This window comes from Hyalella azteca, unplaced genomic scaffold (assembly GCF_000764305.2).
Source record: "Hyalella azteca isolate HAZT.00-mixed unplaced genomic scaffold, Hazt_2.0.2 contig15055, whole genome shotgun sequence".
NCBI classification, from domain to species: Eukaryota; Metazoa; Arthropoda; class Malacostraca; order Amphipoda; family Hyalellidae; genus Hyalella; species Hyalella azteca.
Window position 1 is genome coordinate 1 of NW_025944920.1, and position 56998 is coordinate 56998.

General features: G+C 42.6%; 4 protein-coding genes across 5 annotated transcripts; 3 read left to right on the plus strand and 1 right to left on the minus strand.

Annotated features, from left to right (window-relative positions):
• The first annotated feature begins 9825 nt into the window (after nt 1-9825).
• LOC108670104 lies at nt 9826-22623 on the plus strand. 2 transcript variants are annotated; one of them, XM_047884261.1, is made up of 11 exons: nt 9826-10080; nt 12065-12513; nt 13028-13160; nt 13460-13659; nt 14775-14999; nt 15389-15953; nt 16492-16664; nt 16944-17195; nt 18516-18811; nt 19330-20071; nt 20208-22623. In XM_047884261.1, the coding sequence occupies exons 1-11, from the start codon at nt 9936-9938 to the stop codon at nt 20211-20213; spliced, it is 3186 nt and encodes a 1061-aa protein (XP_047740217.1). In that variant the 5' UTR covers nt 9826-9935; the 3' UTR covers nt 20214-22623. The 2 variants fall into 2 exon arrangements, with proteins under 2 accessions (XP_047740217.1, XP_047740218.1); XM_047884262.1 differs by having other exon boundaries at nt 12068-12513; nt 19330-22623.
• Nucleotides 22624-23263: 640 nt separating this feature from the next.
• Nucleotides 23264-34381, plus strand: LOC108670105. Its single transcript, XM_018157555.2, has 10 exons — nt 23264-23441; nt 24209-24576; nt 25205-26185; nt 26921-27045; nt 27554-27728; nt 29327-30082; nt 30521-30646; nt 31017-31119; nt 31922-32051; nt 33911-34381. The coding sequence occupies exons 1-10, from the start codon at nt 23390-23392 to the stop codon at nt 34143-34145; spliced, it is 3051 nt and encodes a 1016-aa protein (XP_018013044.1). The 5' UTR covers nt 23264-23389; the 3' UTR covers nt 34146-34381.
• A 1065-nt stretch (nt 34382-35446) lies between these two features.
• On the minus strand, nt 35447-56704 carry LOC108670106 (kinesin-associated protein 3). Its single transcript, XM_047884263.1, has 20 exons — nt 56620-56704; nt 49555-49694; nt 48894-49011; nt 47865-48033; nt 46522-46655; nt 45650-45886; nt 43203-43499; nt 42245-42433; nt 41766-41799; nt 40966-41031; nt 40469-40569; nt 39189-39264; nt 39084-39139; nt 38719-38884; nt 37642-37770; nt 36964-37148; nt 36494-36716; nt 36099-36155; nt 35702-35813; nt 35447-35480 (listed from the first exon to the last, which is right to left on the minus strand). Exons 2-20 carry the CDS (start codon nt 49587-49589, stop codon nt 35447-35449), a joined length of 2418 nt encoding a protein of 805 aa, XP_047740219.1. The 5' UTR covers nt 49590-49694; nt 56620-56704.
• On the plus strand, nt 52475-54527 carry LOC108670107. Its single transcript, XM_018157557.1, has 3 exons — nt 52475-52536; nt 52953-53539; nt 53719-54527. Exons 1-3 carry the CDS (start codon nt 52475-52477, stop codon nt 54525-54527), a joined length of 1458 nt encoding a protein of 485 aa, XP_018013046.1.
• Nucleotides 56705-56998: the final 294 nt, after the last annotated feature.

The following is a 56998-nucleotide window of genomic DNA, read 5'->3' on the forward strand; positions in this document are numbered from 1 at the left end:
TATGCACTAAAATGCTCAAAACCAGATGAGGACGTACGTCGGGACAAGCCAGATCACCCAGATGCGGACGTACGCCAAGACAAGCCAGATGCGGACGTATGGTACGTCGAGACAAGCCAGATGCGGACGTACGCCGGGCGTGTGCGCCAATAATGTTATTTTAGCTCTTTGTACGCCGCATTGTACGCCAGTAGAAGGGCTTGGAGCCTCTTTTACGCCAGATTAATCCGCGGAAAACGGCACCATCCTGGGTATGCCACATCCACCCTCTGCACAGTGGGTCGTAGTCCTGCAGAAATTGGCACACCAAGCACAGAGGCTGACAGAGCTGGGATTGAAGCTGCATGGTGCACCTCTGTGGCTCTGCTCCACTGTGCTGAGAGTGGATGAATTATGAATATTGCAAGACCTTTGGCAACGCTTCAGTAGCGAAATTTACGCCTTCAGAATATCTTGCCAACACATTTAGATTGAAATTCTTGCATTTAATATATTTGTCAGTCTTCGGCCCACTATTTAAAAAAAGTAAAGTTTCTGATATGTTGGATGGATCAGGGTGCAGTGGAGCTTGTCCAGACTGTAAAGCATGGCACGACATAGGTTGAGGACGCCGATTTCATGCACCAAAGACGCCGAGGTGGATGCCACTGGACGCCGGTCGCCAATTATGCTTCTCTTTAAATCACGATTTACAATCAATATGACAGACGTGCCGTATTGATCTACACGCTATGATAGTAGCGCGTAGTGTAGTTCTGATGGCTGTGAGAGCTACATTTGAGCACCAAAGCATACGCGCTTACAGCCACCTGAACTACGTGCTGTAGTGCACAGTTCCGATGGCTGTGAGAGCTACATTTGAGCACCAAAGCATACGCGCTTACAGCCACCTGAACTACGTGCTGTAGTGCACAGTTCCGATGGCTGTGAGAGCTACATTTGAGCACCAAAGCATACACGCTCACAGCCACCTGAACTACAGTGCTGTAGCCCGCAGTTCCGTTGGCTGTGAGAGCTACATTTGAGCACCCAAGCATACGCGCTCATGGCCACCTAAACTATGCGCTGTAGCGCACAGTTCTGATGTCTGTGAGAGCTACATTTAATCACCCAAGCATGTGCCTCAACAGCCCCATGAACTACGTGCTGTAGCGCGCAGTTCCGATGTCTGTGAGAGCTACATTTAATCACCCAAGCATGCGCCTCAACAGCCACATGAACTACGTGCTGTAGCGCGCAGTTCTGATGGCTGTGAGCTACATTTGAGCACCCAAGCATATGCCCTAACAGCTACCTGAACTACGCACTGTAGCGCACAGTTCTGATGGCTGTAAGTGTATATATGAGCATACGCACTCATAGCCACCAGAACTACTCAATGTAGTTTGTAGAACTACTCTTGTAGTTTGCCTTTTAGGACAGTGAGGGACTCTTCTAAGCTTAATGTACTCAAGACTGATTGGGCATTGAGATGGCCCATGTTGGCTGCCCTGTCTGCCACTTCATTTTTCTTTACACCACAGTGCCCTCGCACCCATTGTAGTACTGTGGAGGCTTGTCTTTGGTGAATTAACTCTTGAATTTTGAAAACATACTCCCTGTATGAGGGGCTGCTGATGTTGTGGATGGCTTGCAAGGCAGACTGGGAATCTGATAACAGCAGAATATTCTCTGAGCTGAGTCTTGGGTCCAAGCAGCAGAATTGCAAGGCCTTGAGTATTGCAAAGAGCTCTGAACCGATGACTGTATGGGAAGGGTTCAGTTTCCATGTAGTGGCACTCTGAAGGCTTGGTATATACATGGCTGCAGCTGTAGAACCATTGCTATGCTTTGATCCATCGGTGTATATGTGCTCATAGGATGGAAAATTTTTAAGGCAATATTCATTGAATGTATCCCTGTTAATGGCAATGGGAGCATCACGGCTGCAGGTGCTTTGGGTGGAGAGCTGAATGTAAGGTTCCAAACTGAGGTGCGGCGGAATAGGCGAGATGTTAGGCGTTGGAATTCTCTTAAAATTGGGTATGGCCAAGCTAGTTAGGAGGCCCCTGGCTCTTGTCACAAAGTAGCTGTTGGCAAAATTATGCTCGGAAACTCCAACTTCATGGCAAATCTCATTTTCTGATGTACCCTGAGGACAGCGCAAGATTTTTAGGAACCATTTTAAAAACAGGTAGTCAAACCTGATCTCTAGTAGATGTATATAGGCTTCAATCTCCAGAGAAGTAATAGGAGAGTTTGTGTTTTTTCAGTTTTTTAGTTTCAGTTTTTGTGTGTGTTTTGCAGGGATATCATGAAGTTTGAATAAAATGCTGCCATACTCAAGTTTGCTATGGATAAAACTGATATATACCTGCCGTAGTAGGCGTCTTGAGGCACCCCAACTGCTGCCCGAGAGCGCTCGCAGAGGTGCCAGTCGGCGGAGGCCCTCATTCTTCAGGTAAGAAATGTGTGCCTGAAATGTCAGCTTTGGAGCTTCAAATAGAATGCCCAATACCCTCTGCACAGGGACATTCTTAATGGCTTGGTTTGCAATGATAACATTTAATGGAGGGACATTATGTTTTTTCGTGAAGAGTTGGAGAGAACACTTTAATGGGTTTACCGTGAACTGCCATTTTTCAAGCCAACAACCCAGTGAATCTAAATAACTTTGCATCTTCTGCTGGGCAACTCGCACCGTGTTAGAGACAGCAACCAATGTGATGTCATCAGCATAGGAGAGGATTTTCACTTGAGGGGATTTTGGGAGGTCACTCAGCATTATGTTGAAGAGTGTTGGAGAGAGAACTGCACCCTGGGGTACCTACCCCCCTATCAAGCAGTTTCATCTCCAAAAGGTATTTGCCAACCTGCACAGAGATGGTCCTGTCCTTGAGATAATGATACATCCATTGGATTAGTTGGAGGTCAAACTTCAATTTGATCATCTTGTAGATGAGGCCTTGGTGCCATACACTGTCAAAAGCGCCCTGGATGTCAAGATAGACTACCAGGCTATGCTTTCTCTCCATAGTTGCCTGTCTAATGGTGTGTGTTAGCACTGCCAAAACATCCATGGCACTCCTGCCACGTCTGTATCCCGTTTGGGTAGGTGACAGTATGTGCTTAGTTTCAATGTAGTGTTCAATTCTCCTTTGAATAATTCTCTCCATAAGTTTACCTATGCATGACAGCAGGGTGATGGGTCTGTAGGAGCTGACTTGGGTTGGGTCCTTTCCAGGCTTCAGTATGGGGCAGATGACTCCTTGTTTCCACAAAGATGGCACCACTCCACTGACAAAGCTGGTGTTGTAAAGGTGAGGAGCTCAATTTTGATGCAATCCGGGCTCCTTCTTAGGAAGGCATTGGCGATGAGGTCATTCCCTGGAGAGGTATTCTTTAAACACTGAATAGACATCTGAAGTTCCTGAAGATTAATTTCTGGACACATTGGCTCACTAGTACCACTCACTACACTTTCCACCTCTCTAATCACCTCCTCATCCAATATGCATTTTTGAGCATAGGCTGAGTCAAGTGTGCAATGCTCAAGAAAAAGAGTTGCTATTTCATAATTTGTGGTGGTATGATGCCAATTGGAAGGTTTCTAGAGCCCTGTTTCCCACTAATGCTTTTAATTGCACGCCACACTCTGGATGAGGGCATAGTGCTCCCCAGGGACTCCGTGAACTTATGCCAGCTCTCTTTTTTCTTTTTCAGAGCAATATGTTAAATTGCCTGTGCAACACAACATTTGTAGCGTATCAAGTTTGAGGGAGTTGGATGGTTCCAGAGAAGGTTCCTTGCTCTTTTCCTCTCATCAACAGCAGCTCTGCACTCTTCGTCCCACCATGGAGTGATGTGATGGCATTGTCTGTTATTGGATGTCTTAGGGATGCAGTTATTGGCAACGCTGATGATTTTTTGAGTAATTCACTGGTTGAGGGTTTCCATGTCAAGAGGAGCAGGCATTTCACTCAAGGGTTTAGTGCTTTGGAGAAACAAAGAGGTCCACTTGGTCCAGTTGGCATGCTTGAGAGCCCAGTTTTGTTTGGCGTGGACCTATGCTGCGCTTGGCACACCCAAAGCCAAAAGTAATTTCTAAAGGGAAGTCGTCGCTACCTATGTCATCACCCTGATGCTGCTCACCAATTATGGATGTCTAGCAATCTTTCAATACTTCTGCCTGAGAAGTAGACCTGGTAAGAGTCCCATAAAGGTGAATGCCCATTGAAGTCCCCAGTTAGAATGAAACTATTTCCAAGCTGATTAGTGTAGTGTTGCAATTCTTGAACTGATATATTTTTGCAGGGGTTGTAGGCATTCAGAATGCTGATGCTACTGGACTTGGTGAATATTTCTATGGCTTGGCACTCCAGATGGCCAGCTGGGAAAGGAATTATTTGCTTGGACTTGAATTTAACATCCTCCCTTATTAAAATCCCCAGGCCTCCCCTTTCTCTAATTCTATGTAGCCACTGTGACTGATATCCAAGAAATTTTGGTTCATTTTTCACAAACCAGATCTGGCTTCTTTGTGTACATATGGATCTTAAGTTCTGAAACTTTACCCTTGAGACCATTGCAGTTTAGTTGGTAATTTCAAGCTGGGACTCTAGTTCAGTTGCTCGTTGTATGGAATTAAAATTCACAGCAGCCATTTAAATTTTCTTTTTCTTTGAGCTTCTGGTTGACTTATTCTGTCTCTTGTGTGTAGATTGTGATTCTTCTTTTTCAGGGACAGATGCAGTCTTGTAAGACTTCAATTTGTGGTTAACATCTTTTTTGTTGCAATTGTCTCTGGGTAAGTCTGAAGAGCTGGGCTGGGTGGGGGTACAAGATTCTATCAAAGATTCTTCATTAGTTGTAACTGGTACTGTAGCACTGGTGTTCCAGTAAGGCTTCAGCAACACTGCTACCAAAGTGCTTCCTTGTGGCACTGATGGTCAGTAGTTCCTTTTCTTTCTTGTTTTCTTTTGAGAGGTCTGTGAGAATGATTTCTTTCAAGAACTTACAAATGGATATGCTGAGTTTCTGGATCTCAATTTTCATAAGGTTGGTTAGAGTCTCCATGGCATCTCCCAATGACGGTTGTTCAGGGGTCAGGTAGGTGGGACTATGGGCTGTCTCTTATACACATCTAGATGTGTATAAGAGACAGGCTTTATACTGTGTTCTTTTGGCAGACAGTTTGGGAATTTTGTTGACGTTAGTGCTAGCTGGAGTGGCTGTTGATCTGATTGAGCAGTCTGATTCTTGTTCAGATTCTGTACCAATTTGTCGTTTGTGCCTGCTGCTGCTAGGATAAGGAAGCCTTTCTTGCAAGTCCATGCTTGATCTGGTTCTTCTGTCATTTTCTACTGACTTGGGCTTAGTTTGATAGCAGGTGATGTCTTCATCTGATTGATCTGAAGATGGTTGAAGTCCAGATTGCAGGAGAGGGCCAGCAGTATCTTGTGATGGTGTTTCCGGAACAATATTCTCATCATCACCGCCAGGGCTTGGCATGTCAGACTCAGAGTCTGACATTATGCCCGTGTTTTTTATCTGATCTCAAGCTACGGCTTGCAATAGTAATGCAGAAAATAAATTATATGCCGGTATAAATATGACAAGTTTTACAGCAAATAATTAAACAAAAACAAAACAGAATACAATTTTCCCCAACAGTAATATAAAGATGGAGTATAGGCTGGTGTATTGATATAACAATTTTACATAGCAATTTGTCAATGCATAACAGAGCCAAACAAGTTTTGATATTGAAAACAAAAGCAATGGTTATATTTAAAATGCAAAACTATACAGGAGTTCTACCTAATTGGTTGGTGTGAAAGTGTGAATATATTAGGAATCCTTTATGTATACTTGTATTTGCTGATTTCAAGTGGTAGGCCTAAATAAATTAATAGATGATTAGGTTAAGAGACGGTTTTAGACACATAAAAACTAATTCCGACACAGCTTGGAATTAGACACACACAGCTCATTCTGAGCTGTGTGCAAAAATAAAATTTTCTTAATTAAAAGCTTAATAGCTCTTGATTAAAAGCCTAATTAAGTAGTGTTCTAATAGTGTTCAATAGTGTTCTAATTCCGAGCTGTGTCGTATTCCAATACAGCTCACACAGTGATCGGAATTTGAACACAAGAGGGTCGGAATTACGAATTAGTAGAGTTTGAAGCGCGGCTGGAATAAGTCTCACAAAATGCCAAATTTAGTCACACACAGCATTGGAATATATGAATTTGGTAGGTTTGCATTCTGAAGGCTTTTAAATAAATATGGCAACATTTTTTTGTGATGTTTTATTGTTGCTGGTGCATAGTGTGGTGTTTTGAGAGTAACATATATAAAGCAAACAGAACTCGAGTTCCACTTACGGTGATTTTTTTATAGCCATTCATTTTTTGCTATGTCCTTAATGTGTCGGAATATACCACGTTTACCCTAATCGTGCTTCTCCCTCTAAAGTCAGAGTTTTTGCTTTTGGATTTTTCTTTATTAAATTGGTGAGTGGGAGTATAATTAGGGCAAAATTGTTAATACATCGCCAATAGAAACCTACTATGCCCAAGAATCGACGGAGTGATTTTGAGTTGGTCGGTTCAGGAAAGGAGATTTCCGATACCTACTTTACATTGTGTTGGTTTAATACCGTTTGACAAAATATTGCAACCAAGGAAGTCGATATTATCTTTATAAAATTTGCATTTATGAAGTGCAACTTTTAATTGATTTTGGTCAAGAATATTTAGCATTTTCTCCAAATCTGTTAAGTGACTCAAGATTAGTAGAAAACACAAGGATGTCGTCTAGGTAAATGAGCACGCACTTTGTCCATGAATCTTTGAAATGTTGCTCCGGCATTCCGTAAGCCAAAAGGCAAGTAAAGATATTCGTAAAGGCTGAAAGGGGTAGCGACTGCAGTTTTCTCAATATCTCATTTTTGAATGGGAATTTGGTGGTATGCTTTAACGAGATCTATTTTCGAAAATATTGTCATTCCATCGAGTTTGTTTGAAATGCTATGGATATGAGGAATTGGATAACGGTTGGGTTTTGTAATGGCATTAAGTGCGTGATAATCTCCACAAGCACGGTACGAATTTGGTTTGCTTTTTGGAACTAAATGAAGTGGAGATGACCAAGGCAATTTAGATGGTCTAATAATTCCAGATCGCAATAAGCTAGAAAATTTGGCTTTGGCAGCATTATATTTCTCTGCAGAAATCTGTTGAGTTTTGGCATAAATGGGACTAGCATTTCCTGTATCTATACAATGATGCACTTTAGATTCAATTGTGGACACTGGCACGGATTTTGTAGAAGAGAGTTTGGGGAATTTATCGAGAATTTTTGTTAGATCCGGAGGCAAAGTTTCACAGTTGTTTACTATTAATTGTACTGAATAATTAGAAATTGACTTTGCATTTATGGTACTTTTGGTTATGGTATCAACAAGTTGCAATTTAGAAGTCTACTAATGACTTAAGGCGAAAGAGAAAATCGATTCCTAATAACGGGTGGGAGGTATCAGCAATAACGAATGTCCAAGTGAATTTACGTCGGAGGGACGGAATTTGTACGGCAACTACCGCTTCTTCATAGGTGCAAATGGACTCACCAGAGGCAAATGATAATTGAACTGCGGTCAGTTGAAGTGATAACCCCGTGGAATAGCGTTTTGGCAAAATTGAGATTGCAGCCCCCGTGTCCACAATCATGTGTAGATCTATCGCGCCAACACGAGCAGCAACTTTGAGAAGTGAGGGGCCGGTTGTCATGGAAGTGACCCGCCTTGCTAGTTTGACGCCTTTCTGCTGGAAGAGTCTGAAGGTGCGGGTGACGGTGCTCTCGAGTTTGGCTGAATCTTGCATCCACTTTTATCAATCCGTCTACACCAAGGCTTGCAAGTCCTCGACATCTCAGCAAAGTACAGGTGACCACAACAGACCTTTGGGCGCTGATCGGCTGAGAATGGTTTTAATCCGATAGGAATCCTTGAAGAATGGGGATGTGAGGACTGCCTGGAGAATTTAGGAGAAAGGGACAGTTGAGTTGATCATCTGCTTACTTGCATAACTTGATTTTGTAAGAGTGGCAAAAGTTCGCCAGCCAAGGTTCCCAATTGCTGCAAGGTGAGATCGCGCTGAGCAGCCAGCCCGGGAAAAATTGCTGGGGGAAGAGCCAATGAATTGGTGTCTTACTAGGTCTTCGCTTACACCAACGCTGGAAGCAACAGAAGTCTGTTATTGCAGATAGTAGGATGGACGGCCAGACATAGAGGTTTTGCTAATTAGTTAACTGAACAATTCAGGTTTGGTTTTCTCATGAATAGCGATTACAGCCTCCTTCAATTCTGTAAACCTCTTAGCCTGGCGTAGCTGAAGTGGCAGTTTCATAATCAAATCGGGTGGTAAAGCAGCCATTACACTGAAAAATTTAGTTTCTTCTGATTTGATGTTCTTCAAGTGAAATTATGACTCAAGTACTTCAAATCAACTGCTGGCAGCACTTTCCATGAACCCTGGCATCTTAATAGACACTGCATTGGTTGAAGATACATCCAAAGGAAGTTTTTGGTCTTGCTCAGCCAATTATATCAATCTTCGTATTCAACTCGGGTCACCAGTAAAGCTTCTCATGATCAGGATTGAGGGAAATAATAGACGCTTTTTCTGGTCTCAGTATAGAACCCTGTATAAATAACAGATTATTACAAGTTACATAAATAAAAATACATAAAAAATGATTATAAACAATATAAATCAAATCAGCTATTAAAGAAATTAGTACAGGCTGACTGTTGGAACACTTAAGTACTTACTCTAACAAGAGGTTCTAGTGCAATGTATCAAAAATACTATAAGCTAAAATGAAGTTGGCTATCGTCGTATTCAGCTGTGGTTACGTTCAGTCTTTCAGATATAAACAAATCTTAATATTACAATTAAATCTAATTCTAAATTTCTAAATATTTTTATTATATTATACAAAATCTTAAATATTAAACTGGACTGCTACATTGCCTCCAATTCATGTGGGCTCCACTTTTAAGTTATAATCTTCTACGGGCTTTTGGAAAAATTCACTCTGCACAAAGGCACTTTGCGCTCTTTTAGAAATTCCCAAATTCACTTTGGACAAATGAAATTTGTAGTATTCCTTCATTTTTTTTTCTGAAATGCTTGCTTTCAAGTGAAATTGAAGTTGTGAACCAATGTACTACTGTATTATATATAACTGGTTTCAAATACTTTTTCTTGTGCCAGTGTTACCATATCTTGCAATGAAGAAGTTTTTACAACACTTCTCTCTAACTTCACTTCTTGTCTGTTTGTTTGTCTGTCTGCTACAAATCTTGTAATCAAAATTTAATACACTTCTACTTATCCTATTGATCTGAAATTTTGCACACTTGTGTAAAGTTGGAGACAATGCAATGAATGCATGAATCAAATGTCAAAATAAATGATTTTAAAAATTAAAAAAAATGTTTTTCAATATCAAAAAAATTTTAAAAATAATTTTGTCAGCTGCAAATCTTGTACGTAACTGATATTTGATACACATTTACCTGTCTAATTGATCTGAAATTTTGCACACTTGTGTGAAGTCAGAGGCAATGCATTAATCAATTAATAGAATAAATAATTTTTAAAAAAATTTATATATTAAAAAATGTATATATTAAAAAAATTGAAAAATAAATTTTTTTAATATTTGAAAAATTAAATGAGAAATTCATTGTACATCTGTAAAATTTGAGACACTGGACTCTTTGGAAGCATTGTCTTTAAAAAGTAATTTTTAAACGTATATTATTATCTTTGTTCCAGAATATTTTTGATTTGATACCCTTGAACTCAATTTTGTCCTCCAGTAGCTATGGTCAATTGCAATTATATATCAGTTATTCTTGTGTTAGGTCAGGAAAACACTCAAATAGATGAAGCCAGCAGCCATGAATAACACAATGAGCCAGCATGGCCTATCATATTCCCATCCTGGCTATGCATCGCATCCCAACGCAAGCTATTGCTACCCTACAGCATCCACAACTCAGGCCCTTGTCTATAACCACAGCAATGCTGGTAAGTCATGTGCTTCTCTGAACGTTTCATTATATTTTATGAGTTGATTATTGTTGGTGTAAGAGAAGTTTTGTGAACTTACTGAACCTGTTTCTAAAGGAATGGAACTGTTAATGGTTTTTAATAAGTTAAAGGAACTGTTGATTGTTTTTAGGTGAATGGAACTGTTGATTGTTTTTAAGTGAATAGAACTGTTGATTGTTTTTAAGTGAATGGAACTGTTAATTACAATTAAGTGACTGGAACTGTTAATTGTTTTTAAAGGAACCAATGTACACCTTTATTTATACTCACAAGTTGAATCCTCTTGATCATTCATCAATGCATTTATCAATGGTATAAAATTGAACTGTCAAAAATAATGGATTTAATTGCAATTTACAGGACTCTTAATTTGTGGCTAAAAATGTTTTAGTAAACAAGTTATTTACATTGGTTTTATTTCATGCAAAATCTTTCAAATAAATAATTTTAATGGCAGAAATCTACCTGTTCTTGTAGAAGGTTTGAATGCATTCACTATTAATTATGTAGGCACCAAACTTGCAAAACTTGATTCACTTGTGTCTGCCCTTGAATTTCTACATTACAATTTTGAAGAAAATCTCTGTTTCACTACTTACATTGTATTTTCCTGCATGTGTTACTACTTTCAATTTATTTATATATTGTATTTCACAATATATGCATTTTACCTTTACATTTTTCTCAAGGTAAAATGAGCTACTAAGAAAAGTACCTATTGAACTAAAACCAATGGAAAATAGCATTCAACATAAGATTGACTGGCACCATAGTGCATTAATGCTGCCTGAGCTTATTGAGGCTTTGGTGGCGGAGTGAAAAGCTCTTAATTTTGCCAGATTCAGGAGGTTTCTGGAGTTTTCTAAGAAATGTTCAATCCTTGAGGCAGGCTGAAATTCAATGTTTTTATTTTTACATTATTTTCTAGTTAAATCACCAAGATTTTCAATTGCTTTTTGATATCAATTTATAATATGAAAAATTTTTGCAATGTTAAATTTGTTAATACTCTTGGAAAGAAAAATTTGTAAAGTACCTAGTTTTTGTATGACTATATATTGTGTCTATGTTAGTCTATCTTAGAGAGATGATTATAAGAGCTATCACTCAACTGTACCTAGTGTTCAAGCCTCATGAATCATATGCAGCTTTGCCAAAGTATTCATTGTACCTGAACAGGATTAAAATATTCACAAATATAACTACTAATGAGAAGCAGAGACTGTGCTGCTACTGACAGTGAAAAAGCATATTAACACGTTGGCCGCGATGTGCGCCATATATGTACACGCTGTACTTCTCAGAATCGCGATGTGTACACATGTGGTACATTCATATGAAAAAAGAAGATATACAAGTTTGAACCTATCGCCCGTACGGCATTCGGGCCAAATCAGCAATCGCGGCCAACGTGTTAAGATGTTTCAACTACAGTTTAAATTCAACTATCTTTCCAGAAAAACATAACAAACAAAAGTTCTTTGAATTTTTCCAGCTTTAGGAATTTTTTTTCTTGAACATTTGTTAATGTTCAACTGTGCATGGTGCATTGCAAGTTTTTATACACTGCAGTTTATATATAGGTAGCTCAGACTGGAGAGCTAATTATATATAAACTGCATGAATGTCAAAACTGGTAGGGAAAGTCAATTACATGATAATTTGTCTATGAATTGATTACCGTTACCATTAAAATGTTAAGCTAGCAAAATGTCACTTTACAGGCATTTTTGTACTTCTCTATACTTGACATTGCTTTTGAAACCCATAAAAGTGCATCTAAGTAACTTCTTTCTAGTAATTATGTAAATGTACATTAAAAAAAAGTTGAGACCAAAAAATTACTGTCAAGATAAATTGTCATGCTGTTCTGAGTGCCACCCTGATATTCATGCTTAATATTTGTGTATATAAATACCCTGAGGATATTAGACCATACATTTCAGTGTAATTTGTTTAGCAGGTACTGCTGCTGGCCAACATGTGAATGCTGCTATCCATGGCTCCACTCACCAGCATGGCAGTCTTGCATCCATCCCAGCTCATCTGAAAGACCCAAACCTGAACCTTCCCATCCTGTCTTCAGATGCTCGACCAGCAGCCATGTATCCACAATCATCATTTTACATTAACCCTTACATGAACACAATGACAATGCCCCTGAGCCTGGGCCAGCAAGCATCTTTCATGAGCCACCACTACATAGCTCCTCCTCCGGGCTTCAATGTGACCAGCAGCGGTGGTGTCATGCCTCCCTACTGCCCTGACGTAGCACCGGTGAGCACCTCGGCCGCTGACTCCAGCAGACATCAGATATATTCAAGCAATCCAAGTAGTGTGGTGCCTTACAACGCTGCCTTCCCTCCACCTCCTCCCGCTCCATACCACACTCCTTTTGTGGCATACAAAGTGAGTTTTTACAGTTGTTAATCTCCAGAATAATAAAAATTTTCTCTACTATAATGGTTATGTGTTGCTTGCTAGGATTTTTTGTTTTCATCATTCATAAGATTATTGTTTATCTCTCTGAGTCTGCATTTAAAATTGGCAATAAAGATGATGTTTTAAAAATGTTCTGAATAATTAAATTAATAAATGTTGTATTCAAAATTGTGAGCATTCTACTCCCGTCACTAATATGTAACTGTAATTTCACATGTTGTTTATTATTTATATAGGCAACTGCAAGTGCTAGTAAAGTCTGTTATGCATTTATTCTTAGGTAGCTGAGATACATCTTTGCTATTCTTCTTTCATGTAGGCATCATTATTCAAAAATTTTCTGTATTGTGTGAATTTTAACCTGAAGGAACATTGCATTATGAAACCACATGCCAGCTTATGGCCTTTGAGGAAGAGAAGCATAGTAAAGTAGATACCTGGTGCACCATATCTAAATGATACTTCGCTTGCCCCCCACTAGTATCCACAGGAGTATCCAGGAGTCTGTGCTGACGTTGACGTTGCTCTGTACACTGAGCTGCACGAGACGCACCTCAGTCATCTCAATACCGACGACTCGCCTGACAAGCTGCAGCTCCGAAAAACTATGGATGGTTCGAAAACAATGCCTGAATTTGGTCTATGCCCTATACTGCAACTTAGGCATTAATTTCATGGTTCCATGGCAAACAGCAGTGAAGTGCTTTTTATATTTTTCTTGTGTAAATTCTGGCTGATGTACAATTTTACTAATTTTTTCAAGATGCTCAAATGTAGGTTTTAAATGCAGGTCAAAAGGGAGCAGTGAGATAATTGTACTTCTTGGTTATTTTTATTATATTAATCCTCTATATATAATATTTATATAGTTATCCTCTATATTTTTTATTATTTACCCTTTCTTTTTGTGCAGAATTAATAGAGCGGTTTTTATCGATGACACCGCACCGGTTCAAGTTCAGCTTCGCAGGCGTGCGGGAGACGCTCGAGAAGAGCATCCTTGAGCTGCCTTCCTGTGATGCCTTCAAAGCGGCCGAGGCTTTTGAGGCTCTCGCGTCCTACGCCACGAACCTCGTGTCGCAGCCATGGCGGCGCGAGTACAGGGCTATCAAGGTGACTCATATTGCCATACTACTGCATAACTATCTTCACTTCATACCCTTCAGGGGCCGTGCTATTAATACTCGCTTAAGGGTAGTGCTGAGAACCGCTAAGCGTCGGCCAGGCTTGACGTTATACCGTTGAGTTCTTCACAAATTTGGCTGAACTTTACTCCACTCGCAAATGAGATGACGATCAGAAATTTTCCATGCTTTCCCATCTATGGAAAAATCTATCTATCTTTTTAGTACAATCCGTGGATAGTAAGGAAAAATAAGTAAACCTTGTATAGAAAGACTTATGTTGGAGAGAAATTTTAAGAAATGCTGAAAAATTTTAATAAATTGTGCGCCGTCCGCACTTTTTCAAGATGTCAACGAGTTATTCTTTTTATTTGCCACTGAATGGTATGTTCTGAATTTCTTAATCAGCATCCTTGTAGATATTACCCGCCAAGAACTAGTAATGAACGAGCATACTGAGGCAGAGTCGGGTTTCTACATCGTGGTCGCGAATACCTCGCTCTCAGACTTCGCTACAATCTGGCTACCAGCCTTAAGTTTACGTGGCGGCCTATTTCTCGCCTGTGATTGGTGGCTTTAGTTTGAAAAGCTGTTAGTGATTGGCTGACGGAGTCTTGAACTTGTAACTACGGTCTATTCGACTTTTAATAGTACAACCTTAGGCTATTTTCCACTCGACTTAAATTACTGGAACCTATGTAACAATAATAACATAACAAATTGTTATTTCTCATTAAAATTTTAGGAGAGTCGGGAAATTGACCAGAGTGATAAGTTCATTGTAGCAAATACTTGGACTCAAAGTAAAGTCCTGGGGTGCCGATCATGTGTTGATGACTCAAGTGTGTGACGACTTTGAAGAACTATGTTCTTGAATTCATTCTTTCAGTGTTGCTTGGGAGAATTTGGCGAAGTGATCGAGTTGTAACTGTTAAGATAAGAAAGAAATAAGATAAGAAACTGAATAAAATTAGGTTACAGTTGGTAAATTTCTCAATGAACGCTGTACGTATTGATCCACGAACGAAGTTCTTTATTAGATTTTTTCATGAATTGCGGGTACAGTCGCAGGCTCCACTTCACCCTGCCCCATACCTTGTGCAGGTGTACAGCGGCTACTGGGTGCACCACGTGTCCGAGCACCTGGTGGGGGCAGAAGCCATCCTGCTGCTGATGGGGTACCAGCCCTCTAGGAGGAGCCGTGCCGGTAAGACTCAGGACGGCGCCCCCGTCGGCTGCTACGAGCTGCCGGCGTCACCGTCCATGGTGGATGGCGACCTGGTCACGCGCCTCGCGCTCGACTGCCACATCGCCTGCTCAGAGTGTCAGGTATCTTGCTTACTGTTTTTCTATAATTTATATTTATTTATATATTATTTTTCATTATTTATATTTTAATTTATTATTGGTGTTTTTCTCACATATTTATCAATATTCTGTGGAGGTATTTTGCGCGGTTTAGCCTCGCCTAGTGACAGATTGTCTCAGGTGAACCATGGAGGCTCGCTCGGCCTCCTTGCTGGTCACGGGATTGACGCATATATGAGTGAATCCTTTTTCCAAGGACGTTTCTAGCACATAATGCATGACAAGGACTATCGCCACCAGACCTCCGAGTTTAAATTATGTAGAAACAGATGTGTCTTTTAATGGTGATGAAGTCTCTAGATTCTATAAGTTTGATCAAAAGAAATTTTTGAAACCATACACTCTTTCAGGTGCTGGGGCAGCTGCATCAACACCTGCCAGGTCTGACGCTGCGTCAGCTGCTACAGTACCGTCAGCAAAACGTGGGCACCTACCAACAGATGGTGCAAAAGTTGCTGCCGCTGTGTCCGAAATCTTCTAATGTCTCAAGCCCTTGGTCCGATGAAGTGGACACGGCGCCATCGAAATCTCCGGTATTTGGACACACTTCGCCCACCAAGTTGACGTCCCCAACCAAAGCTCCCGCCAAGACGCTAGCTGCCAGCCAGAGTCAGCTGCAGCTGAGCGCTGCTGCACGCAATGAAGGAAGAACCTTGCCTCTTTCCTCGCTCCCTTCGACCCCAACCTCCTCGATGGCAACCCTAGACCGGCCGCGGCTTGGAGACATCACAAACGCTACGAAGACCGAGCACCTGCAGCTCACTAGCCAGCCTCACCACAGCGAGGGAGGCGGGCAGATGCGGGAGCTTGATGACCTCTTCGAGAACCTCGGCATGAAGGAGGCGCGACTGAGCCGCCCTGCCAGACCTGAGCGGCACAGGGAGACGCTGGGGCGGCGACACGACGACAAGCGAGGTACGCTTTAATTGTGTCCACCAGTCCTGGTCTTTCTCTTCTTGTTTGATGTCCTGTTTGTCATAATTTTGTTGTCGTGTTTTTATTTACTTCTCAAAGGTCCTCCTTGTTTTATCCTACTTGCACTATTTTATCCTCTCCCTGCTACCATTGTAGTGAAGGATCGAGTGCTATGACCAACCACATGACTTGATGTTGCGATCTTACCGGCTAGCGCTTTCGTTAAGTCATTATTTTTAGCTATAAGTCATATAATATAACATGAGAATGTCATATGTGCTATGCGCTCTGCTTTTCAAACAAGTGTCAAAGTCTTCTGATTGAACAAACAGCCAACAAGGATATTGCTGACGCCACCGAAAACTTGTACAAATTGAGTTGTGAGGCGCCGAAATCTGGTTTACATTAATTTCAACTCGAACAGTTTTTTTCCATTTGTTGACTCACTGTCAGGAACAATTGAATTTGGGATCCGAGGTTCCTTTATAACTTTGCCTCTCATAATTTATATGTTTATTTTCCAAAACAATTTTTTCAGGAGTCAGTAGCGTGGCCATCGCGAAGCTTATTGACCACAGCGACCAGAACAACAGACAAGACAACAGACTCGACAACAGACTAGAAAACAGGCACGATAATAAGCATGAAAACAGACATGAAAGTCGGAGCAGCAGGAAATCGCACGAAGCTCCCACCAGCATCCTGCCTAAGGTTAGATTTCATTGATCTTATTGATCTTTTAATTTTATTGTTTCATCTGTCTTTGCTTGTGTTTAAATTTGAATGCCTACAATTGTGTTTTCATTTGATCTTTTTCCGTTCGTTGCGTAAACTGAAGATTCAGTTGACTAATGTCATCAAGTATGGGCTGAAATTACACAAATCATTTTAAAAAGTACTTGATGTCGTATTACTACCCGAGTTGTCCGCATTGTTGGAATCGATTACCAAATTATTTGTATAATTATTACACGACCCGGCCGCCCTCAGGTGCTGCCTCACGCGCGGTCCACGAAGCCCTACACCGCGCGAGGGTCGGGGGGTGTGATGGCGCCCCTCGACACGGGCGAGGGCTGCTGCCTGCCCGCGTCCATCCCGCGGGAGGTGTTCCAGGAGAGCACCCTCGACGAGCACGTCAGCAAGGCCTTCTCCCATGCTCACGACCTCGGCAGGAGTGACGCCAGGGGCACAGCCGGCCCCAAGGTTCCTTCTCTTAACAGTGACTGGGACTTTGTCCTAAAGGTTAGAAAATAATTTCAGATTAGAGTTTGAATTAACCACCGGGGTTCTATGCATAGAATTTGTGAACGTTGAAAGGTTGAATTTATCGTCACGATGCCTTATTTTAGTTTTTATTGGAAGAAGGTGTGCTGTGCTATTCAAAGTTTTATCTGTGCTACGAAGCATCGAGCTGGCGTCCGGAACTTCGCATTCCGTCTCTTAAATATTGAATACTGAGACACATCGTCTCTTCTGTTACGAGCTCTTATTGAATGAAGTGATATATATCTGCGTCAGGAGTTCTCTAGCTTTTTGTAAAGCACAGATACTGATCTCTCTTACATTTTCCTGTTATCGTTGAAACAAAAAATGCGAACGTACGGTATTTTCAATCCTCGCTTGAACGATGGAAATCATTCACTATTAGCCTCATTCATTTATTCACATGCAAACCTTTTAGTTTCATGCACCTAGCGTGTAATTGTACCGCTGCGTAGTCGCCTCAGTAACATTTGAGTCAGACCTTTCTGCAGTAGCAGTGACGCTGTGCGAGGTCAGGTCTAAGTGGAGATGAGCCAGATAGTCAGTCGTGTCTTGCCAGCCCTATTGCTCCACTAGCGATCATGTGCCCTAACGCTAGGTCTTGTGGCTGTTATTCGTGAGCTTTATTAAGATTTTTATGCTTCACGGATATGTTTGCTATGCTGGTTTCCATATTTTATACGTGATTTTTTTAAACTTTTCATTTCTGAAGTGAAATGTATGTTTTATCCGCATGAACTGATATTCTAATGAACTGAAACCAATAGCAATAAAATACAAGCGATTGGAACTTTATTCCATCGGTGTTAGGAAGATAGTTATCGGCGTGTGACCGTAGAGTTTGTGACCGTCTGACAAAACAGAAAAGATGCTGCGAACGTCCGGTGACACAACATAGTAATTCACAACATTGATAATGTGTCATTAATTTTAGTCTTCGTGTGTCGATTTTTGGACGAACGCTTTATTTACTTCATCACTTTCTTTCTTGAGCCCCTGCGGCGACGACACCAAATGATTTGAGTGAATTTTATTAGCTCTAGGAAGTGTGTTGAGGCTGCACATTGCGAAATGTTGGGGATTTTTGTTGAATATCCTGCAGTTGTCTCATGGACGGTTTAGCTGCCGAAGTGATGCTGACATCGTTTTCTGGAAGATGTTCTTCTCGATTGCGTGTCCTCTGTTCAGCTTCTAAGTCCATACTTAAATGTATATCATTCATTGTCCATTTCCATGATTCTGATCTATACCTACTCATGGCCATGGGACAGCTTTACTATGTTGTTATGTTGTTTACAGAACCTGGAGAACCGCGGCTACAGCAAAGACGTCGGCAACCGCGGCGACATCTTGCAGCGCGAGCTCCGCTCCCCCGAATCGACGCCCCACCCTGACAACAAAGAGGGCATGGTGGACCTCATCCCCAGCACCGTGCATGCCGTTAACAAGGATATGGTGCCTCAATACGACGTCTCCAACAGCGTCAACGGCGCCCTGAACGTCGACGTCGCTGGTGACGCCTCGCTACGTCTTGGCGAGCGTCGGGCTGGGGCGGGCGCCGGTAGCTGCTCGGCGAGGGACCGCGCCAGTGAGAGGTGATTCGTCCTCCATTTTGTGCACATAAATTTAATAGAATCTTTGCATCATTTATGCTACATTGAACGTATAGGGCTTATTGTATGATGCAAGCGAGGAATCAAAACAAAGTTTCGCAATATTTTTATCCTGGCTTTTTGCGCCATGGATCCTCGAAGGTCTCCTGATTCTGCTTAGCTCGTCAGGCAGCCTATTTTGTTTCTCATCTCGCCGGGCATTCTTCCTGAGTGCCGCACTGTCACGCAGCGTGTGTCTCAGACCGCGGTAGTTGCTTGCATTTGGAATGCTGTGTGTTGCAGGGACTGCCGCAAATTTGTGCCGCTGTAACGTTGTGTGTTGCAGGGACTGCCGCAAATTTGTGCCGCTGTAACGTTGTGTGTTGCAGGGGCCGCCGCCGCCAATAGGTGCCGCTGTAACTCTGTGTGTTGCAGGGACCGCCGCAAATTTATGCCGCTGTAACGCTGTGTGTTGCAGGGTCCGCCGCCAATTTGTGCCGCTGTAACGCTGTGTGTTGCAGGAGCCGGGGTGGTGGAGGCGACTCGAGCAGCGTTACGGACCAGCGCCAGAGTTTGTACGACAACGTTTCCTACGATGGCTTCCAGACCGCGCGGCAGGACTCCGATGAAGAGGAAGACGTACGAAAACTTGCTGCCGACCGCCTGCACGATGCCGGCTACCATAAAACCCTATTGCCGGGCGATAAATACGCACCCCAAGGGGGCGATAAATCTTGTTCCAGGGACGAATTCTTCTCGAAGCTCGCAAGCCCGCAACCCACATACGTAGCAGATAAATATTCCGCTCATGGAGGCGACAAATATCCAGGGAAAACAGCGGATACATTTAGTCCCGAGGGCTCAAATCACAGCGATAATCAATCCTCGTCTAACTCTTCGACGGTGCCCAACCGCACCTCTAGCAAGAGCTCCAAGTTCAGTAAGCAGAAATTTAGTAACTTAGGTGCGGTATTGACAAGCAAGCTCTCAGGTTCCGACTCAGGCAAGAACAAATCAAGCGAAGGCAAACCTAAGTCAACCAGCGAGACCGTGGTGCCGTGGTCGTGTGTTGCTTGTACCTTCCAGAACGAGACGAGCAGCAACATTTGCGAGATGTGCAGCAAGTCTCGGCCTCACGTCTCGGGTCCCATCAAGCCTCTCGAGACCGGGGGCCGGGAGTGTCAGCAGTGCACCCTCATCAACGAGAAGACGGCCATCATCTGCTCGGCCTGCAACCTTCCTCTGGAATCCTGCCCCACCTACATCTAGATGACCCTACATCTGGATGACCCCTACATCTAGATGACCCCTACATCTGGATGACTCCTGCCCCACCTACATCTAGATGACCCCTACATTTGGATGACTCCTGCCCCACCTACATCTAGATGACCCCTACATCTAGCTGACCTCTGCCTCACCTACATCTAGATGACTCTTGCCTCACCTACATCTAGCTGCTCCCTACATCTAGATGACTCTTGTCTCACCTACATCTAGCTGCTCCCTACATCTAAATGACTCTTGCCTCACCTACATCTAGATGACTCCTGCCTCACCTACATCTAGCTGCTCCCTACATCTAGCTGCACCCTACATCTGGATGACTCCTCCCCCACCTACACCTAGCTGCACTCTACATCTAACTGTACCCTACATCTGGATGACTCCTTCCACACCTTCATCTAGACGACCCCTACATCTAGATGACTCCTGCGGTCCTGCTTCACCTACGTAGCTCTCAGGGCACTCCACATGAACCTACACCGCAGTCATGTTCTTATTCTCCAGAAAATCTTGCTCTTGTATCCACGTGCGCTGCTACTCTTCTCGTTCGTGCTGAAGCAGGGCGGGCTTGTTGCTTCTAGATTGTGTTCATGTAACGCATGTATCTTATTAGGGCAAGATTTTCATTTAAAGAAATAATTATAACTTACTTATCATGCACGGAGTTTTTTTATTTGCAGCGTGTAGATATGTATATGTGATTGCACATATATTTTTTTTCTATCGAGGAAGAATTTTCGGTAAATAATAATACACGGCCTTGTGCAATAAGGTAGCAAGTTTTTTTATTTTAATTCTTTCTGTAGAATGAAGGGAAACGTGCGCCAATTACAAGTGTATTTTCACAGCTTAGAATTGGCGAATCCATCACAAAATATCAGAGGAAATGATGTGTTCTACAAATGTAACACCCGTATTTTGTATTTGTTATCGTGCAGTCTCGTTGTTTGCCTCATCTTCATTTAAACACTATCTTGTTGCCCGGCTGCTGTCAATTTCACATAAATGCTTTTCATATATTATGACCTATCAGGAGACCTAGGATATTTCTCACCCCCAACACGAGCTTAGTTCCATCATCTATTTGAGGATGTTGTTTCAATCTTTTCTTGTACCGTTTTGTGTCTGCTGAGTGGAGTAAATTGATGCTTAGTTGCATGTTTACTGCGTTGCATGTACTGGAATTCTGTAATTGAATATTTTTTTACCTTTCGAGGCATTGAATTTTTTGTATAGTTCTGTTTCAAGACGCACGGCGTGACTCCAGAAAATTGCTCTTTGCCTCGTGTCCGGCGCTCACCAGTCGAGTGCAGACTAATGAATTAATCTCCATTATTACTGCCTCCATGATCCATGGCATCTGTCTCCATGATGAATTCCCACCATCACCATGATGAATGCCCACCATCTCCATGATGAATGCCCACCATCACCATGATGAATGCCCACCATCTCCATGATGAATGCCGATCATCTCCATGATGAATGTCCACCATCACCATGATGAATGCCGATCATCTTCATGATGAATGCCGATCATCTTCATGATGAATGCCCATCATCTCCATGATGAATGCCTATCACTTGTCTTTAAGATGAACGCTTATATTTATCTCCATGCGCCCAGCGTTACAGCACCACCGAGCGACCAAAGCCCAAGCCAGGAGCTCAATGAAATGTACTTGGCAGAGAAATTTTTTTGTTTACCGAGTAGAATTTTTATCCCAGACGCTCGTTTCTAGCTCGTATATTCTGCTATGATATTATCGAAGGCTGCGTCATGCTTGCTGCTTTACTAAGGTTTAATAAATAACATCGTAACGGTGTTGGCGTTCCTCTAACTTACCGTAACTTTAATTTCAACTAACAAGAGCACGCTTTATTCTATTAGTTCTTTAGGTCACGAATAATGTTCCTTGAAGTATTTTATCGGTGCTGCGTGTTTCTGTCGTGACTCTAGATAGCATTACACATTATTCTCTGCAATGAAACCAAAGTTTGCTCTAAGATTCGAGCTGTGAATAACATCAGATTATTTCAATCACAAGTTAAAATTTTATCACGCAACTAGAGGGCTCAGTTTTTGTAATGAAAATATCTGTAAGTCGAATTTTAAAATATTGTTTTTCTAGATAGGGACTGAATCTCAGAGTTGCCATGGCTCGCGTTTCGCCCTCCTGCCCTTCTATAACAGCAACTCTAACGGCTAATAACCTTACTGTTTGTTGTGTTTACGCCGAACTTGCGGTCGCCTACACTTCTGAGCTCTCGCGTTACGCAATGTTTTAGTTAACATTGAGATGAGCATTAATGAGAGTTGAGCATTAATGAGAGTTCAGCATTAATGAGAGTTCAGCATTAATTAGACTTGAGCATTAATGAGAGTTAAGCATTAATGAGAGTTGTTATGCGAGAACAAAAATATTTATTGTGTTGACACTAATGGAGTGGTCATTGGCGACTGGAAAAATATGTATAGTGGCCAGTAGAAATATTTTTCAGTCGTGGATATGACCGTCGATTTGAAACTTGTTTTATTTTACCCATCAAGATTAACTTCAAGTTAATTGTAATCCCTCAGGAAGAGCCTCACCCGCGGTCTGTTCTCTACCCGATACTGCCACAAAATATTTCTTCGTAGTTAAACTCTCAACTTTCTTGTTTTTGTATATTTTTAATTCATTTATCTGTAATTTGTCTATTATATACATACTACGTGATCATTCATAGTAATACAATATTACCTCAATGCCTCTGTATAGTCGCAGTTCTGCTTATGAAACAAAATTGTAATTGTTTTGTAATGCGTAATCTCTAAAAAATTAAACTGTAATCTCTGAGAATGCGGAATGAGGCCGTGCAGAGCTAGCAGGTGTCGGGGGAGTGCAGGCCGAGGGAGGCTGCAAGAGATGTAGCGATCTCTGGGGAGACCCGAGCTAACAGGCAGCGATTGGTAGCTGTAGAGAGTGGTGCTTCAGCATGTCCTTGGGTGGTGCCGCAAGACAAACTTGAGGGTGGTTAGGCACTTAAACTTAACGCGAGTGCCTCGGGTGGAGGAGGGTAGGCAAGCTTCGCCAGTATTGCATTCTAGGCTGTTGGGAAAAAATTTGTAATGTATCTTAGAGATTTTCCGATCATGTCGTATGTTCCTCCTTAAGAAATACCCTTTTAATTATTTCATACAAGCTTATTGGAAAAAGCCTAAACCTACCCAACGTTTATTTCTAGCCTAATCAATGCTATCACATGAGTCAGTTGAAGCCGTCGAGGTTGTAAAAGTAACACGGCGCTACAATGCGGCGGATGCCCATCGCAGAGCCGCGCTTGACAGCAGCCGCTGCTGAAGGTGAGTAGCTACGGAGCCTCAGGTCCTGAAATAACTAAAAGCACTGAAACTCACTTGCTGGCATTCTTTTCAATCAGTAATAAACGGTGGGAGCAGCAATATGCTTATACATACATTGAAACTAACGTGCTGCCATTCTTTGCAATTGATAATAAACGGTGGAAGCAGCATTACGTTTCTGTTATGTTTACCCTACAATGACAGGTGACCGTGCTAGACGCGTTGCAGCTCACAATCACTAGAAATATCAGTGACGTTTGGTGCTAACTTTGAGAGTTAAATGGTTTACTGGACACTTGTTTTCGCGGCTATCAATGCATCGTACCTTGTGAAGCGTGCCCGTTCTCGTAGTATTCGGCAAAAGTTTACTAGAGGCAATTTTTTTCGTACGTATTTAATGCTTTTAAGTGATTACAAACTAAATCTTGCTAAATGTTCTGTTATCGTACTATGACTCAGCAAAAAATTTAGCGGCTCATTGATTAAAAAATCTCTATTCTTACACATTAGTTTACTGCCATTTTACTTCTATAATATCAGTAACGTAAAATGGAGATTATTTCAACCTTTATTCTTCCGTGCACCAAACCACTCGATGCAATTGAAGTTAATTAACTTAACCTATAACAGCTGTCCAATATAAGTGTCCCCAAATTTTTAATTGACTATATCTCAGCATGAAATTTACATATTTTGTAGCCTTTTTCACAATATAGTATCTTTTGTTTCATTTTCAAACATTTGTACATTAAGCATGTTGAGTGCAGGCTGGTTGGTGCCCCGCCATGTGATCGCTGGCAGCAACAGCTGTAGGCCTCGGTCGGCCAACGTGAAGACGTTCATCAAACATCAACAATACTGCTTCAAGGAATCACCTTTAATATTATTGGATCCTCATCGTGCTTTGGCCGGTCCTGCTGCAGTTTGCAGACATTCACAACATTATTCCACATTTATTTCTTCTACTCACCTTATATATAATCAACCAAGCAACGCTCAATTCCGACACTTGCACATACCGTCTCGCTTGGACCGCTACTTCGACTTCGGACTTGGGTCCCGCGAGGGGCAAGACAAAGAGAGACAGTCGGGCTTGCCGAGCAAGCGCCCGTCCACACCTCAGAAACACAGCAATGTAAGTGCAGCTGATGTAGCAGCTGATGTAAGATGTAGCATCTGATGTAAGATGTAGCATCTGATGTAACATGTAGCAGCTGATGTAACATGTAGCAGCTGATGTAAGATGTAGCAGCTGATATAACATGTAGCAGCTGACGATGTAGCATCTGATGTCTCTGATATAAGTGCAGGTGTCTGTAGCATTAATTGTAACACTATGTTCTTACTGCGGTTGCTTCAAGCCTAATATTCATGATTCCAGTACGCTGTAATGCACTTAATTCGTTCTAAAATTTACGCAAGGAACGAGGTGATCGGTCAGGTAGCTATTTGCCGACCGACTAGATTGGATTTAATACTGATTTATCAGTAAAGTGAAATACGGATTTAATTAAACTTTTATCATATTCGAACAATTTTACTTTTTGCACACTCCAGTCAAGTATTGTGAACACCGACACTATCGCCTGTTGAACTAAATCATGTGCCACGCAAAATAATAGCTTGGAAAACAATGCGATCCCACATACGCCACACTGCTGGGTACGATCCTTGTTTGTTACGAGGTTTGCTTTCTAGACTGCTATATTTTAAATTTAATAATTTGTATTGGTTATTTATTTATACATTGGAAATCTTTCAAGACCGCACCACAGGCTCCGGAGAGCGGACTCGACGCCGACACCCTACGCAGCGTCGCTCTCGCCAAGGAGCTCCTGAGGGCCTCCCCCGCTGCAGGGGCTTGCAGACCTGCTGGAGAGGCAGGTCCTGAGTTTACACCTGCCAGGGAAGGGAGCCCTCATCCCCTCACTGGACAAGAAGATGAGATTCCTTCTACATCACATGACTACGCGAACCATCATCAACGGAAATCTCAGACTAGAATCGTTTCTGCAAACGCTCCTTCAGATTCTAATTATTGGAATTCCCCAAAATTAAATACGACACAAAAATTTGCTTCGTTAAAAGCATCTCTCAGCTCGCACGAAGTGGATCCATTCATACGCTGCTCCACAGACGATAACTCCAGCCATCAATCAGGAAATATTAAACATACCCAATTTCAAGAGGACAACTTCCGATCTCTGGAACAATCTGGGCAGCAGGATGGTGACTCCAACGCTGACGAGTTTAGTAAACCGACTTCCCAAGATCTTGAAAAAATTTTAACTCAAATACTTGACGTATCACCTGGAAAATCTTCATCTTCGTCTCCAAGTCGCGCTGAATCTCAGGATAATGTCGCTGAAGATACAACGCAAGACTTGAGTTTGATACAACGGAAGACTCTCAATGATTCCGAAGACCATACCATATGCTCTGCAATTCATCATAATTATCCAGCAGACATAAGTGAATTATCATCCACGTACAGTGACCCACGCAGCACGTCTCTACTCCCCTCTCTGGGGCAAGACTCCTCCACGGTCAGCTCCCCACCAGGAGCCCCACATGAGGACGTCGTGACGTACGTGAGGAGCGCCCCGTGCACGCCCGAGCAGATGATGTCGCTGCTGCAGGAGGACGTCAGGTCGCCACAGGACGCCCGGGTCCTGAAGGTGGCGGTGCTGGGGCTACCCAACTCTGGCAAGAGCTCCATCATTAACTCCCTCACCAACAATGCTGTAAATAAAACACTAATTAAGATGTTAATTGAAAAAAATTAAGTTATGCCTTTAGTATGCAATTGTTACTGTATAAAGGGAATATTTTATACACTTACAAAAACACAAATTCAAATCGATCTCTAAAAGATACATGAAATTTGTAAATTTGTTTAAAAAATGTTTCATAGCAAGTCCTAATGAATTTCTAATATCCATTTATATTTTCAAAGAATACCTGAATGTGCGAAGTTAGATTTTTGTGGCAAAGCGAGCTTCTTCAAAGACGTGCGCTTGTCAAAAGTGTTTTTTTTTTATTTGCAAGTCAAATACGAAGCCCTTAAAGCTCGTATCCCGCAGAGCTAAATTTTGTCGTTTCGACAATGGCTGAGGTTGAAATATGAACGAAAAAATTTAGCATAAAAAATTAACAATTACCAAGATATTTGAGGTCATTACGAACGATCAGTGATATAAGTTTCCACACAATTTTCCTGATCTAAATCATAATATTTTCTCGGTTGGAATGTATCCATGAGCTCAATGAGCAAGCTATTAAACTTCACGGTGAAAAATTCATAGATATATTTGATCTAACAAAATGAACAAACAGAAAATACTTATGAGTGAAACTGATTAGCCATGGCATACAAATTCTTACATTCCAGCCCGTATTAATTATGTGTGGAAACATTCCAGCCCGTATTAATTATGTGGGCACAATCATACTTCAGGTTTTGGTTTGGACGTGTGCAGGTTTGCAGCGTGTCGCGCAAGGTGCACACAACCCGCAGTCTGGCACGAGCTGCCATCACGGTCGGACGTACGCAGCTCGTCTTCTTCGACACTCCCGGCACAGTCACGCCGGACGCCGCGCGCAGGTAGTGTGGTAATCACCAACTAGCGTTTAGCTTACCTGTATGGCAACAGACCGTGGTTGACAATCTCTTCAACTTGTCAATCTCCTCGACTTTTGAAGACATTCAAAGCGAGTTCTGTCCGTGACGATCTCGGCTGATGGAACAATGACGAACAATTCTTATCAAACCCATGTTAAACGCTCTATATCGAACGTTTGTTATCGCACACTTGTTTTCTACCATTGATATATAATGCTTGTTATCGAACACTTGTTTCCTAACATTTCATATAGAATCTTTGTTATAGAACACTGGATTTTACACTTGATTTTCCATATCTGTTGTCAATTGCTTGTTGTCAACACTTGATATCGAACTTTTTTATAGAACACTTATTTCCTAATACTTGATATCTAATGCTTGTTATAGAAGACTTGTTTTCAACACTTGATATGGTACGTTTGTTATAGAACACTTATTTCCTACTTGATACGGAAAGTTTGTTATGAACTACTCATGTGATCGCCAGACACAAGTTGCCGAGCTCGCTGGTACGCGACGCTGAGGAGGCCGTGGCGCAGGCAGACGCGCTGCTGCTGGTGGTGGACGGCGCCTGCCGCTACACTAAACTCGGCCTACACCCCAGACTGCTGCGTCTGCTCGCCCTGCACCCCACCATGCCTGCTCTGTTGTGTATCACTAAAGTGAGTGTTTATAGTGACAAATGTCGCAGTAACTTTAAAGTTATAAGACAAGAGATAATTAATTTATTATCTTTTAGTACTAATTTATTTAGTCTGGCCCTGCACCCTACCATGCCTGCCCTGTTGTGTATCACTAAAGTGAGTGGTTATATTGACAAATGTCGCAGTAACTTTAAAGTTATAAGACAAGAGATAATTAATTCATGTTTTAGCACGTAATTTATTTAGTCTGGCCCGGCATCCTACGCTGCCTGCTCATTAGTGCTAAGACATGATTAATTAATCATGTCTTGGCACTAATAGTAAATTAGAATGTGTACTTAGTAAGTTTTAAATAACATCAGAGACAATCAACCGTGTCGTAACATAGTGAAGCGAGCTGTTCAATAATCAGCTGTCGCAATATCGTTATTATGCATGATAACATTAGACTAATCAATCATATCTTAGCTCTTTTCTTTAGTGTAGCCTTGTCTTGGAAACACATACAAGTGCGGGTTGTAATTAAAACATGCTACGTAGCGGGAGAACTACGCTCCATACACAAAGTTACTGGGTCTCTGCTAGCGGGCCCTAACGTACGAGGATGAATCAATATGGATCAACGAATCTTCATAGGCCACAAGGTATATTTAAATTTCATGGAGAATCCGCAGCCACAACATGGGACCAGAAACTAAATGCGTATAGGTTTACGAGTACAGACAATATATTGACATTAAATACAGCTATTTATAGACATTACACAGTGTGGTAAGTCAGGCAAAAGTAGGCTGCCTACTAGCAATCCTCTGCTTGCCGCGATAACTACCTACGCATACATTTTCCTTTAGTCTTTTAGTTAGAGAGGTGCGGCGGCTGAAGAAAACTAATAGCGCGGCCAAGGCTGGCCCGCTACAATGCGGCTAAGAAACAGCTAAATTCACGAAACTGAGTTTCAAGTTTAATGTCTCGTGATTTCGGGCGCGACGCTCGTGAATTATCGAAATTTTCTATGTTACAGTCTTGTTTACTCTTAAGAATTTAAAAGTATAGAAAATAACGCCAAGTAAATTCACATAATCTTCAATGAAAACGTTCCAGAGACCAGCTCCATCGTCAATTAATAAACTTCATAGAATGTAAGTAAAATCAGTAGTGAAAATTAATATGTAAATATGCAGGATAGAAGGATAAGAACTGTACGCGTTGGGACTAGGTTTCCCTTTAAAAAGTATGCAGCGAACCTTGCCCAAAATGTGCTATAGAGAAGTAAACCGATAGTACCGTACATGTCCCATCGCGTGGGTGGTGTGCGTTACTTCCTTAAATTTGAAGTTAGTAAGGGGTTTAATTTGCAATTTTATTTATACAAAAGCGCCGAGAAATTATCATCGCATAACGATGTGGCCTAACGATTAACTTATGATCTAATCGGCTGAAAATAAAGATTGAATTCATTTAATCATTTCTATTCGCCAATGCATAGTTGAAGAGTATTTCTCTCGACAATGAAAACAATAACTGAAAAAATACAAAAATTTCTTGAATTTTCGAAGTATATTCAGGTTTGTTTAGAAGTACGTTTAGGTTTGCGCTAAATGTTCACCGACGTGCAGGTTGACCGCGTCAAGCAGCGCACGTCGCTGCTGGATGTGGCCCGTCAGCTGACGGCGGACACAGTGAGCGGTCGTACGAGCCACGCCCCTCAGCAGCCCAAGCCCCACGACCCCTACAACGTCCCCAACAAGACTCGTCAGGAGCTAGTCAGTGATCTGCTCGACAGAATTCAAAGACGAGAGCAAAACAATCGCTTGACGTCGCAACCTCGGAGACTGGAAATTGATTCAGGCATAACGCAAGTTCAGGAGTCAGATGACCGCACTTCAGGTTTACCTGCAAAACATGACTTGCAAACCAACGAGGGAAACAAGATAATTCAGAGCGAACTTGATGGACGCCAACATGGTTCTGGATACGGGTCATTATCAGCTGTGGAAAATCAAGAAACTTTTAAATCTGCCGAAGACATTTTATTGGATCCAGGAAATGAAGTTGCGCCAGTACGCGTGACACAAGATATATCAGTTTCCGAAGAAAGTATCAAGTCAGTCTCTGAGTACTTGGACCCGAATGCCAACATAAGCTTAGTGCCAGCCTCAGCTGCTGTAGAGCGCGAGTTCTGCGTCTCGTATGAAGAACTTGAAGCCTCGAATTACATGTACGTCGCTCCTGACGAGGCGTCGCTGCTGGAGGCGTACAGGCCGGCGCAGGCCTTCAGTGAGCAGGACGTGTTCCAGGGGCGCGTCAGGCTCTCTGAGGACCAGGCTAGAGACTTCGTCAGAGACAGGAGAGGGTGGCCGCTCTTCCAGGAGGTTTGTGTTTTCAAATTTTATTTACGTATTTTCGTCTCGCATATTCTTCTATTGCTTATAACACAAGTGCTCGAAATTTGAACTCGTGTACGTTTTTTATATTGAAGTAACGTTTTAGAAAGTTAAGGTCTCGAATTTTGTCCCAACGGATAGATGGAATCGGATGCAAAATTACGAACAATAATCTTGTTTTTCAAAATACGAGCTTAAGTTCAAAATATTTAAACTACAATGTTTTCAAGATCAGTTCAAACCATCTAATTCATTCCTCTTGTCTCTAGTCTCTTCTAGTTATGCTAGATGGGCCACTTCCTATAACTTGATAACGAATGTTTTTACATTTGAAACATTGTTACTATGTAAAGATGTTTTTACCGTACAGAAAATTAAAGTACCTAGTGCATTGATGTATTGTAACGGTTTGCTCGGCCGCCTCAGGTTGTGTTCACCTCAGTCAAGACCGGCAAGGGCGTCGATGTCTTGCGTGAGCTGCTGACGCGGAGGGCGCGACCGGCGACCTGGGAGTACCCGCCTGCGATGGTCACCGACCAGGACCCCCACCAGGTAGGACCTCCACTTTAGGACCTCCACTTTTGGACTTTCACTTTAGGACCTCCACTTTATTCGACTCCATCGATTAGGATTAGGACCTCCACTTTAGTCGAAATATGACTGTTGTCAAGCGCTATACTTAGCGCCTCCAGACTGATAATATATTTCTACCTGAACCTGAGGACAGGGATTCGTGGACAAGTTTGTGAGAGATAAGTTAGACAACATCCTTCTAGAGAACTTATCTTGATACGAGGTGGTAATATACTGTCAATAATCCCAATTCAACCTTCAATACACCGGAAACCTTGCAGTTGTCCATTATCTTGAATGCCTGGCCAATTTCTTGAATAACTAAATGCCTCCATGTTTTATGTCTCAGTTGGCGCTCGCTACGGTCCGAGCCCAGTTCCTGGACCGCCTTAAGTTTCAGTTGCCATACGAGCTGAGATTCTCCATAGACTCCTGGGAGCTGAGTGAATCAGGTGAGCTTTTGTTTCAATGTATTAGTTTTTCAATGACCAAATTCCTGACTGGCGTTGCCTGACTCACTAGAAAAACAAGCAAGATTATTAATAAAAAGCATTCTCTGGTCTTCAAGCAAGCTTGCATAATGGAAGAACTTCTGTCCACTACAGTAATATTTTTTCTATTGTGCAATATTTTCCTCTGCCATTTTTTTCTGTCTCTTGCAGATTCTTCACAGTTGATTATCAAACCCCGTTTTAGATTTTTTCAACAGATGAATTAACCGTCGTCGATGCTATTTGTGTCTTTTTGGCGTGGGAACGAAAGTTACTGTTTGTATAGTAACGATTGAATCCTCGCCATGCAGCGTTGCTGACTATATTCTGTCATTGCAGACGTTCGACTTACGATTGAATCCTCGCCATGCAGCTTTGCTGATCATATCCTGCCATTGCAGACGTGTGACACGATTAAATCCTCGCCATGCAGCGTTGCTGACCATATCCTGCCATTGCAGACGTGCGACTCACAATTGAATCTACGCCATGCAGTTTCGCTGACCATATCCTGTCATTGGAGACGTGCGACACGATTAGATCCTTGCCATGCAGCGTTGCTGACCATATCCTGTCATTGCAGACGTGTGACACGATTAAATCCTCGCCATGCAGCGTTGCTGACCATATCCTGTCATTGCAAACGTGTGACACGATTAAATCCTTGCCATGCCGCGTTGCTGACCATATCCTGTCATTGCAGACGTGTGACACGATTAAATGCTCGCCATGCAGCGTTGCTGACCATATCTTGTCATTGCAGAGGTGCTGCAGGTGGGCTTGCGCGTGAGCTGTCGCCAGGACAGGACGGTGCGGCTGCTGGTGGGGGCGGGCGGCTGCCACATCATCACCACAGCCAAGAGCGCTGAGGACCAACTCGTCAAAATCTTCAAGTGAGTTCAAGGTTGTCATAAGTTAAAAGTCGAGGCAGGTTATCACTGCAGTTCAGGGGGACCGAATTTCTCCTAACGTTTGTCTACTGACGTGTGTTTCAAATCTCGTAACAAAGAGCCATACTATCAAAAATTGTTTGAAGTACGGTATGTACATGGAGGTCAATTTCTAGTATATGATTTGTGGGGTTGGCTTAAAAAATTGGCTCCTAGTACGGCCCCTGGCCTTCAGGTACGACTGGCTTTGACGGTGGCCAATTTGGTACGCAGACAAAGGGTTGCAGCGATGTTCTATACTAGGCGTCGCGGTCTTGAATAGCATGCACGCTTTCAATTATATTTGATAATTGATTAAAGCCATGAACATATGTAGCTTTAACACCCCAAGCGCCAAATGTGATGAACGCATTCAGTTGTCAGTGAAAATGATTCGTACATTCAGAAAATTAATGGGGCTGGGAGCGATGGAGGCCGGGCAACAAAATAAATAATTTGTACCGCCACGTCTGGCAGAGTCACCTGAGTAACGTCGATGTCCGATCATACCGCACTAGTGACGTCGTGAGAGGTCAGGTCTGAGCGGCTTGCCGAATGGTCAGTCGTGTCCCGCAATCTCTACAGTGAGGTTCTACCTAAGCTCGCTCTGCTCTATTACTTCACTAGAGATCTTTTGCCCCTAACGCTAGAATTGTGGCTGTATTATGAAAGATTTATTAAGCTGTTTACTAACCATGAATCTAATGTTACGCTGGTTCTAAAACTTTTAATGCGCTTCTTTTAAACAGTTCATTACCGAAATAAAATTACGTTTCATCCGTGTTAATTGAAGTTTTAATGGAAATCAAGGGCAATAAATACCAGCGAGAGAAAGTTTATTCAGATAGGTCTTTTTAGCAAGGTAGTTACCGGCGTTTGGGTCGTTAAGCTCGAGCGAGGGCGGGTCATACTTTCAAAATACTGACACACTTTTTGCATGTATCTCTTATACGACTTTTCACAGTAAAAGTCAGGATAACACATACAAGGAATAAATATATAGCCTTGTAGACAAAGTCTCACTAATATTTCTGAGTATAGATGACGACCTACGGCGAGCTTCATGTTCCACCAACACGTGGCGTGCTTGTCGCTGTTGATTCTCTTTAATCATTAGTTTAACCCTCACATTAATTACTTCCATTAACTGCTTTCATTAGTCTGAGATGAAAATGATTGATGATTTTAGTGACTGCTGCTGTAGGCGTCTCAACATTTTCTCTGCCTTGTTAATTGTTGGGGCCTTTCAGCACCTCTCCTCAAGCTTCGATCGGAGGCTATTCGGTATGATTACTTTAGGCTCTTTGGTGCAGTCGCTTGCAGCTGTGAATCTTGAATGAAATATTAATGATACTTGGCATTACTTTTTTTTTTTCACAGTAACTCGAGGTTTCAGCCTAAATGGTTGTTTCTTACCAAATCGGATGAGACCAAAATAAGCGGCAGTAATGGCTTTCATTTAATTAAACTAAGTTTTTTAAATTTCTTCTCTATTTATGTGCTAAAACCTGCAGAAATTCTGTAAGGTTTCCTGAAAGTGAGCGCTGCTTTAAACGTGTGCTCCTTCTGTAGCTTATGATCAGTCTTCCTTTTTAGAAAAGTAAAATACTCTTTTTCGAAATCAAATCGTAAAATTCGATTTTATTTTAAAAGACCATTGAGAATTTTACGTTGATCGCCACAGAAGAAAATCCTGAAATTAGGTATTACGTTCCAGAGCGAGATGTCATTTTAAAAGGAATCTTTAAAACGACACGTAGTGTCAGGTTCTCGGGACTAATAATTCAATTATAATTTGTTTTATTAATATTTCGTGCCCCCAGAACGGACGTGCGTCTGCGGCTACGCGTGGTGAGCGACGAGTCTGAGCGTCGCGCTGCCGACCACGCGGCGGAGGCCAAACTCGTGGCGTCGGGCGCGTCGGCAGAAGAAGCGCAGCTCGTCGTCAAGGGCGTGCCTTGGGAGCGCGTCAAGCAGAAGGCGCGTATCCTGAAGAACAGAGGAGCTGTGTTCGACCACGCCGCTGGTGGGCTCGTCATCAAGAGGAACTCTAATTGAGATGTCGTCTCATTTTCTTATCAGCCGCGAGTTTTTGACGCTTGAAAATCGTGAAGCCGAAATATCAGCCGATGCCTTTCTCGTAAATTCACTGACTTTTTTATAATACCTTCAATTTTCTGATGTTGACCTGGAAATTCCATTCATTACTTGTAAATTGTAATCAACTGGTTTTTCGAGGCGCCACTAACGGTTACTACTGAAATAATTTCTATTAATTATTGCCTTGGAAACCATCGTTTTGTTTCATTGGTGAAGTAAAAAAGAGCTCAACAAATTTGTTTCTGTGTGAAGGCTTATTTATGGAATTTCTAGATTTTTCACACAAACAATGAAGCCTCCACAAATATTAATCATAACCTCCATTATGCAGTCACGGATGCTTTGCTTAGCGTCGGAATGAAATGTAAAGTCTCCAATAACGATAAAAAATTTTAATGGCGTAATTAAAGCTGAAATAAATAATCACAGATGTCTTAGCTAGAAAAGTAACATCATCTCTATTACCTGCAACCCGTTATAGGAGGCATTAGAGAAAGATAAATAAATAGCAAATTAGAATATAAGCGAAATAATACCTACTTTTATTACGGTATGATAGATAAGCACAGTGAGCAGAAGAGGAAGTTTTTGTGCAGCAACAACCCAACAAACAAATGTTCGATGAAGTAAAATTCCGAGTCTAACGAACTAATTCATTTCCAAAAATTCTCTGCTGCAAGACAGAACTAATTTTTTTTTAAACGCGTGCATCTTTTCATAACGTAGGAAATTCGAAAACAGCTACGCCTTTTCATCAGGACAGGCACAATCAGGCTCGGCCCACAGACGAGTGAATTAATTATTGTAAATGATATAAAATATTGTAACTTTTGTGCCTCGAGGCTTCCAAGATGTAGAGATTTGGAATATTTCGTAATAAATTATCAACCAACATGGAGATATTTTAAATGGCTTTGCCCTTCAGATTGTGAATCTGGTTCTTATTATGATACAATTGCAATGAGATAAAGCGAAATTAGATGACTATATAATAATAAAAAAAGTGTTAGAAACGTATAATTTAACTTAGAATACATAAAAACGTATAATTTCACTTAGAATACCTAAGAAAGGTAGTAACCTTGGGAAAAAAGCTACATTATATCAGTTGATTTCTCAATTCTAGTGAATAATGGTGCGTAGGAAGCGTCTCAAGAGCTACCTCAGCCAAGCGAACACTTGCATGGAGGCGCCAAGCAGTCGAAGCGTGACCGTGGGCGGTTTTAAAACAAAACCTCAGGTGCTTGTGAATCGTGGAATCATGACGTCTGAAGTGCGAGGCTAGTGCTAAATCTGCAACACACATTTTTTCTTCAATAGGTTATCACAAATCATATTCAGACTACAAATGTGACCAGAAACAGCTCTGGTTATTGCACGACTCCCAGTGACGGAACTTGTCAAACGACTTTCGCCGATTGGCGTTACTTTGGAATGGGCAGAGTTTCCAACACTATGCATTTTTTGCGCTACAAGTCTTTAGTACTGCAGTAAGAGTATATGGAGTGAAGTACATGGACATCAGCAGGCAGTTGGATGTACGGAGTCCAGGCCCCGTCACGCCTACGTTATGAAAGTTCGTGGGAGGGTCATGGAAGCGCCCGTCAATCGAAATCGCCGCTGAACCTGAAAAAATAACGTTTGTATCAACGCTTTGTGTTAATATACTAAATCTTGTACCTGTGTATACACAGAACAACTCGCATACAACTCAGAACATGCCATTATCGGGTATGTACAACTTCAACTCAGAACACATCATCAGGCGACTACAACTATAACTCCTATACGCCATCATCAGGCGACTACAACTATAACTCCTATACGCCATCATCAGGCCACTACAACTATAACTCCTATACGCCATCATCAGNCCTGTCTCTTATACACATCTAGATGTGTATAAGAGACAGGTGCTCGGGAGGGCGGATGGAAGGAACTCTTCGCTGTCCGGAGATGACAGCCCGTCTGAAGCAAACGGAAAATATTTTAGCAGAGATTTTTTCCGGACGGCAAGACAAATCTAGATAATTTTAATTAATCGATGTGAAAAGATCAGACAGACTCCACAAAATTCCAATACCTGGCTATTTAAACGGTAGGTAGTTCAAGAGACGAGGCGGGAGGGAACGATATGATATTTTTGTTAGATTGCTTTCAGGAACTGAAAATTAAATTTCTCAGCCTAATATTTGGCGTTTTGATTTGTTTCAATGACAGAAAATAGAATAAGGTATCCTAAGGTTTGATTTGTTAGCAATTTTATTCATCTAAAATTACAATTTCATAACTTGTTCTGATCTCACCACTGAGGAGGCTGTGGTGACTCGCGAGCACGTCTGAGTGGCGCATGTAGCTGGACCCAAGACCCTCCTCGCCCCCCAGCAGGAGGAGTTCCTCCCCTCCACCTCCACCAAAGGCGACCCCCTCATCCCCCAGCCCCGACCCCTTCACCATGGCCAACCACTGCGAGTTGTGCCACTGGAACTTATGCAGCTGCACCTGCTCCGCCCACTCCTTACTGTGCTCCTGCAGGAAAATAAATAAAAACTGATAAGCCGAAAATCATGAGCCTAGAAGAGAAGAGACCTTGCAAAAATAAACAATCCAGAGTTATGAAGAAGGAATAGGGAATTATGAGAAAGTTTTATATATCGCTCTCTTTTTCGCCAACTCTTTGTTTGAACAATTAAAACCCATGGCTTTGTCATGAAATATGACAAAATATTGACAAAACAAAACTAAATAGGCTGACAAAATATCGAGCATCTCTTACCGCAATAATGTCAAGCGTGGTGTCACAGACGCGCCGGATCTCGCTGTTGCTGTCGTGCATGAGGTCGATGAGGTAGGCAGGCACCTCGCGTGTGGCGATGACGTGAGGCCGTGTGTGGTCGTGGCGGCAGAACTGGTAGAATACGTACACGATCTGCAGCACAAGCTCGTCGTCCTCTTGCTTGTCTGGTGAGTGTAAGGAATGGACGAGCTCTTAGTTAACTCATACATAAGGATGTTAATGATATTACGTATTTGAAGGCCTGGTGACAAGGGTTTACTGGCGATGGACAAAATGGCACCCTTGAGCTAGGAATGCATTAATCGTCGTCAATGCTAGTCGTACCAAGTATCGACAATTACGGTTAGTTGACAGTGTCAATCAGCCGTAAAACTGTAAAAGTAGTACAGTATGTATAATATTAAAAAAACACAACTAAGATGTTTTCAGGTGTGAGCTTCATCGTCAATAGCAGGCATATTGAGCAAAGTGAACATGTAAACATCGGTTATATATACACCACGTTAGCTTATTGTAAAAGCTGTCACATTGAAACTGTATGTTAAGGCACTAGAAGTGCAAGCCATTTGAGGCCAGATGCAGGCGCAGGGAGGTTAAGTACAGGTCATTAGAGGCCAGTTTCGGGCCATTTGAGGCCAATAGCAGGCAAGTCCTCACCGTTGATGAGGGCAACGAGCGTGCTGAGGACATTGTTGTTCAGCAGCACCTCAGCAGCGGCCTCATCACCCGCCAGCGTCCCCAGCAGCACCACAACCTCCAGGATGATGTCGTCCGCGCTGCTGCATCCTGAGCATAACCATCAGCTGAACATGAATATCAGCTGAACATAACCATCAGCTGAACATAACCATCAGCTGAACATAACCATCAGCTGAGCATAACCATCAGCTGAACATAACCATCAACTGAACATAACCATCAACTGAACATAACCATCAGCTGAGCATAACCATCAGCTGAGCATAACCATCAGCTGAGCATAACCATCAGCTGAACATGAATATCAGCTGAACATAACCATCAGCTGAACATAACCATCAGCTGAACATAAACAACAACTTAGGTAAAAAAATTTCTTTACCGAAAATTGCCGCAAGTGCGGGCTTCGGAGGAGGAGAGGGCAACTCCACAAAGTTCTAACTTTGAAAATGATTTTTCACACTATTGATAGACTTCAATGGTCATTATGACGAATAAATTCGGAACATTATATGCTGGATGAAACAAATATGCTCAACACCAATTCAAATTTCGAGGCGATTCCCAATTGAGAAAGACAGTTAAATTTTGAAGTTCAAATTTCAAGGCAATTCTGAAGTTCCAAGGGCCAAGAGAGATTTTTGTAAAGATTTTAAAACCCCAGCAACAAACTCGTCATCTTCAAGTTCATCCACAGTAACGTGCCCGCACACACATCTGTAAGCGTTTAGTTATTTCCCTTTTAAAATCCTTCTCAAAAGTAAATTACTCCCCCAATTTTTCTAAGCCAGCTTCACGTTAAAACGACCGGCCCTCAGCAAGCTCTTGTATCAACGCCATTAAGAGACTCATAACTTACTTCACCAGGAGCGAGTCGTCGCAATACCGGCGGCGTATTAACAAGGGCAGTCTCACAAGACTCATGCTTGTCTCATAAGACTCACAAGACTGATGCTTGTCTCACTGAGTCTTGTCTCACTGAGTCATGTCTCGCAAGACTGATGCCGCTGCTGGTGTTGACGCCATAAGACTCACCAGGCTTGAGCTTGTCCTGTATCCAGGCGAGCAGGCCGAAGTTGGTGAGGATGCTGGTGTAGTCGAGGTGGGGGAGCGCCAGGTTGCCCAAGACACCCACGCACTCCAGCACAAACTCGTCCGTCACGGGACCCGACACGACGCTGCATAGCGCCTCCACGTGCGCCTGCCGAGCATGTGCAGCACGTCAGTTACAGTCAAAGACCTCGCCACACACGCGCGGTGCAGTCAAAGACCCCGCAAACCACGCGCGGTACAGTCAAAGACCCCGCAAACCACACGCGGTGCAGTCAAAGACCTCGCCACACACGCGCGGTACAGTCAAAGACCTGTCTCTTATACACATCTAGATGTGTATAAGAGACAGAAGCTGCATCATCTGATGACAAGGAGGGCGTTACGTCATGATCAGCTGCATCATCTGATGACAAGAGGGAGTTACGTCATGATCAGCTGCATCATCTGATGACAAGGAGGGCGTTGCGTCATGATCAGCTGCATCATCTGATCACAAGGAGGGCGTTGCGTCATGATCAGCTGCATCATCTGATCACAAGGAGGGCGTTGCGTCATGATCAGCTGCATCATCAGGTAACAGATGCAGATGGTCGTAAAAAGAGTCATTTTATTAATGGCTGCGAGCCAAGTTGACATCCGATGTCTTGTGTGACCGTCGCTTACCTCTAATATTTTCATATTTTCTATTGTGAGGACAATTGCAGCACAAGACAGTGGCACATAAAGTAAGAACACAAAGACTCGGATGAAGTACAGTCCTAAGAAAGAAGTACAGCCTAAGTAAGAAGACTCGTGGAGGAAGCAGGTGGAGGAGTTGAACTAACACACGGGCTTACAGTGTAAATGGCTAACAGTGGGGATGACGTCAGTATACATGGCTTACAGTGTAAATAAATTAGAGTGTAGAATGTAGATGGCCTACAATGTAGAATATAGATGGCTTACAGTGTAAATGAATTACAGTGTAGAATGTAGATGGCCTACAATGTAGAATATAGATGGCTTACAGTGTAAATGAATTACAGTGTAGAATGTAGATGGCCTACAATGTAAAATATAGATGGCTTACAGTGTAAATGAATTACAGTGTAGAATGTAGATGGCTTACAGTGTAGAATGTAGATGGCTTTCAGTGTAGTTGGATTACAGTGTAGAATGTAGATGGCTTACAGTGTAGATGGATTACAGTGTAGAATGTTGATGGCTTACAGTGTAGAATGTTGATGGCTTACAGTGTAGATGGATTACACCGTAGAATATTGATGACTTACAGTGTAGATGGATTACACTGTAGAATGTAGATGGCTTACAGTGTAGAATGTGTACAGTGTAATCCATCTTACAGTGTAGATGGATTACACTGTAGAATGTAGATGGCTTACAGTGTAGATGGATTACACTTTAAAATGTTGATGGCTTACAGTGTAGATGGATTACAGTGTAGAATGTTGATGACTAACAGTGTAGATCGCTTACAGTGTAGAATGTAGACGGCTTACAGTGTAGATGGCTTACAGTGTAGAATGTAGATGGCTTTCAGTGTAGATGGATTACAGTGTAGAATGTAGATGAATTACAGTGTAGAATGTAGATGGCTTACAGTGGGGATCGCTTACAGTGGGGATGGCTTACAGTGTAGAATGTAGATGACTTACAGTGGGGATGGCGTCAGTATAGAATGTAGATGGCTTTCAGTGTAGATGGATTACAGTGTAGAATGTAGATGGCTTACAGTGGGGATGGCGTCAGTGTAGGTGAAGAGACTCTTGGCCTTGTCGTCGACACTGAGGTGGTAGAGCACTGACAGTGCCGCCTGCTGGTGCTGCTCCGACTCTGCACAATTAATGGACAGCTATTGTGAGATGTAGATTTTAGAACATATGATACTGAAGCATTCGAGTCTATCATCGAAAACTTATATGCTGAACATTTAAACTCAAAGGAATTAATCTTTCTGCAGTCAAAGACGCAGTTGCATATGACATGCTATATATTGGAATATTCTCTTGAGCTTAAATAATCAATTTTATTCATTAATTAAAAGATACACTTGTTCATAAACTACTTTGCAATGTTCATACATCTGACGTCTGAGCAAAGCCCGCCATCTGAGACAGGCTTCCTTGATGATGGCATGCCGCCATGTGGCGTTCACTTACTCATCAGTGGTATGAGTTTGGGCAGCGCGCCACACTTGATGATGGAATGCCACATGTGGCGTTCACTCACCCATCAGTGGCATGAGTTTGGGCAGCGCGCCACACTTGATGATGGCATGCCACAATGTGGCGTTCACTCACCCATCAGTGGTATGAGTTTGGGCAGCGCGCCACACTTGATGATGGCATGCCACAATGTGGCGTTCACTCACCCATCAGTGGTATGAGTTTGGGCAGCGCGCCACACTTGATGATGGCATGCCACAATGTGGCGTTCACTCACCCATCAGTGGTATGAGTTTGGGCAGCGCGCCACACTTGATGATGGCATGCCACAATGTGGCGTTCACTCACCCATCAGTGGTATGAGTTTGGGCAGCGCGCCACACTTGATGATGGCATGCCACAATGTGGCGTTCACTCACCCATCAGTGGTATGAGTTTGGGCAGCGCGCCACACTTGATGATGGCATGCCACAATGTGGCGTTCACTCACCCATCAGTGGTATGAGTTTGGGCAGCGCGCCACACTTGATGATGGCATGCCACAATGTGGCGTTCACTCACCCATCAGTGGTATGAGTTTGGGCAGCGCGCCACACTTGATGATGGCATGCCACAATGTGGCGTTCACTCACCCATCAGTGGTATGAGTTTGGGCAGCGCGCCACACTTGATGATGGCATGCCACAATGTGGCGTTCACTCACCCATCAGTGGTATGAGTTTGGGCAGCGCGCCACACTTGATGATGGCATGNCCACGACGTTCAGGTCGCTCTGCACACAAAGAAATACTTTCTCCACGACGTTCAGGTCGCTCTGCACACAAAGAAATACTTTCTCCACGACGTTCATGTCGCTCTACACACAAAGATACACTTTCTCCACGACGTTCAGGTCGCTCTACACACAAAGATACACTTTCGCCACGACGTTCAGGTCGCTCTACACACAAAGAAATACTCCTCCACAACGTTCAGGTCGCTCTGCACACAAAGAAATACTTTCTCCACAACGTTCAGGTCGTTCTACACACAAAGGTCGCGTCACTAGTACGAGTAATTCGGCACAATTAGTCGCTCATTTCAGACCAACAAACTTGAATTCGTTTGCAAGAGAGTAACAGTTGGGGCGTGACACTTTAGCGCTCAGTATTTGGAATGTATTGCCAATGTTAGGCGTGACATTGCACATCAAACTGGTACTAAGCCCGCAGCATATCACATCACACGCACCATATCACAACACGCACACCACATAACATGCACCATATCACAAGACGCGCACCACATAACACGTACCATATCACAACACGCAAATCACATCACACGCACCACATCACACGCACCATATCGTCCTTATTCTCGGTGTATATGGAGAGCTTCTTGAGGAAGGAGAGCACCAGCAGCAGTAGGTGCGCGGACCGCCTCTCCAGCATGCGCACCAGCAGCCCTACGATGTTCTTACGGCGCATCTTCTCCTCCACCTTGTGGTCCTCTGCGATGTTCAGCAGCAGGTATGTGCACACCCGCAGCACCTGCAATGCACCTGCACTTATGTGGGAGGCTGCAGCACCTGTAATACACCTGCACTTATGATGTGTGTAATACTGCAGCACCTGTAATACACCTGCACTTATGATGTGTGTAATACTGCAGCACCTGTAATGCACCTGCACTTATGATGTGTGTAATACTGCAGCACCTGTAATGCACCTGCACTTATGATGCGTGCACTACTGCAGCACCTGCACTTATGATATGTGTACACCCGCAGCACCTGCAATGCACCTGCACTTATGATGTGTGTAATACTGCAGCACCTGCAATGCACCTGCACTTATGACGCTCTAAACACACATACACTAGCGATGCTTGCACACATGTAATGCTGATTGATGTAGGAATGATGAATAATCTTGTAGAACATGCCAAGCAAAGTTGCGAGTGACTCGGGATAATGGTGTCAGTAAGGCTGAGCGAGGCTGCGAGTAATGTTAGGAGTACTGTAGAGTAATGCAGTAAGGCTAAGCAATGTCGTGAGTACGACCAGACATTTCGGTGCAATAAGACAATGGAGGCGCAATACTAGTTCTCCATTGTCATTAACCATAAAACAATGCACAGTTCAAAGTTTGCGAGCTGCCCTAAGCATGAGTTCTGTTGCGTTACAATTGGAAACGAAGATACGAATAGCACTACACTTGCATCTCTCGTAATTATATATTGACATCGATTTATTAATACCTCATATAATAGATTAAATTTTTAGTAAAAATGAGATTGCAGTTGCTGATCAGCACTCACCTGGTCCTGTTTGTCCAGCACGCCCTGATATTTGCTATGAGTTTTATCAGCGTGGGTCTCCTCATCGTCCTCAGCGGAATGGCTGGACGAGCTGTTGCTGCTGGCGCTGCCCAGCTTGCTGGACTTGGATCCAGCAGAACCGCAGGGACTTGCCAGCTTGGACCCAGACGGGCTGGGTATCCTGGAGGTGGCGATGTTGCTGGGCTTGGCAGGACGTCGCTTGGAGGCGAGCTGCTCTCTGAGCTGCTGGGCGCGCTGTAGCTCTCCGTCCACGATGTCCATACACAGCGACCCGATCTGTGGGACACATGGCGCACTACACACATGGCGCACTTAGTGGGGCATAACTGCGGCACACATGGCGCACTTAGTGGGGCATAACTGCGGCACACATGGCGCACTTAGTGGCGCATATCTGCCGCGCACATGGCGCACTCGGTACCGCTAATAATCGAGATGTGATATTACCAATAATGGCCAGGCGATGAGGTTGTAGTTATTGCTTGTGTAAAAATAACCTTTTTCTCGTTATTATGAATACTTTGGATGAATAACAAAAACAGGAATAATTAGTTTAGCTCTTAATAATTCTTGGTTATATTGAGGTATTTTTTAACGAAAACTAAGAAGTATGAAAACGACAGTATTACAGGAGAACAGTAATTGAATAGGTACTGTAACTATGTACTCATTTAATCATAAACACACAAATAGTAGGTATTTTACAAAAAGCATTTACCACGCCAAATTCTTTGAAATGAAGACACTTTAAAAATTGGCATAGAGGGTCTGAAAAAATGGTGAAATAAAACGGCATGTTTGATCTTAGCTTTAAACTGTTCTATATCCATCTATCCATATAACTATTTTTTCATATAGCTTTTAATCCATATAGCTGTTCTATATGCATTTGGACACACAATCATATCAGTAGGATATGAGAAGATACTAGGAAAATTTCGATCATTTCATGTAAATGCAACTGAACAGAATTTTGTTTCAAGTTAGAAAATGACCAACAATGTCAGAGTCAACAAAGAATTGTATCTCTGCTCACCTTGAAATGCAATATGACGGATTGGAAGTTGGAGAAGGCAGAGAAGCAGAAGAAGATGTAGACGATGTTGTAGCTGAGGTCGAGGCTCTTCTTCCAGTCCTCCCTTAGGGTGCGTGCCAGTGCCCCAATGATGGCTCTAATGATGACGTGCATCAGAGGAGACAACAATATATGTGACATGCCCCCAGCTCTGCCTCATTCTGCGCGAGTTCGTTGAGGTAGTTGTGGTTACGTGCGAGCTGCAGCAGCAGCCTTTAATCTTGCTGGGCAAGTCTTCGTAGAACATCTCCTGCACACACATCAGCAAATTAGCATCTCCTGCACACACATCAGAAGAAGCACTGCGAGCAAAGCGAAGAAAAACATCAACATTTTAAAAGCCCTATCTGGAGCTGACTGGGGAAAGGACACGGAGACTATTGTGCAAACCTACAAGGCGCTGATACGTCCAGTTCTGGAGTATGGAAGTAGTATATGGGGTCCCATAACATCGGAAAGTGGCTGGCAGAAAATACAAACTGTTCAGAACTCTGCCCTGAGAATTGCCACAGGACACACGCGACACCAACGCAACATCTTCACGACGAAACATCTGTCCTGCCTCTGAAGAACCACGTGCAGATGACGGCCTCGCAACTGAGGGAGAAGAGCAAACTGGAAGAACACCCACTGAGAAGTCTGATGAACCAAGAACCAATCAGACTCATGAAAAAGACCATATACAACAGCGAGTATAGCATAAAAGTGTATGAATGCAACAACAACAACAGTGATAGCAGCGTGGAGGTGAATAGAAACATGAAGACATTGCATACCACCGCAGTCGAGAGACACCTAGAATCGAGAACACCCAACAAGATTCTAAATGCACCTGCACCTAAAGTAAACGAAATAGAGAGGACTTTGGACCGAGGCATGAGGCGTACATTGGCGCAGTTAAGGGCGGGAAAATGCCCAATGCTTAGAGAATACCTCAATAAGGTCGATGAGGCTAATTACCCAACACCATCATGCCCTCTGTGTCAAAACCACACCCACAACACACAACATCTGTTTGGGTGTGCTGAAATTCCAACCAGCCTGCAGCCTGAAGATCTATGGAATAAGCCAGTGGAAGTGTCCCAACTGATCAGAGTGTGGCAAGACCGGCTCGGCGCTCCGGAGGGGGGTGGGCCTGGGCGGCACTCAGTCGAGTGACGTTGTGGTGATCATCATCATAGGAAAATTTCGATCATTTCATGTAAATGCAACTGAACAGAATTTTGCATAATGTTAGAAAATGAATGACAAGTTATTCAAAGTCAACAAAGAGTTTTATTTTTTGTGAGATTCATGATACGATAAAACAGTACCTATTGAACATGAAATTTCACGTTACGGTAAGACTAACCTTGAAATGCGATATGACGGAATGGAAGTTCGAGAAGGCAGAGAAGCAGAAGAAGATGTAGACGATGTTGTAGCTGAGGTCGAGGCTCTTCTTCCAGTCCTCCCTGAGGGTGCGTGCTAACGCCCCCAGCACCGCCTCGTTCTGTGCGAGTTCGTTGAGGTAGTCGGGGTTACGTGCGAGCTGCAGCAGCAGCGCAGTGCCTTTAATCTTGCTGGGCAAGTCTTCATAGAGCATCTCCTGCACACACATCAGCAAATTAGCATCTCCTGCACACACATCAGCAAATTAGCATCTCCTGCACACACATCAGCAAATTAGCATCTCCTGCACACACATCAGTAAATTAGCATCTCCTGCACACACATCAGCAAATTAGCATCTCCTGCACACATATCAGTAAATTAAACTAATTATCAACATTCTTTGGGCGGGTGGACCATTTCCTGCACAGACCACAGCATGTGAAATTAATTTAAATTGTGCAAAGCATTGCCTGCATCAACAACGAATGAAATTACTTTAAATACCTACTACAGAGCATTTCCTTCTGAAAAATTTGTGTAGATGGGACAATGCCACTGTGTATTGTTATGCACAAACATCAAAAAGAGCGAGTGTATATTTCAATGAAAATCTTTGGCATATTCTGAATTGGAAATGAGTTTTCAAAATGATCAATTTGGCAATATGGCGATTTAAGTTCATAATTCATGCCCTGTTTTGAGGGTTGTCAAAGTCACAAATGCATAGGGAAATTGAAATAATTGACAGTATAGACACTGCAATGCAGGCCAGTGTACCTGACAGTAAAGACACTGTGATGCAGGCCAGTGTACCTGACAGTAAAGACACTGTGATGAAGGCCAGTGTACCTGATATGAGTCGATCTCAGCAAAGTACGCAGTGCCGTGCAGTTCCTCTTTAAGTGCGCCTGTGAGGCTGCCGGAGAGGCTGGCGCTCGACGTTGAGCTTGTGAGGTCGGAGTGGCTGGAGCGCGTCAGTGCATCTGCGCTCATCATTATGTTACGGATATCAATTTTTATTTATAAGTGCATTTTATTAATAAACTAATGCTGTTTTTAATAAAAGCAACTATTCGACCAGTGCTGATTTGATTTAACAATATTCCAAGACGTCCTATAATTCCAATATTGATGACAGATGATGACAGCAGCGAGAACAGCTACTCTCATTATTGAATGGTTCTTTTCAAACCTGATTGAATGAAAATAAACTTCATTGCCTTCACATGTAGAAATAATTATTGAATTATCAACTTTAATATTAACCTCTGCATTTATCATGATGTTTCACTTTTCACCGTAAAATTTATTATTGAATTGCACTAGGAAAAATAATGCAGTATATTCAATAAGACTGAGTAAATACATGATTTAATTGTATCACTTGCCTGAAGCATAATTGAACACTTTCAAAGTACTTACAACAATGATACTATTCTACTATTCAACTAAACTATTCTACTAGCAGAGTAGGTAAAAGTGATAGTAAAATAAAGAAAATTAGGAAGCACATGAAACAGACTTATAACTTGTAGCAGTTGCAGAAACTTCATCATATTTTAAATATGAAACATAGATTAGTTTCCCAAGTGAGATAGCAAGCATAAAAATTTACATTAATATTGAGATCCAATTCAACAATTGGATAAGAAGGTGGATCAATTTTACAATAAATTATTGGATATAGGCAAAAAATCAGATAAGTAAATAAAGTAAGCAGATTGGTTTACTTGTTTCTCATTGACAACTAAATTCTCCCCCACATGAACAAAGTGTAGAGAATCATGTCTAATATGCAAGGAGGTATGCTTGTGAACATGTTTTCAACTGATGGTGCATGGAATAAACACCCAAAATAAACACTGAGTGCAATCACATGTTGGTTGCAGTGATAGATTTAGAGTTCAACTGTGGCAGCAGTCTGTGAGCTTATGTTCTAGATGTTCTAGACAATGATTTAAATATTATTAAATTTGAATATCATTAAATAATTTTGCACCAAGTAGAGAATGAATGAAAGATTTTTAAAGTTTAAACTTACCTACTCAATAGAGTAGTCTGAGCATATTCTACAATTCATTCAACAATTGACAGAAAATTATGACATTAAAATATTGGAACACTTGCCTTAGTGGAATTAAATCTATAGTAAATATAAAAGGCAGTGCTAATCAGCCTCAGTTTGTACTGACCACTCTTGTGGTCTGGCCGCTTCCTGGTCTTGAGATATGAGATGAGATGCTGCACCTCCGTCAGCTTGGACTGATGGATGAGTTTACACTTGTCCAGCACCTCCTTGGCTACCGTCACCACATCAGACTTGCTGTCTAAACTCTTCAGTCGGATGATCTTCTGACACTCCTGATATGAATAAAAAATATATTTATATACACATCAGACTTGCTGTCTAAACTCTTCAGTAGGATAATCTTCCGACACTCCTGATATGAATAAAGAATATATTTATGTACACATAAGACTTGCTGTCCAAACTCTTCAGTCAGATGATCTTCTGACACTCCTGATATGAATAAAGAATATATTTATGTACACATCTGACATGCTGTCTAAGCTCTTCAGTTGGATGATCTTCTGACACTCCTAATATGAATAAAGAATATATTTATGTACACATCTTACATGCTGTCTAAACTCTTCAGTCGGATGATCTTCTGACACTCCTGATATGAATAAAGAATATATTTATGTTCCTCAACAAAATTACACAAATTGAGCTCATCTCTTGACAAATTAGCTCCTTACTGGCCAAATAATAAGGATAGAAAAATATTTTATTGGCTATAAAGAGAATTAATTCTTGTAACACAAATGCTCCAAAACATTTGCCCTATGAGCTGCTGGGAATGACAAAAAATATTACAGTAAAAAAGCTACAATATTGCTGCTTGATCACAATAAATCTTCTTGCCTTGCCCAAAAAGGCAAATTAAAGAGGAACGTCAACACATGATACTATGAATATCTGACAAACAATTTTTACATTATTGGCATATGCAGAAAATGTAGCATTAAATTAAAAAATATCAAAAAACCACTTCCAATGTAGCCCAATGACACCTCCAAATTTTCAGTAAGTACCTAATGAACTAATCAATCATTACTTGCATGATAAGTAATAAGTGATTACTTACCAGATTGCTTGATATACTAATTATTTCCAGGGAGATCACCTAATCTAAGATCTAATTAAGGGAGATCACCTTCTTGTCCCCCAGCATCGGGTCTCCCATCTGCCCAAGGATGGTAGCCTCCATTTCATAGTTGACTACGATAGCCTTCTCAGTGGGGTGCACATCCAGAGACAGCACCTTCACCTTCCTGAAGTTTAACCAGCAGTAAATTTCAAACCAGTCTATTTGTTATGACACAAATTAAAACGGTAATGATATCAAGACAACATGAATTAGTAAAAATCAACAGCAGAAATATTCAGGCAAATGTGAGATTATATATGGATTTAACCTACTGAATGATCAAATCAGAATAATTTGTTATTCTGTAAGTACATGAGTTAGTACCTATCTTTTTTTCTTGAGTCTCGGTAGGTACTGTTTCAACCATTTGCTTCCAGCACATGATACAAAAAGCTGATGATACAGTATATGATAAGTATTTCAATTGAGACAATGAACCCTGCTATAGGTAAGTTAACTTAAGAATGAAGAAATAAGTTGTAATCAAAGAACATCAATAACCATTTCTAAATTGAGAGAATAAATTGATTAAAATATTACTTCACTTTAAACAAGCCTATTGGTGCCTAGAGAGTATATTCAGCAAAAATATTAGCACAGTAAGTAAATTAGTCTATCATGATGAAATTGATGAATAGAAATTCATTTAATTTCTATTAATACTTACTTCTTCAGGTATTTGGCATCTTCTGCTTGCAACATTGCTGAATTAGGGAATTAACAGCCAGCAAGCAATCCAAAATTAAGAACAATCTTTTGTTCTACAAATTATTCTACCAGTTTATGCATTCATAGAATTAAATATTTCTGAAAGAACAACAGATGGTATAAGTAAAATGATTATAATATATATATATATGATTATAATTTCATGTTCAGCTGAAAACAAAGAAGGAAGCATACCAGCGTTATTTACAGACTCGTAGCGATGCTGACTATAACCTATATGCAAGAGCTCGAAATCAAGCTAAGGAAAGCTGTCGCACCGCCGTAAAAACCCTCGAAAAAAGTATTGCTAAAAATGCAAAAAAGAACCCGAAAGCCTTCTTTTTATACGCTAGCTCGAAGTGCAAGATGAAGGACGGTATTTCTGATTTGAAAGTAGATCAGCGAAAGATATCCTCTGATGAGGGCAAAGCCAACGTACTTAATCATTTTTTCAGTAGCGTATTTACTGATATCTCAATCAATCGTCAGTTATGGAAAGATCGGGTTCCAAAGGCCGGATCCCTTGTGAATCAAGTCACGAAAAGTTCAAGAATCGGCAACAGGCCATGGGCCTATGTCTTCAACGCCGACACTTCTATTCTATTCTATTCTATAATGAGCAAATTGTAGAGCAGCACATATTTCCAGCCCAAGGAAGATGAATGTCTGATGAAATAGAACAATAGTGATACAAATTCTCTCAATAAATCTGTGTTTTTTGTGTATATAGTCATGCACATTCCATTCCATATGTTTATTGTTAGTGGCCACAAGGGTACCTACGCTACCTATTACCAACTGTACTGTCCATCTTCTACTAGTCTGTCTATTGTATTGTTCTGAGAGCTTCACACTGACACTGCCACCTTTGTCCACAGATGGCTCAGTACCAGATTTCATGTCATGACCTAATATCTCAACATGATGGGAAGGCTTTGAGGGTTAGAAAGAACATTTACTGTCTAATCTCTTATCTTGCTTGACATTTGAATCAATTCCAAAACAGGCCAATCAATTTTTGCTTTGGCAATCACAAATTTGGAGATCTGGTTGGCAGTTCCTAGTATAGACTTTTGAGAACATTAATAACACACAAAGGTACCACCTGATGGAATGTTGTCGTTTGGTAATTATTGGAGCTTTGAAGACTTTTTCATGCAGCTTCACCTCCACAACTGTAGCTTCACCTCCATATTCACCATCACCATCACCATGACACCAACACATTCTAATGATAATAAAACAAGTGCTACAGTACATACTAATGATACTATACTTAAAGTGGTAAAGAGAACATAAAAAATGTTAATGATAATGTAACCCATTTAGTATCTAGAGGATGCCCTACCTTGTGCCTCACATGAGAACATAGTGGCAAAGCAGAGAGATTTTTAGACTCTCCCTCAAATTCATTTTTGAGTCCTATAAGTAGACAAGCAAAGTATCATGGATACCAGCATTATCATACATAAGAAATTGGTTTAAATCTTGAGTAAATGAGATTAAAAATGAACTGATTCTAAAAAAATCTCTGGTTTGTCAAATTGTCACTATGCATGAGAACCAATCAGCTAGGCAAGAGTCCAGCCTGGGCGTGGGCAGCTTAACCTAGAGCCTCTGCCCTCTTGAAGACTTGAGGCCAATAGGCCTTGTACAAGTAATATTTAATGTGAGTATGCCAATAAGATGGATCTCTTATGAGCAGTGTTCTCAAGGAGCAAAAAGATAATGAAGATACATGACTGAGACAAATAAAAGCACCTTTCACATTCGTTAGTAGGAAGGAAGGTTCTACAGCAGGAAGGTTCTACAGATGATAATTTGAAAACACTGGTCGTCGGCTCACTCGCAGGGTCATTACTGTGAATTTCTTAAGAAATTAGTTTTGTGGACAAATAGATTAAAAATATGATACATGGGCTTATTTCTTCACTGCCAACACTTCTATTCCATTAATATTGTTTAATGTTGGCATCTGAGCTCACTGCCTTCACTTTGCTGGTGATGATGATGACAGCCTTGACAGGTTGTAAACTTGTAGGTGACGAAGAAGTCCAGGTCCAGGCCAGCGCAGACCACTTGTAACACCTAGAGGACTCAGCAATGATTATTTAATTAAAGACTTCACCTTCTCACTTTCAGTTGCACTCTTCTCTCTGCTGATGCTTACTGAGCCTTACTCTCCAGTCTCCACGTTGTCAACAGTCTCTTATGCCTTATGGTGTGTAGTGACTAGTGATGACGTGAGGCTGTGAGCTTAACCCCTCATGCAAATGTGAGCTTAACCCTCCATGCAAAGACATGAAAACTGACTTTGAGCCTTTGGGCTTTGAGGAGTGAATGTTTGTTGACTGTAAACTCAGCAATAGTGAAACCTGGACCTGAGTGGACCATAGGCCTTGTTTACCGCAGCCCCAGTAGCTCAAAAGACAACAACCAGAGGCAGAACCTGAACCAAGTTCAACCAACTACTGAGAATGGTGACAGAGGCTAAACCCCAGCACCTGCTTGTACTAGGCAACTTCAATTTTCCAGAAATAGACTGGGAGAGAGAATTAAGCAAAGCAAGCACAAACCACTCTGCCAGCAAGCAAGTTTCTCACTGTGTTTAAGGAATAAGGACACTGGACACCTACCTTATCCAGCACCAGAGGGCAGAGAGAGCCAACTAGGCTCAGAAACGGCCAGCACCAACGCTGGACGACTTGGTATTGACAAAGCGGCAGGACCAGGTAAACGAGATAACCACAGCCTCAGCACCTGGTAGAAGCAACCACGCCACAGCAGCCACACTCCTAACCAACGTCGCCTGCAACTATCAGAAAGAGAAACAAAAAAATCAAGCGCGACCAAACTTTCTCAAAGCAGACTACAGCAGGATGGGGGAGGACCTCGACCGCATTATCTGGGATGAGGAGCTGGGAGAGTCGGAGAGAAGGATGTAAACAAGGCATGGGCCGCTTTCAGGACGCACCTGGAAAACATGATCGAGAGATTTGTACCGAAAGTCCATAACTCAGGGGTACAGAAGAAGAAACGGCTTGACTGTGGAACCAAGACCTCTGTCCGCAAGAAACACAAGTTGTACCAGCGTTGGCTGTAGACACAAGCAGGCGAGGACTACAGAGCGTATGCCAAAGCCAGAAACCAAGCAGCAAGAGCATGCCGTGCTGCCAAGCGAAAACTAGAGGCGACCATTGCAACCCAGGCAAAAAATCACCCCAAGTCTTTTTGGTTGTACGTTAAAGCCGAAACAAAGACAAGATCAGGCGTTGCAGACTTGAGAAAAGAGGATGGAGACCTCTTGAACCTCTTGACCAATCAAGAGGCAGACCTCTTGAACAATTTTTTTCAAAGCATCTTCACAGAGGAGAAAGGAGGTGATCTGCCTGAGTACACATACGACAGGGAGCTGTCAGACTTCCAGATTACAGAGGATGCAGTGAGGAAGCAGTTGGCAAGCTTGGAGAAGAGAAACGCCTCAGGCCCTGATGGCATCAGCCCCAGTCTGCTTGCTGAACATGCTGAACCTCTTGCCCAGCCCATCACCATCATCTTTAGGAACTCCCTAGAGTCTGGCACCATAGCCAGAGACTGGAGAACCAGCAATGTGACCCCCATCTTCAAAAAAGGCAGTCGCCTTCTAGCCAGCAACTACAGGCCCGTCAGTTTGACCTGCATTTTATGCAATTGCATGGAGGCCCTCGTCAGGGATCAGATCGTCGACCACCTGCAGTGCAACAGCCTGATCAGCAGAAAGCAGCACGGCTTCACCAAGGGGCGGTCTTGTGTCACCCAGCTTCTTGAGAGCCTAGACATCTGGACTGAGGCCCTAGACGAAGGAGGATCCATCGACGCGGTCTATATGGACTACATGAAAGACGCACAGACGGCTTGTAGCAAAAGTGGAGGCTCATGGCATCAAGGGGAGAGTACTCCAGTGGGTCAGAGATTTTTTGGCAAACCGTACCCAGCGAGTCATCGTGAACGGCGTGTCGTCAAGTCCAGCAGATGTACGGGGCGGTATTCCGCAGGGAAGCTGTTTGGGGCCCATTAATTTGCTTCGTGATGTACATCAACGATCTACTGAGCCATGTCTAGAGCCACATCGAGCTCTTTGCAGATGATACCAAGGTCTTTGCCCGCAGTGACATCCCAGAGGCAAGAAAAACCCTGCAGGAGGACCTGGACAGACTCCACAAGTGGTCTATGGACTGGCAACTGCACTTCCACCCCGAAAAGTGCAACCTGCTTCGCCTTGGATACACCAGCGACACCGTCCAGTACACCATGAGAGGCTGCAATGCTCAAGGCAAAGAGTACGTGACCCTACTGATGGAAAGGGACACTGAAAAAAATCTGGGAGTAGTGATCGACAGGGACCTGAGCTTTAAAGGCCAAGTAGTGCAAGCAACAGCTAAGGCGAACAGAGTACTGGGTGTTATAAGGCGAACCTTCGACTGCATCACGCCTGAGATCTTCATCCAGCGCTACAAATCCCTCGTTCGACCGATGCTCGACTATGGCCACTCACTCTGGCAGCCAAGGCACAAGACTCTGTGCTCCGACCTGGATGACGTTCAGAGGAGGGCAGCCAAGCTTATCGCAAGCCTCAAGGACAAGCCGTACCCAGAACGCCTCGCCTCGCTTGGTCTACCCAGCTTGGAGCACAGAAGACTAAGGGGGGACATGATCGACATTTTCAAGTACGTCCACGGCGCCTACGAAGCTGACCGCCTCCAGCTGCACCTTCACGACGGCAGAGTTACCCGCGAGAACAGCCTGAAACTCGCCAAGGGCCAATGCAGACTGAACGTCAGAGCCAGCTACTTCTCCTACCAAGTCGTGTCAATATGGAACAGCCTGCCGGACAACGTGGTCACTGCCCCCTCTATTAACGCCTTCAAGATCAGGCTCGACAAGCACTGGTGACTAGGCGACACGCAGAGAACTGTACGACCCCGAATGCTGTCATTAGCTCCCCTTTTGGCACTTCTAGATTAACTGCTAGCCACGCATGCGACAAATAGTCAAGAAGCAACCCAACCAGGCATGGTGAACAGGCCGCAAGGCCTTTTATACTGAACTTATCAATTATCAAGTAATGGAAGCAAGATGATGGCGCTGTAGTGGTGTGGCTTGTGTATCATTATTCAGCTTGCTGCGCCATGCATTCTTTCCACTCACCTGTGTTCTCTCTTTCCAGACTCATGAATGTGAATTACTCTCAGATAGATCTTTTGAGTCAGTGCATGTATTTGTGCCAGCCTTAAGCTTATCCCTGTGCCGTGGTTGATGGAATTGATGCAAGTTTACCAGACATTTGATGCTGTGACGTTCCTTGCCTGATCCTGCTGCTTGCTGATTGCCTGCCTGCTTTTGCCCCTTTATGGGTGAGTAGTGGCATTTGCCTGAGCCAGGTGTTAATGCTCCCACTCTTTTATATATTCACCCATTTGTGTTACATTTATAATTGTGTCATGTGTGCCAATGCATTTATTGCGTTATATTTTATTATGTTACATACTTGTATATCTGTCACTTGCTCTCCTGTCGTGCACTAAAGCCAATTCCCGCATTTTATTCACTTGTAGGGCATCAAGAGTTGAGTCTAGAAAACCTGGGAAGTAAACTGAATCCAAGGGCATCCTTCACCACAACTCCAGTGCAGCAAGTGAAATTGGATTGCTCCTTGTGGCGGGCTGTTGACAAGCACTGAGAGAACAGTGATTCCTTTGAGTAACCTGCCTCAACCTTAGTGGAGCACACAGAGGAGAGACTTGCTGAACTAATTTTCACATTGTCCGGAATTATTGTGCCAGTGCAAATATGTTTTTATTGTGATGTTCTAGAAAAAAACAAGCAATTTTAGATGGTAATTAGGGATTGATTTTATTGCCTGACCATGCATTTGCCATTTGTATCTTGTGTGATGTCAGCCCATGTGGGTGACCTTGGCTAACTGGTTCTTTTGTTTTAGTGATTAGGACTTGCGATTTGCTAGTTCAACAAGGACTGAGAGCCTGGTGATTTCACAAGATTTCTGCTGTTTTTATAGTGCAAGCTCCACCTGCTAGTGTGCCTTGCTGCTTCCATACCATCATAACACTACTAACCCCATTTCATTCTGCACCAACTGCAGGTGTCTGCGGTTTGTTGGTCGTATGCTGGTTTCAGTGGTTTATAATATATTTCCCTAAGCTGTGCCCAGGTGGTTTCAGTAGTCTTACTACTCTTACATGCCAGTCTTGTCCACAGCTGTACCATCTACCTCTTTAATATAAATATTAAACTTACCGGGGCCAAACGCCTCCCCTTACATTTTTGGTGCCCAGACTTGTGGTTTGAGGTGTTCAGGTTTGGTGGGTCTGCTGTCTGCACATCTTGTGGTATTTTTTTGGGGATTGCATCTTTTCTGTTGCCTTTCTGCTGAGTGCTGTGAGTGTCAGAATGGATATGGTTCTCTCAACTAATGGTGGGTTGCTGGATGAAGCAACAGGCGGGAAGTCTCAAGATAATGAGTGCATGATGCAGTCGGTGAAGCCAAAGAGACCCCCCCAGAAGCATTGTGGCCTTCTATCTCAGGAGCGGGATGGAGTAGTTGATGCAGAGCTCCCTGATGCTCCATTGCATTTGGCTAAGTTGGCAGTCAAGTTGGAGATGATAAAGTTTATATTGTCAACTTCCAAGGCATCCAAGCCCCTCCCAAGCTAGGGCCTTCAAATTCTACTGAACTGAGGGCATTGCTTGTCCTATTTGAGTACTGGATCTGTGAGTCTGCGCGAACATTGATCGTCTGACCCCCTGGCAACACCGACATTAGTATTGGCTGGGACATATCCGACTCACACTCAGCCTCGTCATCAGTTGATCCAGATAACGAATTACTATTTGCTTTTTTCCTACGTTTTCCCTGTCCCATTTTTCCAGTCTAAGTTAATTGGACCTACAAAACAAACTAAGAGATATTATATCAAAATTTCTATTTCAAGAGAGCCTTCAGATTATCAGATAGGTTACTCACCGATTTTCAAAGTGTCACAGCTCTTACCAACGTCGTCGACCGCCGTGACGTTTTTTTCGCGACAGTTTTTACATTTTGGGCCCACGGTGACGTCACAGTCGGAACAACAAACGACATCCGCAAAGAGCAGCTGCGCGTCGGTCAATCTTGTATTAATTCAACCATGATCACGTGATAACTAGTAAAAGTTCAAATTGTCGCACATCTGCATGGGCTACCTCAAGTAATTTAAATCGATGGGAAAGCTTCACCTCAAGAGTGGGGGAAATACGAGATGGTTTTCCTTCGATGACCAGCTTAAGATTTTCAATAGGGTTAAAGAGAGTACAGGATATTGCGGTCGACCGAGGGGACATTCTAGCCGGGGAGGGGGTGACTT

What these genes read in the sequence shown, in the direction of transcription:
- LOC108670104 (XM_047884261.1), top strand. Translation starts at nt 9,936, where the DNA reads ATGAAGCCAGCAGCCATGAATAACACAATGAGCCAGCATGGCCTATCA. An exon ending in CTATAACCACAGCAATGCTG is followed by an intron (nt 10,081 to 12,064) that starts GTAAGTCATGTG and finishes TAATTTGTTTAG; the next exon opens with CAGGTACTGCTGCTGGCCAA. An exon ending in AGGGACCGCGCCAGTGAGAG is followed by an intron (nt 18,812 to 19,329) that starts GTGATTCGTCCT and finishes TGTGTGTTGCAG; the next exon opens with GAGCCGGGGTGGTGGAGGCG.
- LOC108670105 (XM_018157555.2), top strand. Translation starts at nt 23,390, where the DNA reads ATGCGGCGGATGCCCATCGCAGAGCCGCGCTTGACAGCAGCCGCTGCT. An exon ending in CTCTGTTGTGTATCACTAAA is followed by an intron (nt 27,729 to 29,326) that starts GTGAGTGTTTAT and finishes ACCGACGTGCAG; the next exon opens with GTTGACCGCGTCAAGCAGCG. An exon ending in CAACTCGTCAAAATCTTCAA is followed by an intron (nt 32,052 to 33,910) that starts GTGAGTTCAAGG and finishes TCGTGCCCCCAG; the next exon opens with AACGGACGTGCGTCTGCGGC.
- LOC108670106 (XM_047884263.1), bottom strand. Translation starts at nt 49,589, where the DNA reads ATGTTGCAAGCAGAAGATGCCAAATACCTGAAGAA. An exon ending in CGTGGAGAAAGTGTATCTTT is followed by an intron (nt 41,032 to 41,765) that starts GTGTGTAGAGCG and finishes CTGATGGGTGAG; the next exon opens with TGAACGCCACATTGTGGCAT. An exon ending in CCACGCTTGACATTATTGCG is followed by an intron (nt 36,717 to 36,963) that starts GTAAGAGATGCT and finishes ATTTTCCTGCAG; the next exon opens with GAGCACAGTAAGGAGTGGGC.
- LOC108670107 (XM_018157557.1), top strand. Translation starts at nt 52,475, where the DNA reads ATGGGGGAGGACCTCGACCGCATTATCTGGGATGAGGAGCTGGGAGAG. An exon ending in GGAGAGTCGGAGAGAAGGAT is followed by an intron (nt 52,537 to 52,952) that starts GTAAACAAGGCA and finishes TTTTTTTCAAAG; the next exon opens with CATCTTCACAGAGGAGAAAG. An exon ending in AGGGGAGAGTACTCCAGTGG is followed by an intron (nt 53,540 to 53,718) that starts GTCAGAGATTTT and finishes AGCTCTTTGCAG; the next exon opens with ATGATACCAAGGTCTTTGCC.